This window comes from Miscanthus floridulus, chromosome 12 (genome assembly GCF_019320115.1).
Source record: "Miscanthus floridulus cultivar M001 chromosome 12, ASM1932011v1, whole genome shotgun sequence".
Taxonomy (NCBI): Eukaryota; Viridiplantae; Streptophyta; class Magnoliopsida; order Poales; family Poaceae; genus Miscanthus; species Miscanthus floridulus.
The window spans coordinates 50,257,876-50,329,964 of NC_089591.1; the positions used below are offsets into that span (position 1 = coordinate 50,257,876).

The 72,089-nt window shown below is 46.1% G+C and overlaps 2 protein-coding genes and 2 pseudogenes across 2 annotated transcripts; 3 read left to right on the forward strand and 1 right to left on the reverse strand.

Moving 5' to 3' along the window:
- Positions 1–3,145: 3,145 nt before the first annotated feature.
- On the forward strand, positions 3,146–5,753 carry LOC136496825 (uncharacterized). Its single transcript, XM_066492577.1, has 4 exons — positions 3,146–3,561; positions 3,714–3,763; positions 4,446–4,569; positions 4,754–5,753. Exons 1-4 carry the CDS (start codon positions 3,369–3,371, stop codon positions 5,497–5,499), a joined length of 1,113 nt encoding a protein of 370 aa, XP_066348674.1. The 5' UTR covers positions 3,146–3,368; the 3' UTR covers positions 5,500–5,753.
- A 25,877-nt stretch (positions 5,754–31,630) lies between these two features.
- Positions 31,631–32,552, forward strand: LOC136495849 (uncharacterized; annotated as a pseudogene).
- Positions 32,553–32,891: 339 nt separating this feature from the next.
- On the forward strand, positions 32,892–33,899 carry LOC136497971 (uncharacterized; annotated as a pseudogene).
- A 6,329-nt stretch (positions 33,900–40,228) lies between these two features.
- Positions 40,229–41,586, reverse strand: LOC136497116 (uncharacterized). Its single transcript, XM_066492900.1, has 3 exons — positions 41,476–41,586; positions 40,567–40,635; positions 40,229–40,348 (listed from the first exon to the last, which is right to left on the reverse strand). The coding sequence occupies exons 1-3, from the start codon at positions 41,584–41,586 to the stop codon at positions 40,229–40,231; spliced, it is 300 nt and encodes a 99-aa protein (XP_066348997.1).
- Between the last annotated feature and the right edge of the window lie 30,503 nt (positions 41,587–72,089).

Here is a 72,089-nt window from a genome sequence, read left to right on the forward strand (position 1 = left end):
CGGTCGCACTGACCGGACGCGTCCGGTCACACTTTTCCAAGTCTGGACCCTTACTGGAGTCGACCGGACGCTAGCTCTCAGCGTCCGGTCACACGACCCTCCAGCGTCCGGTCACAACAGACTTAACCACCTCAGTCAAACGAACTGACCGGACCCTGCGGCCAGCGTCCGGTCGCACCGGAGCCAGCGTCCGGTCAGTGTTTGACCCTCCATTCACTTTCAACTCTCGATCATATGTGAATGAAGTTTGCTCCAAAGGATCTTAGGCATTCATAGGAGCTACCTAGAGCTAGTTTTAACAAGTGTGCACCACACCTAACTCACTAGACTCAACTAGGTCAAGCTACTCGTTCATACCCCCCTTCATAGTACGGCCAAAGGAAAAACAAAGTCCTAAACTACTCTAAGTGTCTCTCCAGCTCCAATCGACACTTAGAACTAGTTATCCTTAACCTTGTCGTCCATCCTTTGAAAACCGAAACGATTTCCATCGTAGGGGCATGACAACCTCGATTGCCCAATCGATCTCCATTACCATGACCTAACTTAATTGCCTCTGCAAAACACACGTTAGTCATAGTAATCTTGTATTGACATTAATCACCGAAATCCAACTAGGGGCCTAGATGCTTTCAACAGTGATCTATAGAATCAATTTCTATCTCACACCCAATGAATTTGAGATGGACTTAGAGCCTCTTTGGCAGGGCTCCTGCAGGGGCTTCAGCTCCGGTTCCTGCAGGAGCTGTGCCAAACGTCTGTTTTGGAAAGGGTTCCGCATGGAGAGTCGGTCAAGAGCCGGAGCTATTTTTTGCCTGCGCAGGAGAAGCCTAAAAAACGAGCTTCGCGTGGCTCCTTGTTGTGGGTTCACGTCGTCTAGTGCGAAGGAGCCGTTTTGCCAAACGTTTTTCAGAACAGCTTCAGCTCCTCTAGAGGAGCTGCTCCTTCAGAGGAGCCAGAGCCGGAGCCATTTTCAGAGGAGCCAGAGCCCTGCCAAACAGGCTCTTATTTGTGAGCTTGGGAAAGTTATGGAATATCAAATTTCAAGCCAAATAGCCTAATCCATTAAGTAGATTTCAATTCCTCTAAAATGAAGGGATTCAAATGGCCCCTTAGAGATAAAATCTAATGTTAGTTCACATCATTGTGAGTGTTATCTCCTTAGTTTAAGATCTTGAGTGTTGGGCTTTGTGCCCTTGTGATCTTGGTAAGGTGGAGCACTTTGAATTTTGGTGACTCTATGGTGACGTCAACCCTCCGAGCTTGGTGTAGAGCTACGGCAACTCCATAGTGGAAAGTTCCAAAGTGACCAAGAGTGTTGGACGGCGGTGGTGAGCCTTGGTGGTTTGCGGCACTTGCCTTGGTAAGCAATAGCCTTTGTGGCGATAAGTACCAAGTATGAGCTCTCGTCTCTTATACTTTGTCACAACTTTAGATTAGTTTCAAAATAATAGAGGTAGATAATTTTCTTATAAACAAAATAGATCGAATAACAACTTCAGTCTACTGAATTCATGACCATACCCTTGAAGATTAAATTAAGTGAGGCTAGAAGAGAAGTATCTAGTTGAGAATTGAGTGTAGCTAAGTTGGTTATGTTTTTATATAGTGTAACCTACTAAACTAGGCTTGATTCTTTGGCTCAAAACATTTGCCAATATTTATTACTTAATATTTTAAATCATACAGTATAAATACTCCTTCCCTGAAAGAATCAACTCCTAGCAACTTTAAGATAGATTAGGAATCAAGAGAAAAGACTATAATGCCCCTGACTGAACATCAATAGCTGTCCAGTTGCCGAGAGCCCGAGAGTCTTCCAAAATAATTAAGAGGTGTCGTAGTATTCAAAGAATATTAAATACTATTGTACTGTTGGGAGCTCTCAACTAGTCCAGCACCCAAAATCGGCATTGCCTTCTTTTTCCTCGAGTCTAGAACAACTTCGCATTCTTGACCCTCTTGACCTCTCCATGAGAGGTGACGCACAGCTGGCTTCGAGGTCCAATCAGGGGGCTCTGAGCCCCAATCACGCAGCCACGGATCACGCTGCCGCAGCCTTCGAGCTTGCCGCCCTACGAGCCTGTCGTCGTCACCTTCAAGCCTGCTGCTGCGGCCATGGCCATCTCCTTGCTCCATGACTGCGGGCTTGGGGATTGGGAAATTCGGAGGCAACATATGTGGAAGGGGATTGGGGAATTTGGGGGCAAGGGGCGTGAAAGAGAGAGACGAGAGGGGTTGTGATTAAATGTGATCGAGACTTCAAGGAGGAATAAATTGGGTCGATAGACAATCTATTCCGGAGACAAAAATTTTCTCTAGGAATTAATTCTTTTAGAGACAGAGAGAGTACACTCACAAATATACACGCATACTTAACACTTATTCTATTAGTAGAACATGTGGCCATTAACAGTTGAGGCATTAATGTGACTTTGTCGATTCCCAGATTTATTATCACAATCTCTCAGAAATGCTCATAGAAATTATGTGCGTGTAGACGATCATCCACATTTGAATATATTTCTCAAAATTAATATATTTCATCTTTTTTTCTAGCATACACTCTGAGGTAATACAAGCCTTGAAAAAGTCTATAGTTGACTTTTACGTATAAGAAGAACAATGGCAGGCAGCCAGGCATTGACAGCCCGGACAACCTAAACGAAAACGAAGCCGGCCGGGTATGCAGGCCGATTGGCAATGAGCACACACGCGTGCTAGCTGACCCAGCCCACAACTTTGACCAAGACCAAAAAAAATAAATAGAAATAGAAAAAACTAAAAATAGATTCAAAGCTGTCCAGATCATTCAAGCGCAGCTGTACCTACACATTTGTATAAAAAAAAAATGAAGACGGGGAACCCCGTGAGGATCTGTTACGTATTCGAGTCTCAGCGAGCTCACCTCCTCTTAGATTTATGTAACTTTTTGAATTATTCATCTAAATAAATTTATTTATATTTGCCCTCTTTACTTAAACTTATCTATTATGACATAGTGTTTTTCTCTTCGCAACACAGCAGAATCCGAGACGTTATGCTCGTGGTCCTCATGGTACGCTACACCCCTCCAGCCCTCCCTCTCAGCCTCAATTTCTTCGGGTCTTGTCGGCTCACCTGCTACGGCTAATATTCATAGACTGTTTATGGGAGCCACCGGGATTGTCGGCTCCTTTGCGCTACAGGTGTGGAACCGGAGCTAGGAGGAGGCCGGCCAAACTCGCGCCTTTATATGGAGCCGATTGCCTCGGCAGTAGCCAACGACGACCGACGTACGACGTCGTACACCCCTCCTCTCTCGGGCTCTTCCTTCCTGGCAATCTGTCGCAGCAAGCAAGCTACAGCGTCCATTAGTTGGCCCGGCAATGGCTGGGGTTCAGCTCCTTGCGCTGCTGAGCCTCGCGGTCGCGGCCTCCTCCCTGTCCCTGGGCGCACAGGCCACCACCGGGCCCGACGCGAGGAAGGTCGGCGTGTACGAGCTCAAGCTGGGGGATTTCTCCGTCAAGGTCACCAATTGGGGCGCCAGATTAATGTCCGTCGTCCTTCCCGACTCCAAAGGTTCGTCAGTGCAGTCCTCTCTTATTAGCTTCCTGCTGTCGCCTCTGCATATATATGCCTTGATGTGGTCATCGCCCTCGCCCCTTGTCGCTGCAATTCTCTCTTGGGCTCCCATCCCAGGCTAAAGTCCAGGCTCGTACGTGGTTTTGCAGGGAATTTGGCTGATGTCGTCCTGGGCAGAGACACCCTCGCTGAATACTTTGTAAGATCAGCAGAAGCCCTCCTCGATTTCTTTTCTAGCTAATCCAAGATCTTTCTTTCTCCTGCATAGCGAGTGTGTGTTGCATTTACCTTGCTTCTTTTCTTCTTCGTTTTTCACCCTGCCTGCCTGTATCAATTCGTCTACGAATTCCCACTTCTCTAGATTGACAGATTTTGCAGTAGTCACTCGCTCTCCAAACATAGTAACTTCATTTCTTTGCCAACTGTATACAATTCTCAATCATTCTACTCTCTCTTTCCTAAAGTTTTACAAGCCCAAGCACCACGGTCGGTCAAGAATTTGAAAACCAAGCATGAGCTAGAAGAATATTAGGCCACCAGCCAAACTTTTAGAAAAGAAAAGGGCAACTAGCTACAAGCTGGCAAGCTTTGGGATGGAAGGAAATTAATGAATATTACATTGTGATTTGTGCTGTACAGGATGGCCCTCCGTCGTTATCTTATTCCCCTAATTTAAAACTGACAAAGATCGTGCAGATACAGATCGATACTCGAGATCATGCCTTTTTTTCCCCGAGAAAAACAATACTCCAGATCATGCAAGTGTCGATACGCATCATGTGAATGGGCAAATGGCACACTGCTGAATTTCAACTTGGTCCTTAGTGTTTCCTTGTCTCACATCAAGGTTTTCCCCCTGCGTCTTGGCTCTTCCCACGTAGAACGACACTTCTTACTTCGGGCCGATCGCCGGCCGCGTAGCACAGCGGATATCGAGGGGCCGCTTCGTCCTCGACGGCAAAGTCTACCACCTGCAACGAAACGACGGCAAGAACACGATCCACGGTACGGTTCGCCTTCGCCTACACCCAGAGCGCCAGAGGATTGCTCTGTTCCAAAACAATCCCAACACCATGATCGATCGATGAGTCGCCTTCTGTGTCGATCGATCGGTCCTTGAGTTCCACTGCTATTCATGAGCGAGATCGATCATTCGTTCACCTGCAACTGTATCTGTTCGTTCACTCAGGCGGTGGCACAGCGTTCAGCAAAAGCGCCTGGACGGTGAAGGAGTACGTCGGCGGCGGCGACTCCCCGTACATCACCCTGTACTACCGCAGCTTCGACGGCGAGCAAGGCTTCCCGGGGAGCCTCGACACGTACGTGACGTACCGGGTGTCGAGCCCCTACACGCTGGGCGTGCACATGAACGCGACGGCGCTGGACAGGGCAACGCCGGTGAACCTGCTGCTGCACGCGTACTGGAACCTGGGCGGGCACGGGGAGGGCAGCGGCCGCGACGTGCTGGGCCACACGCTCCGGCTGCACGCGTCGCGGTACGCCGTGCTGGACGCGGAGCTCCTCCCTTCGTCAGGCCGCGTCGCGCCCGTCGCCGGCACGCCGCTGGACTTCCGGGCGCCCACGCCCATCGGCGCGCGCATCCGCCAGGTCACGGGCGGGAAGGTCGTCGGGTACGACGCTAACTACATCGTCGACGGGGAGCCGGGGAGCATGCGGCCCGTGGCGGAGGTCCGGGACGCCGCGTCCGGCAGGGCGCTGGAGCTGTGGGCGAACCAGGCGACCGTGCAGTTCTACACCGGAAACTGGCTCAACCACACCGAGGGGAAGGGCGGCGAGGTGTACAACCAGTACGCTGGGTTCACGCTGGAGACGATGGGGTACGTGGACGCCGTGAACCACCCCGAGTTCCCGTCGCAGACACTCAGGCCCGGCCAGGAGTACAAGCACGACATGGTCTTCAAGTTCTCGTTCTGATTAGGTTTGATGCGGCAAGCACAAGGGGAAATCCATTCGTTATTGGTGTTTGACATAGGCGAATAAGAGGGTTTGACGATGTTATTCTTTTATTACACGCTCATAAACCACACAAGCGCAGATGCGCTCACACGGACATAGTATATTCATGTAACACGGCTACATGTTTTACCATAAACACCTATCTGTACATGTACTATACCAATCAGGAATTTAATTTCATGAAAGAAGCCATAATTTAATTTCATCAAAGAAGCCAGCACATTGGACGCGAACCCTGAACATGGAGTCAAGTGATGTGGTTAGCACTGGTATGTTTTTTCTCAACTACGCAAAGATTTACATCATTGTAATTAAGGTAGAAGATTTTACTCATACAAACGACGCGCTTCTGTTGAACGTCTTAGGAGGTCTATAGTATTATAGCCGGAGGCTGGACCGTCGTAGCATACATAATCAAGTCCACCGGTAAAATTGACAATCTATAGGTAGTCTAACCAGAGATTGCTATCATGTCCGAATTACCTTGCCAGCCCAAAACGATCAACAAAACTATTAAAATACCAAAACCATTAAATCATAAGGAAATGATTCTTGGCGGCCAACTGTCAAGCAAAATTTTGCATGATAGAAGGGAAAATTTATATGTAGTACAAACCTAAAGGTAGGTGTATACTCTTTCAAAAAAAAGCATACTTCTGTTGTTTGGAAATTTTTGAAACAATGCATATCCATAGTGCACCCATATATATATGTATATTGTTTCGAAAGTTGATATTAAAATTCAATCTACAAAAAAAAAATGCAAAAATGACAAAATGCATGTGACAATGGTGAGTTCAAGGAAATGGTGGAAGCTACTAGTTGATTTAGTCCTCGTTTTTAACCTCCATCTATTTCGGGGAAAATTGCTAGAAGAAAAGCATGGTAGAATTAGAAGCCTATTACAAGACCATGAAGATGAGAATAAGCATGGCTTCTCCATCATGACTAATGCTTGGACATACATGAAAGATATGAAGAGATTGAGCATCATGAATATTTGCACACATTCCAGTGTGGGGAAAGCTTTATCTAGTCAAAGGATATGTCATATGTGTCACACACAAGTGAAGTCATATTTGAGTTGGTGAACAAAGCAGCTGGGGATGTAGGTTCAAACAATGTGGTGCGAGTAGTGACAGACAATGCTTCTAATAACATGGGAGAAAAAACATTGCTGCATGCTGAGAGGCCGAACATCTTTTGGATTTTCTTGTGCAACTCACACGGTAAAATGTGAAGACAAAGAAGGACAAGGATGCAACAACAGTGTTGACCATTCCTTTTTGGAAATCTATAGCACTTTTCATGAAGACCTTTGAGCCTTTTGTGAAACTTCTTCATTTGGCTTATGGAGATGCGATGCCATCTATGTATGATGAGCTAATAAAGGCAAAGAGGGATATCAAAGAGGCATTTGGCAATGTAGAGAAGAACCACAAAGAAGTCATGTCCATTGTTGATAAGAAAATAAAAAATAGGTGTTGTAACACGGCCTCGGCGGGTGGCGAAGGCCTCCGACGGCGGAGTGTCGCCAAGGCGTCTTCGACCGTCTTAAGGCGGAGATCTAGCGCTGACTAAAGGAACCTTCCTGGCTATGCTCGTAGGGCGCTACACGAGGCTCAACGAGCTTGTCGCAGATTCCGCCTGGGCCAGGCACAAACATCTCCGACCGCTCAGGCGGACGTCGCCCCATTTCGGCTGATGGGCATCTTCGGCGATGAGGGCGGAGGCCGCCCTACCCCTGAACTAATCAAACAAACAGTCTTGCCTAAGTGTGTGCAGGTACCTAAGCGCAGGCGCCCGTGGTCCGCACGAGCGCGCCAGCATGGCCCCCGCGCAGCCGGGCGGAGACCTACGGATGATGTCTCCGACCATACCGGCGGAGACCCGCGAAGGCAACGGCGCGCCCCTAAAGATGGAGGCCAGCGTTGGGAACCCAGGCCTCTAGGCCGAAGACCGAGGCACGGTGGGCCGGCCGCTTATGGAGGCCCGTTACTTGAAGACGGTGTGGCAGGATTGCCCCACAAACAAGAGACTAGTGGCAGAATATTCTGGGAATGTGCTGTAGCAGTTGAGAGGCATTGTAATAAATTCTGTCAAGAAGTAGTTGAGCTCTATAAATAGGAAACACTTGTAACTGTGCAAGGAAGGATGGTAGATGGATGAATGAGACCATAGCTTTCCGTGCCAGCTTCCTACACGCCCACCTGTCGTGCCTATCCCGAGCCTCCGCCCGAGGGCGACGCCGGACGGGCGGACGCCTCTGTCTTCCCCACGCTGTCTGAGGCCGCCAGTTAGAAAAACCACCACCAGAGCAGCAACGACCATGGGTCAGAGAGGAAGGCCTAGGCACACCACTCATAGCACCTATGCAACCTCGCCAGCAGAGGATGGCACCAGAGCAGATGCCCAGGGTCAACAACCGGAACCCCAACATCTAGAGATCCAAGATCCGGAGGCCTAGCCAAACTCAGGTACAACACTCGAGCAAGAACTGCAACAGCTACAAGCACAGTTGCAAAGAGCGCAACAAGAGAGGGACAGAATGGCAGTAGCATTCGTAGCTAATCAGCAAGCTACTCAAGCGTCAGCACAAGCAGCAGAAATAAGGCAGCAGTTGGCAGTCTTACATGCTGAGATGCTAAGTATGCAGCATGTAGTACCACCGTCAACCTCCGTAATCCCAGCCTCCGCAGCAACACCAACTGCAACCATGCCTCCGCCAGTGATCAGCCCAACCACAACGCCATCTCAGGTGATGCGGAGGCCTATCGATCCCAAGTCCCCACTCTCTGAAGGCATACAACAATCGCCATGGCCAACGACATACAAGCTAATCACACTACCAAAGTTCAACGGAAAGACAGACCCCCATCAGTTCATTATGAGTTACGAGGTAGTAGTAGCCTCCGCCGGTGGAGACAACGCCGTCCTGGTAAAGTCATTCGTTATTGCTGCTGAAGGCGACGTGTTGGCTTGGTATTCCATGCTCAAACCAAGCACGGTCTATTCTTGGGAAAATCTCCGGGACAAGATATTGGCAAACTTCAAGGGGCTAGCAGCACAGTCGCTGACATCAATAGATCTGTTCCAGTGCAAACAAATGCAGGGAGAGACACTACATGACTACTTCTAGAAATTCGTGCAACTAAAGGCGAAGGCACTAGATGTCCCAGAAGAGATCGCCATTGAAGCAGTGATCAAAGGCCTCCGAATCGGGCCGTTTGCAGCACACCTAGCAAGAAAGAAACCAACTTCCATACAGCAGTTGTATGACGAGTTCGAAAAGTACTGCAAATCAGACAATGACTTACGGAAAAGGCTAGAGGAGTAGGGTCAAAACAGACAGCAAAACAGCAGCAAAAACTCCCAGAAGAGCTATACAAACCAAAATGCATCAAATCAGAAACCAGTCCAGGGGCAGGTGCTCAGCATCGAGGGTCAACCTTACCCCGAACAAGGGCAACTGGCAGCGCCAGAGACCCAGACCAGGAACCAAGGTCGGCAAGGTTACCAAGGAAAAAACTAGAACAAAAACCACAACCAGAAACAACGCAGGCCATATTGCGTTTTTCACGGCGAAAGCGTAGGGCACAACACCAAAGATTGTCCGGAGACAAAAGAGACATAGGAAAGAATGAAGAACAAGCAAACTGCCCAACCTACGGCACAGCAGAGTGCAAGAGAGGTCAACAACACCTACACAACTAGCCACCAGCAGTACTGGCTGATGTACCCAGCGCTAAACGCAAACCAAATACATCCCTCCACACTGGCCTCCGCCTACTACCCAGAATTCCTATCGGCATGGCGGTCAGCACCCTCACAGCAGCCTCCGGTGGGCAACTATAGGTCGGAGGCAAGCCTGACCTACATAAACCCAAAACATCCCCACATAACCTACCTCGAAACAAACTAACCACCACAAAACCAACACTGGTTCGAGCATCCGCCGCAACAGCAACACATGCAGCAACTGCCTCCACCGCCACCTCACAACCAACCCCCAACACCAAAAAATGAGCCAAACCCAGAAAACCAAGTCAACCCTCATGGAGCACTGCCAACAATAGGCATGATACTGCCAATCGCCGGATGATCATCAATGGAGTTTCAAACAAAAAAACAGAAAAAGGATCACCTCCGCCAGGTAAACAATGTAGCAGTCCAAGGCCTAGCGAAATACACAGATTGGTCTAGAGTCCCAATCACATTCACAGAAGAAGATCTCTAGCTAGAGAGCTACCCTCACGCAGACGCAATGGTAATCAAGACCAACATAGCAGCATGGGAGATAAGCAAAGTACTGATCAACACTGGCAGTTCAGCAAATATCATCTTCACAAACACTTTTGACCTAATGAAGCTCAGCAGAAATCAACTACAACCCTCCGAATCCCCTTTAATAGGATTCGGAGGCAAGCAAATACAAGCACTAGGAAAAATCTCACTCCCAGTGTCGTTTGGAACCCAAGCAAATGCTAGAACCGAGTACATAACCTTCGACGTCGTCGATCTGTATTACCCATACAATGCCATCTTGGGCAGAGGATTCACAACCAAATTCAACGCAGCCCTGCATATGGCCTACCTGTGCATGAAAATACCAGCACTCCATGGTATTATCACAGTCTGAGGCAGCCAAAAAGAAGCAAGAAACATAGAAAAAGCTATCTATAGAGCCCAAAGAAACATCAATGCAGTCGAGTCGGCAGACAAAGAACAAGAGCCTCCGGATATGCCCAGAGGAAAAACAGATATGGCAGATCAAGAAGAGACAAAGCCGATCCCTCTAGAAAAGGAGTTACCAGATAGAAAAGTAACAATCAGCTCAGAATTGAGCAAGGTAGAGGAGGAAGAGCTCATGGAAACTCTAGTAAAAAACAAGGATATCTTCGCCTGGTTAGCCTCCGACCTCCAAGGAGTCAGCAGAGACATCATATAGCATGAACTGGATATCAATGAAAACATGAGAACAAGAAAGCAGAAATAGAGAAAAATGTCGGAGGACAGAATCCTGGCAGCAAAGGCGGAGGTGCAAAGATTGCTAGATGCAAAAGTGATCAGGGAAGTCAAGTACTCAGAATGGCTTGCAAACATAGTACTGGTACCAAAGAAGAATGGCAAAATGAGAATGTGCATAGATTTCACATACCTGAATAAAGCTTGCAAAAAAGATCCTTTCCTATTGCCAAGAATAGATGCCTCCGTCGACAAGGTAGCCAGATGCCAGAGGTTCTCTCTCCTCGACTGTTTCTCTAGGTATCACCAAATTTGGATGAAAAAAGAAGACGAAGACAAGATAAGTTTCACAACTCCATTCGGGACATATTGCTACACCAAAATGCCGGAAGGCCTCAAAAATGCCGGCGCAACCTTTGCCAGAATGACAAAGGAAGTTTTGGGCTCGCAACTAGATAGAAACATCATAGCCTACGTCGACAACATAGTGGTCATGAGCAAGAACAAGGATGATCATGTCTCCGACTTACAGGAGACCTTCACCAACCTTAGGACAACTAACCTCCGTCTCAACCCAGAAAAATGCATATTTGGAGTCACAAAAGGGAAGATGCTCGGATATATCATAAGCAGCGAAGACATCAAAGCGAACCCGAACAATGGCAGAGCCCAAAAACAAGAAAGAAGTGTAAAAGCTGATGGGAAGAATAGCAGCGCTCAACAGATTCATCTCAAAATCAGCAGAACGCAGCCTACCCTTCTTCCAAGCCCTGAGGGGCGGAGACAACTTCGAGTGGGGGTCCAAGCAGTCAGAAGCATTTCATAACTTGAAAGAGTATCTGGCAAGCTCACTGGTGGTCTCTGTCCTAGAATCTGAAAGCCACCTATTGATGTATGTGGCGGCCTCCGACCATGCAGTCAGCGTAGTCTTAGTTCACGAGCTAGAAAAAGAATCAGGCAAAACACAAAAGCCAGTTTATTTTATCTCAGAAGCACTGTCCAGAGCCAAGCTAAACTACACTGAGGTGGAAAAAGTTGCCTACGCAGTGCTGATGGCATCAAGAAAACTAAAGCATTATTTCCAAGCCCACGAAATCTCAATTCCAACATCGCTGCCACTGCAAGACTTGCTCAGAAACAAAGAAGCCTCCGGCAGAATAGGCAAATGGGCTACAGAGCTATCATAGTTTGGTATCTCGTATGTCCCCAGAACAGCAATCAAATCACAAGCACTAGCCGATTTTGTAGCAGATTGGACACCTCCGACAGAGCCCAAGGTACAACCAACCACTCAAGGCTGGATAGCATTCACGGATGGAGCCTGGGGCCAAGCCAGAGCAGGAGCCTCCGTCGTCCTAACGGCACCCTCCGGCGTCAGACTGAAATACGCAGCAAGGCTAGAGTTTAAATCAACAAACAACATAGCAGAATATGAAGGCCTGATCTTAGCGCTGAGCAAAGCAAAGGCCCTAGGGGCAAAAACGTTGACAATCAAAACAGATTCTCAAGTGGTCACTGGCTATGTAGAGAAAGAATACACAGCAAGAGAGTTGGAACTCATCAAATACCTATCTGTTGTCAGAAATTTGGAGCGGAGATTCGAGGGCTTCACCCTGAAGCACATACCAAGATCAGAAAATGTAGAGGCAGATGAATTAGCAAAGGCTGCGGCAAACAACCTACCACTGCCACCAAACACTTTTTACCAGATCTTGAAGTCTTCGGCAATTGCAGAGACATCTAAGGCACCAAAGCCCATACTACACCTGCAAAATGAAGATTGGAGAAAGGCGATAACAGAATTCCTAGAAGGCAAAACCATCGAAGAAGATGAAGCAAAAGCAGCAAGAATACAGGCCAGGGCAAGAAATTACACAATCGTAGATGGTGTACTATACAAGAAAGGAGTAGTCCAGCCTCTCCTCAAGTGCATATCGCAGAGCGAAGGCACAGAGTTGCTTCAAGAAATACACTCAGGAATTTGCGGGTCACACATTGGCTCTAGAGCATTATCAGCAAAGGCAATAAGGCAAGGCTTTTATTGGCCAACACACATACAAGACACAGAGCAGACAGTCAGAACATGCAAAGCATGCCAAACATTCTCTCCAAGGTAGTCAAAACCATCGTCGGAGACCCAGCTTATACCTCCGACATGGCCGCTACAAAGATGGGGTATGGACCTGGTCGGCCCACTACCTCCATCCCAAGGAGGAAACAGATTCACAGTAGTAGCAGTGGAATATTTTACACGATGGATAGAGGCAAAGCCGCTGGCAAAGATAACCTCAGAAACTATCAGAAAATTCTTCTGGCAAAACATCATTTGCAGATTCGGTGTACCAAGGATTTTAACAGTAGACAATGGAAAATAATTCGATTCAGAGAACTTCAAAGAATTCTGCAAAAGCATAGGGACAAAACTAGCCTTCGCCTCTGTATACCACCCAGAGTACAATGGTGTTGTGGAAAGAGCGAATAGAATAGTGTTTTCAGCAATATCAAAAACATTGCTGGGCCTGCGTAAAGGAAAATGGGTAGATGAATTACCCAAAGTGATTTGGTCACACAATACATTAATCTCAAGAACAATAGGATTCACACCATTCAAACTACTTTATAGAGAAGAGGCCATGATGCCAGAAGAAATCAAGCACGAAAGCCTCCACGCAACGAGACAACTAATGTTGCAAGATGAAGAGTATGCAAAAGAAACAATAGAAGCTATAAGACTGGAAGCAGTCAAAAACATTGCAAAATATTAGTCCCAAACCAAGAAGTGGAGAGACTCTCAGGTGGTAAGGAAAGACATAAAACACAGAGACCTCGTGCTCAGAAGAAAACCCAACGCGCAACTTGTTGGCAAACTGCAACCAAAATGGGAAGGCCCATACACAGCAACGGCAACAGGCCGCCCTGGCTCTTTCCACTTGACCGACAGCGAAGGTGTCATGACAACCCACACCTGGAATATCGATAGCCTCCGCAGATATTACATCTAGGCAGTGTACCAAAGGGCAACCTCCGCAAATAATAAGCGGAGGTCCCTCCATTCATTTACCTTTCAATTTATTTTTCTTCAACCCAAAAATGTAAAAGAGCATGTACTCTTTTCCTCACAGGGGAACTCCAAGCGGAGGTGAGGTTTTTAACGAGGCAGGCTCAATGTAAAAATCCTCTACAAGTATAAAGAGGTAATCCCCAAAAAAAGAACGCTTCAAAAGTCCAAAACCGAAAGCGGCCAGCTCTAGCGCCGCAATATTCGGTGAACAATAATAAGCACAGGTCCCTTCAAAGCGCCACCCACAGGCATTGGCAATTTGAAACGACCTCTGTGGCCAAACAGGCCTCTGACCCTTGAAAAAGGCCTGACCAAATTCAGGCATCAAGGCAGAAATCAACTTGGCCAAACAGGCCTCCGACCCTTGAAAAAGACCTGACCAAATTCAGACATCAAGGCAGAAATCAACTTGGCCAAACAGGCCTCCAACCCTTGAAAAAGACCTGACGAAATTCAGGCATCAAGGAAGAAATCAACTTGTCCAAACAGGCCTCCAACCCTTGAAAAAGACCTGACCAAATTCAGGCATCAAGGCAGAAATCAGCTTGGCCAAATAGGCCTCCGATCCCTAAAAAAGACCTGTCCAAATTCAGGCATCAAGGCAAAATCAACTTGGCCAAACAGGCCTCTGATCCATGAAAAAGACCTGACCAAATTCAGGCATCAAGGCAAAAATAACCTTGGCCAAACGGACCTCCAACCTTGATGAAGACCGGAACAAATTCAGACAGCAAGGCAAAAACAAAATCACCAAAACAGGCCTCCGAAATTAAGAAAAAAACCAACCCAAGCATCAGGAGCAACAGCATTATGGCATAAAAAAGGAAAAGGGTCTCCGCCATCGAAAAACAGCAAAACAAGGACAACGTCCCACAAAACCCTGTTGCTTAGGCACTAGGCCTATTTACTTCAAAAAGATCTCAAAAGACACGGACAATACAACCAAGATATAGGCCATTAAAGCCAAGATATGTTCTAACAAACAACGTACCACAAATTTAATAACCAAAAGCTACCACACCACTATAAAACGGGTTCCCCCAACGCCCTTAAAACCTCAGTCAGCATAAGGCGCAAGGGGGGGAAAAGGCAGAGCACAAGAACAAGCCACAACAACGACCATGGAGGCAAGGGTCTCCTTAGATATCTAAGTCAGCCATAGATATTATATGAAAACTCGTAAAGTCAGAGGCACTAGTAGACGGTCGGAGACAGTGGGAAAAGATACAGGAACTATGGCACGGTGATGAATAGCGAAGGCCAACAGAAGAAGGGGGATATCGCACGAAATCTCATAACATCCCCCTGACGCCGAAGGCCTGACCTGCCATCTCCACAAATAAAACAAGTCCCACGGGGGTGCAGCAAAGGAGTCTTATGCCACCAGAAAGCTAAAACACCCAGCTAAAGAAATACCAAAAGTCTTCGCCATCTGTACAAGCTGCGCCAAACCTCCAGTCGGATCAAAGACTGATTCAGCAAGCCTCACCAGGCGGACTTCAAGTACGCCTCCGCCGGTCAAAAAACTGCCAACACTTCTACCCCGGCCATCAAGCAAGCACAGAGAAGGAGAAAACATGGGGCGAAGGTCCTGGCCACCACCTCTGTATCGCGCACATTCACCCAAGCAAAGGACAATGGTGGGCAAACTCGGGACTAGACGAGATATGTAAACTAGCACAACAGGCTCAAGCCCCCGCACAAACAATCAAGAAAGCGAACCTGTCTTGTATTCCATAAAAAGTCAAGAAGCATTCTTATAGGACACCAACTTGCAATAAAATCCTAACTATTGTGGCGGAGGTCCGCGCCAAGCAAGCGCGCGAGTAAACTCGGCGCGCTCGTCATCTATGTCAAACTTAACTGACTCAAACACGTCGCGCACAATGCTGCGGGGAAAAGCCGAACGCCAATACTCCCAAAGCTCTCTGCTCACATAAATACCATCATTGTAGAGAGTCAAAGGCGCAACATCTTGCGCAGGCTCCCGATTCGAAACCTGCGCAAGGTTAAAATTTCCCACAAAACCATTCAGAACAAAATAAACTTTATTCACAAGAGTCCAACTGGACTACAATATACACGCCAAAACAACTAAATGCTACAAAGATCCTAGACCTCCGGTGCATCGGCCGCAGCAGAAGTCCCTAGAACGGAGCCCGCATCAACTATGGGTGGGCACGGCGCCTGCGGCCTCCGACCACTACCACCGCCAATCATAGATCCCACCAGAGCGCCAGCGGTGGCAGAGATACCGCCCATGGTCGCCGAGCGTGGAACTGACGGAGGCCTACCCGCAAGACTCTTCTGCACATCCTGTAGCACAGGCTAAAGTATCAGGGACACAAGCAACGAAAGCCTTCGCGGATTCGCAAAAAGAAAGGAAACAATGATAGCGGCTACAAAGACTAGAAATACCTTCGCCCTCTTTTCCTCCGCCAGTTTTCGGGCAGCAGATCTACCAAATGGAGCCCAAAAGTGCCCAATGAAATTTCTCAAGATTTTTCGCAAACTAGGAGAAGTCTCACCGAGCTCCTCTGGACCCGGCAGCGCTCCCTCCGGAATACTTTTGGTATGTGTACACCCACCGCGCACCAAAAGCTTGGCGTAATTCGCTACTCCCACCAGCGCCCCGTAGTCCATGCGGCCATTGATCAGACCGGGGAGCTTTGCAAGGTGACGCTTTAGCCAGGAGGCGAGGGTGTACACGTCGTCTTCCTCCGGAGGAGCGGAGGTTTCACCTTCGAACTCGGCAATGGTGGCCCGGTAGTGGCCAATGGTTGCAGCAAGGACCCCCTTGACTGAGTCCAAACGCCTCGTCATCAAAGATAGCTGCTCCCCCACCACGGCCACGAATTCCTTCTCAGAGGCAAGCTCTCACCGGAGACCCTCAGCCAGCTCGTTCGCCCTACGGGCCTGCTCGGCGGACAAAATCTCTACATCCCGGGCCTTGGTGAGATCGGCCCTCAAACCATCCTTTTCTCATTCCCTCTCCACCAGAGACAGGTGGAGAGCTGCAAGGGAGTTGGATAGACCCCCTTTTTCACCTTCTAGGTGCTCGATTTCTGCCTTGAGCGCTTCAATCGCACTCGGTTGGAGACCTCGCGAGTGTAGCGCTCTTCCATAACTGTGATACCCCTACGACCAGAAAGAGGAAGACCAAAGCGATCAGCAACGGAATCAAAAACAAGTCTAAAAGCGAACATATAAAAAAAGGGGCAAACCGCCAAAGACGCACCAGGCTCTGGTGTTCTAGATGAACACAGAGAAGTTGGAAGAAATCCATGTCCCTCAGACGTTGTTTGAAGCGATCTGTTCAAAGAAGGACAAACAAACACAAAACAATAAGGTGAGAAAAGCAAATCTCACGATAAACACACCAACAGCCAAAGACCACCTCCGACGTCTCCAAGAACACCAAGATAACACTCGTCCCAACCTGAGATAGAAGTGTCGGAGGAGCCTACATAAAAAAAAGAGACAACAACAACAATAGCTCAGGTCAGAGGGTAGATCAGAAATAGGCAATAACAACAGGCCAAATGATGATCAAAATAAAAACATTCTATACTCACTCAGACCCGGCGCCATTAGCCTCGGCTGCCCCAGACCGAACCTGATGCCGGCAGCGGCCGCTCACTCCTCTAGGGTGAGGAGTCTAGCCATGACATTGCCTACAAAGCAACAAGTACACAGTATTAGCACTTGGCACGATATGTAAACAAATAAACTGGGCGAAGACAATAAACACAAAAATATGCACCAAACAAACTTACTCATAAAAAGCCCAGGCTGGTCTGCTTGCTGCACCCCCTGGGTAGAAGTCTCCACCATATCATGCAACGAAGGCCCAAAGGGCTAGATCTCCTTAGCCAGCGGCCTGACGGGTGGAGGACTCGAAGAAGACAGAGCCGCTGGGGCCTGCTCAGCAAGCACGGCCTCCAACTGCCCGACGTCGGCCACCGGCATGGGCAAAGGCACAACAACGGTGGGAGACGAAGGAGCGTGCTGCAAGACGGCCTCTGCGCCCTCTTCAGAACTTGAACATAGCCCGACAAGAATGTCAGGCATAGGCTCGGCGGCGCTACCTTCTGGCTGTTCGCCGACACTCACAGCACCATGCGAGGAGCGTGCCGGAGCAGTGCTGGCTCCTGGATGCCCAGCATCGCTCACAGCGCCGCTCACAGGGCACACTAGAGCTACAGGAGAGCCACGATCCTCTCCGCTCGCAACCCGCACGTCCACTGATGGGATGGAGGAGCTCTGAACATCTTCACTGCCGGCGGAGGCAACGCCCGCACTACCGGCAGAAGACACGGCCGGTGCGATCAACAGAGCACCGCTCTTCTTCTTTTTTGCAGGCGCCCGAGCAACGACGACGCCCTTCCTCTTCTTAGACTCGGCCTCCGCCATAACATTCTTCGCAAAGGCCTTCTTCTTCTTCTTCTTAATTGAAGCCAGGACCTCGGCGGGAACCTCGCGCTCCTGGTAGACGATCCCGACCTCCTCAAAAACTCGATTGAGCCACGGCATGGTGCCCGCCACGGCCCTCTAAGACATATACTCATGCTCAGAAATCTTGCCAACCAACCCTACGGCGGCTTCCTCAACCTTGGAGACGAAACTGTCTTCCGTCACCCCCTCCCCCAAAGACTAGCCGAAGCGGGGGAACAGAATCCCGGCCTCTGGCCCAAAAACGGGAACCTTCACCTGTTCCAGCCGAAAGGCTAGGTTGTTTTTGCCCAGGGGCCAGTAGTTGGAGGCCATAATCTCCTCCACCAGGTCGCGGCCACTGGAGTAGCGGCACGCTGCCGCAAAAGCCTGGTCACAAGCCTCCCTCGCCGGAGATGCCTCCTTCGGCGGATCCACGCGTGTGTGCGGTGCCATCTCCTCCATCGTTGAAGTCAATGGATACTCCGAGACCTCCATGCCATCCTCGGTAGTGCTACGGACCCCATAGGTCTTCACGTAGAACCATTGCTCAAGCCAGCCGCGGTCCCACTTGCCCTTCTGGCAAAAAGAGATCTCTAGGTAGTCTACGCCTTGGTTCCTCTTAGACATAAAGGTGCAACTACCATACTGGTAGGTCACCTCCACCTCCTTGCCCTCTCGCACCTCCTTCTTCTTCTTTGGCTGCTTCTACAGCTCGTAGTACGCGTAGAAGGTGTCCACATTCGGCTCAGCACCATAAGAAACACACGCCCAGCAGAATTTGCTAAGCGTCAGGAAGGCAGTAGGGGTCAGATGGTGGAGCTGGACATTGAAGGTCTCCAACACCCAGTGAAGGAAGGGAATGTAAAGAAGGTGAAGGCCACAGGTGAAGAAGTCCCGAAAGACCACCGCAAATCCCTCCTCCAGTTCCAGAACAGTCTAGCCAGGCGGAGGGATTTTTACCCTCGAAGAAGGAAAACATGATTCCTTCAACATCTCCACGATTGCCTCTTCACTAATAGAGGAGGGGCCAAAATCCCAAGACTTTATCACCATATCTCTAGAATCCGCAGCGATCAGGTCTCCGACGGAAGCAGAGATACTCCCAAATCCTCCTCCACTAGCTTTTCAAACTCCAACGTGGAGGCAGAGGCAAGCATGCACTCCTCAAAAAGCGCACCCTAGCCGGTGGCCCTAACGCCGAGAAGGTGGCGATAGGGTCCGTAAAAGGTGGGCCGGTGAGTTTGTGTGGAGGCGGAAAGGAAAGCCACCGGGATAGCAGCCTAAGCGCGAGATGCAGGCAGAAAGACGGAATGCGCGATGGCAGCAGAAGGCAAAAGCGAAGAGAGCAGAGAGCAATTTCTCAGACACTAGGAAAGTGAATGAGCAATGCGGGGGGGGGGACCCCGACACCAACAACGCCCTTATATAGGCCGTGGGTAGGCGGTCCGGCTCCCGCCATACAACGGTCATCTCCAAAGAATTCGCCTGCCGCACAACGATCATCTCCGAAAAAGTCGCAAGGTATACAACATAAACTGACATGGCAAAAACGGTCACACCGTAGGACAACGGCTAGATTTGCTGCGCAACGGCTACTTTCAACGAGACCAGCGGCCGCGCTAGAGCAGGCCAGGGGGGAAGTAGCGGGCCTCGCTCGGAGACGCCAACGCGTGTGGCCTCCACCCCTGTGGATGCCTTTGGTCAAGGCGTTTTGAGCTCACGGCACGCTCAGGCGAACCATGGTCTCAAAAGGGGGGAACTGTTGTAACACGGCCTCAGCGGGTGGCGAAGGCCTCCGACGGCGGAGTGTCGCCAAGGCGTCTTCGACTATCTTAGGGCGGAGATCTGGTGCTGACTAAAGGAACCTTCCTGGCTATGCTCGTAGGGCGCTGCACGAGGCTCAGCGAGCTTGTCGTGGATTCCGCCTGGGCCAGGCACAAACATCTCCGACCGCTCAGGCGGACGCCACCCCGTTTTGGCTGACGGGCATCTCCGGCGATGAGGGCAGAGGCCGCCCTACCCCTAAACTAATCAAACAAACAGTCTTGTCTAAGTGTGTGTAGGTACCTAAGCGTAGGCGCCCGTGGTCCGCACGAGTGCGCCAGCATGGCCCCCGCGTGGCCGGGCGGAGACCTACGGATGATGTCTTCGACCAGACCGGTGGAGACCCACGAAGGCAACGACACGCCCCTAAAGACAGAGGCCAGCGTTGGGAACCTAGGCCTCTGGGCCAAAGACCGAGGCATGGTGGGTCGGCCACTTGTGGAGGCCCGTTACTTGAAGACGGTGTGACAGGATTGCCCCGCAAATAAGAGACTAGTGGCAGAATATTCCAGGAATGTGCTATAGCAGTTGAGGGGCATTGTAATAAATTCTGTCAAGAAATAGTTGAGCCCTATAAATAGGGAACACTTATAACTGTGCAAGGGAGGATGGTAGATGGATGAATGAGACCATAGCTTTCCGTGCCAGCTTCCTACACGCCCACCTATCGTGCCTATCCCAAGCCTCCGCCCGAGGGCGACGCCGAACGGGTGGAGGCCTCTGTCTTCCCCACGCTGTCTGAGGCCGCCAGTCTCAACAATAGGCTTAATTCTCCACTACACATGGAAGCATACATGTTGAATCCATACGTACTATAGCTATAGTAACGACACTATCTTCTCTGATCTAATCATTGTGGAAAAAATTCATGCATTGTATTGAAACCTTCTATTATGGATATGAAGAAAAAGAATACGGGGTTGTTAATGATGAGTTGGAGAAATTTCAAAGGAGACACAATTCTTTTGGTAAGAAGATGGCAAGGGGAGTTGTGAACACTTTGAATTCAACCTCGATAAGATTTTCCTTCATAGTAGTAGTTAATCCGTACATTCATATTCAGAAATTTTTAATTGTCCATAAATTTGTTTCATTGTAGCATCTTGGTGTAGGCTCTATGGAGGTGGAGTAACTGATTTGCAAAGAATGGTTGTTAGAATCACGTCCTTGACATCTAGCTCATCAGGCTGCGAAAGAAATTGGAGCACCTTTGAACAGGTCAAACATATTCTCAAGATTTACTAATTATTCAAAGTGTCAATATGATAGACTTGGTCATGGGCTGATCTTTCTTTATGATGTTTAGGTTCATAACAAGAGAAGGAATTTGAGAGGGCATATAGCCTAGTGGTTACAAGAGCCTCAGTAGCACCTCAGGTCCTGGGTTTGACTCCCCGTGGGAGTGAATTTTCTAGAATTTAATGACGTTTGTGCTTTCAGTGGTAGGCAATGTTCCCGTTGATAGCTCGACGCCTGTAGTGACTTCGTTAATCTTGAGGAGATTTATGTTCAACAAAGAAAAAAAATAAGAAGTCGAGTTTCTGGTTTTGTTTCATACCTCTTCTAGCCTAGGGATGAAGACTGGATGGGAAAATCCCCTCTCAACCGACATTCTATATTTGTTTCTGATTTTGTTCGACATGTGCCACTACGCCAAATTTGCGCAGTAGGAACGGGGCCATTTTTACTGTAGGGGCAGCTGGGGTTGGGGGCGCCCCTACAGTGGGCGTCCTTGGGCCCAGCAGCCCAGTCACCCCTACAGATGGCACTGTAGCGGCGGCTGGTAACCTGAGCCGCCCCTACAGTTGGGGTTGATCTGTAGGGGCGGCTCAATCACTAGCCGCCCCTGTAGTGACCATTTTGTAGGGGCGGCTACCACCAGCCGCCCCTGCTGTTCTACTGTAGGGGCGGCTGAATCACCCGCCGCCCCTACTGACGATGCATGAATAAATAGCAGCAGCCACCCCTTCTTCCACCTCGGGACATACTCTTCTAAAAAAAGGTTGGGGGGCCTTTGGCTCCTCCTAAAAATTGCTCTACTAAGGGGGGAAGGTTTTGATCTCAAATCCTTTGATGAAGAGGCTCTAAAAGGTAAGGAAATGCTTCTACAACTCTTTATTTGAAGTTTAATTCGTTGGTTAATCAGTAATTTGATTTTTGATTTTCTCTTTCATCCATGGAGCTTGAGCTAGTTATGAGTGAAATTGGACTCTAATTTTCACTATACTAGGGTAATTAGGTAGGAAAGTAAGATTGCACCCTTTGTTAGTACATCTTTGTTGATTTTAGTGTAGTATTAGTGAAGTTTGATGCATGTGTCATGAAACCCTATATCTAGATCTAGATCTAGGATTTTGTTTTTTATTCTTTTTCAATTTTTTCTTTATGTGACTAGGGTTTGCATGTAGGTGAATGTGTAAGATTTTAATTGTTGCTAATGTGTAAAATATCCTCTACCGTGGCTACTAATTATCATTTAATATTTATTTTGATTCCTTTCTATAATGTGTGTTTTTAATTAGTTATGGATAAATAGGCCATTAATTAATTATCCTCTATCATGAAATTGGAATGGAGTTTGCATGAAAGGTAGTGGATGAAATATTAAATGTTGCTAATTGTTTTCTTTGAAATTGTTTATTTGAACCTATCAATTTATATTTTAAAATATTTATGCATTAATATTCAATTAATTAACTATCCTCTACTACCATGGTGCGTGTCTCAGGTATATACAATTATTCTCGAGTAATATTCTTTTTTTGGTTGTTTTGTTTCTATAAGATGGACTACATGAACTCTTGGATGTATGGTTTGTTAAGACACGACGCTCTTTTTCGTGATGAGGTGGACAAATTCATCAAAGCCGCAGAGAAGCATGCAGCGACGTTGAAAGAGAATAGTGACACGATTATTTGTCCCTGCAAAGATTACAAGAATCTTATTACATTTCGAGATGTGAGTACCATCAAAGAACATCTGATTAGGAGAGGATTTGTTCTGGACTACACCGTGTGGGTTTATCATGGTGAAACAGTGGTTGTTGATGACAGCGACGATGATCTAGCTGATGAAGCTGAAACCCAAGCATACTTGTCCCGATTCACAGACGATCTTGAGCAACAAATGGATCGTGACTATGGCAATCAACAAGGTGGTGGCTTTAGCAATGAACAAGGTGGTGATGATGCTGGTGGTGTCAGCAATGATGGCAAAGCACATGAGGGGGATGCAGATGACGATGACAACTTGGACAAAATGCTTGGGGCCTTTGGACCAGAAATATTAGAAAAGAGCAAGAGAGGTCTAGAAAATCTTGAGAGGGTGACAAAAGCATCGAAGAAGACTGTGTATGATGCTGAGAAGGGCTGTCCGACATACTTCACACTACTACATTTTGTGCTTGAGCTACTCATCCTGAAGGCTAAGTACGGCTGGTCGGACTGCAGTTTCAATGATCTGTTGTGCCTCATGTCACGGTTGCTCCCACAGCCAAACATAGTTCCCGCCAACACATACCAAGCGAAGAAGGTTATAAGTCTACTCACATTGGGGGTTGAAAAAATCCATGCATGCCCCAACCACTGTATCCTTTTTCGGCATGGCACATCGTTCGAGACTTTAGATACATGTCCTAGGTGTGGGGCTAGTCGGTACAAGAACAATGACCTTCAAAGTGGGGTGGAAGCCTCCACAGGAAAGAGGAAGAAGGGTGGGAAGAAGGTGGTGCAAGAATCTCAACCCCCAGAGGAAACTCCATTAGGCAACGATGCAAATAAGAGAAGAATTCCTGCCCTGGTTATGTGGTACTTGCCAGTGACCAACCGCTTGAGGCGTATGTTCCTAAACCCTAAGGAAGCTGCACTGATAACATGGTGGGATGATGAGCGTAAGATGGATGATGATACGATCGCACACCCGGCCGATTGTAGCCAGTGGCAAGCGTTCGATGCCAAGTACAAAGCAGAATTCAGTGATGACCCACGGAATGTACGGTTTGGCTTGAGCACCGATGGAATGAATCCCTTCAATGAGAGGATGACTGACCACAGCACATGGCCAGTCATCTTGACCATGTACAACCTCCCAACATATTTGTGTCAGAAGAGGAAGTACCTTCTCCTCACCATTCTTATCTTCGACCCTAAACAACTAGGCATTGATATAGATGTGTTCTTGGAGCCTCTGATGCAAGAAATGGAGAGGCTATGGAGGTATGGGGAGCCGATGTACGATGCATTCCGGCAGGAGGACTTTATATGCAAAGCAATAATATTTGTTACTACCAATGATTACCCTCGCGCTGTTTGCCCTGTCTGGACAGTTCAAAGGCAAGACTGGATGCTTAGTCTGTTTGGATGGTACTAAATGGGTGTTCCTAGATGGATCCAGGAAGATAGTTTACATAAGGAACCGGCGCTTCTTAAAGATAGTTTACATAAGGAACCATGGCAAATTGTACCTAAGATACTATGACAACATCCTGGAGGATGAACCCCCTCCAGAGAGACGTCGTAATGGAGAACATGTGTTCAAAATGGTCCAAAACATACACGTCGTCTATGGAAAGAAGAATCCGGATGGAACGATTAGAGATAGAAGCACACCTCTCATCGAAGGCGTACCATTCAAGAAGCAATCAATCTTCTTTCAGTACATGCCTTATTGGCCAGACTTGGAGATCCCCCATGCCATTGATGCGATGCACGTGCAGAAGAATGTCTTTGAGAGTCTCATGGCTACCTTGATGGACACTGGGTAAGTCAAAGGATGGTCTCATATCACGGAAAGACATGGTGCAACTGAACTGTGATGCGGGGAGCTTTGGCCGGTACAAGCAAGATAATGGCAAGTACAGTCTTCCCGTGGCTAGCTTCAACCTAACCCTAGACGAGAGGAAGAGCTATATGCAATTTCCTTAGGGGGGTCAGAGTGCCGACTGGGTTTTCGGCGACCCCGAAGAAGCTAGTGTCGATGAAGGACCTATCATTAACATACTGCAAGGCTCACGATTGTCATGTGATGCTGACAGTGTTCCTACCAATTACAATCAGGGCTATAAAGCCAGAGTTCCTAAAGATGGCCATCACCCGCATGTGCTTACTTCTTTTTCGAAGATCTCACAGAAGACGATTCGCAGGCAAGAGCTGAGTGACCTACATAATTCATGGTGGAGACCTAGAACCAGCTAGAGATGTGTTTACCTTCCGCTTTTTTGATATAATGGTACATCTCATGATTCACCTGGTTCATCAGATCGAGGCGCTGGGCCCTAGCTTCTTGCATGAAATGTGGTCCTACAAGCGGTTCATGTCGGTTCTAAGCCGATACGTGCATAACCGAACACACCCAGAGGGACTCCATGATAGAGGGTTACAATTCTGAAGAAGTCATCGAGTGCTGCCAAGAGTGGCTAAAAGTATAGAGAGGGATTGGTAATCCCGATTCTCGTCACAAGGGAAGGCTAGCTGGGAAGGGCACAAGTGGTAGGAAAGTGTTCCTCGATAATGATTACAGAGAGGTGAGTCGGGCGCATTACAGTGTCTTACAGAGTATGGCAGTGATGCAACCGTACATTGATGAACACATGGCTATCATTATGGCCGAGAGGAATGGCCGTTCAGATGATTGGGTCATGAAACAGCATAAGCAACACCTAACATCATGGTTGAAGGACCAGAACATACAGCCTGGAGAAACCATAGATTCTATTATCATCAGTCGGTTGGCGGCCGAGCCATCGAAATAGGTGACGTCTTGGAATGCTTATGACATCAATGGGTACACATACTATACCAACATAAAGGACAGGAAATCTGTGAATCAGAATAGCGGCGTCCGAATAAAGGCTCTCGACGGAGTGGGGCGAAAGGTGTTGTACTTTGGCATAATTGAAGATATATGGGAACTTGACTATGGAAGGGATATAAAGGTGGCCCTGTTTCGATGCCGCTGGATCAAGCAACATCAATTAAATGAGATCGGACAGAGAGTCGTCGACCTCCAGAATGTAGGCTACCAGGATGACCCTTGGGTGCTCGCTGAACGAGTCGCGCAAGTCTTCTATATGCCCTGACCCGCAAAGTAACCTTCCCCCAAAGAAGAAGACAAAGCACGTGGTGGCCTCTGGAAAACAACATATCATCGGAGTTGATGGCGTGGACGATGTTGAAGCTTACAATAAGTGTGATGAGATGCCGCTATTCATAGACTTTTGTAAGAAGATCGAGGCTGTGGAAAAGAACCTACCCAAAGATGTATTGCCATGGGAACTGAAAAGGTGTCAAGGGAAAAGTTGTCACGATGGGCTAGCTAGTTTATGTAAGTGTATCAGTGTTTGTAAGACTACATTCATATATGTGTGTGTGAGACTACATTTATGTATATGTGTGAGACAACATTCATGTATGTGTGTGTGAGACTACATTCATGTATGTTTGTGTGAACAATGTGTACTAAGAATTTAATAAATTATGAAATTACCAAAATAAAAGTTGTAGATCTCCATGAGTTATTCAACTTTGGTATTCATTACTTTTTCAGTTGAATTGATTTGGGGGTCCAAATTTTGGTTCGAACTTGTCATTTTTTAAATTTCAAATTTGAAAGGTTCAAATTTTATCAAATGACAAGATGACTAAAATAAAAGTTGTAGATATTAATGAGTTGAACAACTTTGGTATTCATCACTTTTTATGTTGAAATCAATTTGGGTCTCAAATTTTGGTTCGAACTTGTCATTTTTTAAAATTTCAAATTTGAAAGGTTCAAATTTTGTAAAATGACAAGATGACCAAAAGAAAAGTTGTAGATCTTGATGAGTTGAACAACTTTTGTATTCATCACTTTTACATCTGAAATCATTTAGGGTTTTAAATTTTGGTTTGAACTTGTCAAATTTTAAATTTTAAATTTTAAAATATGTAAAACATTGTCACATCCAAGTTTGATCAAACTTAAATGCTGAATCATGATTTTAGAAATTTTTAGGAAAAAACCATCACATTTAGAGTTAGTATGAGAGGAGAACAACTAGTTACAAAGTTTACCCATAATTAAAAAGAGAAATCACACTGTTCTAGATGATCCTTACATGATCATAGTGAATAGTGCAATTTTTTTTTAATCTGTGGATCAACTTTGTAACTAGTTTTTCTTCCTCATACTAACTCTAAATCTGATGATTTTTTTTCCTAAAATTTTCTAAAATCATTCTCTATCAATTTATTTTGTTGGTTTTGTCAATATATACATATGAAAAAGTTTGAGCAATTTAAATTTTGAATTTTAAAAAAAATAGCAACTTCAGACAAGATTTTGGTACCCCGAAATGATTTCAGCTGAAAAAGTGATAAATACCAAAGTTGAATAACTCATCAAGATCTACAACTTTTGTATTGGTCATTTCTTCATATGATAAAGTGGTAATGACATTGTTCACAAATGTGACACATCTCTCATAGGTTTTATAAACTATATGAGACATATGTAAGATTAATGAACTAATGTATGCTAAGAATTTGTCAAATGAAAAAATGATCAAAATAAAAGTTGTAGATATTCATGAGTTGAACAACTTTGGTATTCATCACTTTTTATGTTGAAATCATTTTGGGTCTAAAATTTTGATTTCGAACTTATCGTTTTTCAAAATTTCAAATTTGAAAGGTTCGAATTTTGTCAAATGATAAGATGACTAAAATAAAAGTTGTACATATTAATGAGTTGAACAACTTTAGTATTCATCACTTTTTATGTTGAAATCATTTTGGGTCTCAAATTTTGGTTTCGAACTTGTCATTTTTTCAAATTTTAAATTTGAAAGGTTCAAATTTTGTCAAATGACAAGATGATCAAAATAAAAGTTGTAGATATTAATGAGTTGAACAACTTTGGTATTCATCACTTTTTATGTTGAAATAATTTTGGGTCTCAAATTTTAGTTCTAACTTGTCATTTTTTCAAATTTCAAATTTGAAAGGTTCAAATTTTGTCAAATGACAAGTTGACCAAAATAAAAGTTGTAGATATTAATGAGTTGAACAACTTTGGTGTTTATCAAATTTTCATTTGAGATCATTTGTTGTCTCAAAATTATTTTAGTAATTTTGATTTTAATTTTTTAAATTTAATTTTTTTTCATTTTAAAGGTTAAATTTTGCAATTTTAAACTGTTGTAGTTGTTTTAGTTATTGTATATGTAAATTTATCTATAAAAAAATAATTATAAAATTTTGTACTGTATTATTTATTATTTACATGTGAATAATTCATTTTTATTAGAATTTTGAAAAAAAATTCAACTGCAGGGGCGGCTTATAACCTCAGTCGCCCCTACAGTGGTTCTGTGTGCTGTAGGGGCGGCTTATAACCTCAGCCGCCAATACAGTCTATCTGTAGGGGCGGCTTATAACCTCAGCCGCCCCTACAGTGGCGCTGAGGTATATAACCGTGCCGGCCCCGTGGGCGCTAAGTGTTGGGCGCTGAGGTATACTACAGTGCCGTCACGCTGCCCAAATTCGCCGCCGGCGCCGCCGCACCTGCACCGCCGTCGCATCCCCCTCCCTGACCCCTCCACCGACTCCTCCACCGTCCCCCTGACCCCAATCGCCGCCCCCGCCCCATCCAACGCCGTTCCCCAGGCCGCGACGGCGGCTAGGGTTTGGGAGCACTCCTCGGCGCGGCCTTGACGACGGCGGACAGGGGACCAGCTCGTCGTTCCCCCCTGCAGCAGCGACCTAGCGATAGTTCAGAGGTCAGTCCGCCTCATCACCAGATGACTTCCCACTCATATCTCCTCCCTATCGATCGCTTTCGACTTGCGTGGTTTCCCGGCGCTCCCAGGGCCGCCCCGCCCCTGATCTTGGCGCGATAGTTCGTGGATTGGCAATCGTAGGGTATCCGCTGTCCGATGAGGCTTTTACCCGTGTCTCGATTCGGTTCCGACGAGTGTGGCCGGATGGCCAGATGCAGGGTGGGCAATGGGACTGTGGGCCGGCTGTTGGTTTAGCTTGGTTGGATTGGGGTTTCGTTGAGAACTAGATGGGTGGTTGCTTGCAGACTCTTTACTCTGGCACACTATTCGGTTGTTTGCAGACTCTTTACTCTGGCACATATTCTGAAGGAGTCATGTAAAAGTGATATCCTCTGTTATTCTTCATGTGCAAATTCAACTGGAATGCCCTTTCCCACTAAATTAGTTTTTTTCATTTCTCATAGAGAATATTTTTTACTTTAGTTTTTGTTGGACTGTAGTGTAAATATGTATTTACAGATGGGTAGGTCCTACCCTTTTTTGTTCCTCCATATATTACATCCCTCGGTAAAAAAAAATTCAAAGTGCTTTCCAATGATTAATGAATGTACAGTGCAGGTCTTTAAGAAAAATACCCACTGTTACATAGTTATATGAGTTAAAAAGAATGAGTCGTGGTCCTGTACAATACAAGCAAAAGCAGTAGAGTAGCTCACTGGCTGACCGCCCGACGACCGACAATTTACAGCAACCAAGCTGGGCTCGGGCGACGATCGGACCCGCTTTGCTAATTACTGGTGCCCCTGGGTCACTGCTGATTCGTGGTGATGATTTGATTTGATTTCAAACAGAACTGAACTTTTGCTTTTCAGACCATATATATAGTACTGTACTGCAAATAACAACTTTAATCCGATTGAGCAAGCTTTGCTTTCTGTTTTTGGTTACGTCTGTATGCAGTAGGACTGTAGGAGTAGGAGTAGTTGCACTGCATGGCCCTGAAACCTCAAGCTACACTAAATAAAGCTAGCTATGCTAGCTGGTGAACAGGTGAAGCTAAAGCTAAGATTAAGCCTCCTTTTTCTTTGCTTTGCTCCCGGCCTGTCTGTCTGTGTCTTTCCTCTTCTTGGCTGGCGCTAATGACCGCTGGCCTGCCACTGCAGTCTGCACCACACCCACAGCGCTGAATCTCCGCCTGGAAATTTTGCTTTTGTTCGATCGTGTGCTACACTCTAGCTTGAATTGAGCCTTTATCATGCATTCATTCAGCAGATGTTCACCTCTTATCTCTTAATAACTGAATAGTATATACACGCAAAGAGAAGTGTATGCCTTCTCTTCTCTCGGTCTTGACTTGGAATTCCACACCAACTCTACCTTTGAAACATTGTATTGGAAAACCCCTCAGGAGTCAGGAGCCATCAGGCACCAACTCTACCTTTGTAGCAGGTGGTGAGGAGCACGATTCTGAATGTAGACTGAATGAACTGCCAGCTCCAAATTTTTAGCATTGGACAAGCCTCTAAGAAGCACACACTTGGCACTCCTGTCATTATTACCATAGCAATCAACACATGTATCATGAGCACAATGTTCAAAGTTGCTGTGCCAACAACGATCCCTACAGATCAAGTCTGATATATGCTTTCACTAGCAGCACTGCACTTGTTTATTTTCTTCAGTAGCGAGTTTATTTTCTTCAGTAGCGAGATCCAGACCTGGTGATCTAGACCTGGTGAATGCCAATATGTATCTTCCAGTAGCGAGTTTGTTTTCTTCAGCATATTACTACTACTACTACTGCTAGTAGTAGTACTACTACTAGTACTACTATTACTACAAGTACTACTACTACTACAAGTACTACTACTAGTACTACTACAAGTACTACTACTACTAGTACTACTATTAGTACTAGTACTACTATTTGTACTACTAGTACTACTACTTCTACCACTAGTACTACTACTTCTATTACTTATACTACTTTTTTTCTTGCATCTCTTAGAACAAGGCACGAAATATCGCGAACATCAAAGAGTGCATCCCGATGTCCCGTGAATGATGAGCAGCCATCCCATGGAGAGCAAGAACTAGATGACCAGCTTACTCAGGAGCAGTTCGATAACGAGTTAGAAAAGGGTCTAGAAGTGATGCTTACTCAGGAGGACCTTGTCGATGATGAGGATCCAGTGGGGGAGCCCAGGGAAGAGAAGGCGGAGAGGATGCCCAAGGCGAAGAAGAGGATGATGATGACGACACCTCATCAGGGGGATATGTAAGTCCCCAGGATCCTTTCCCACAAGAACCCAGACGGAGGCCAACGGAGGACGAGTTGGACAAGGATTTTGATCCGAACGACGAGGTACGGATAAAGCCTTAGTAGCTTGTAAATTTGGCTAATGCTATGGCTTTATGTTACCTCTGCTAACACTTTTGACCTGCCGAATACACAGGTCGTCCCTACTCAACCTCTGAAAAGACGACGTCGGCCTCCGGCTCGTCTTGCCGGACAATACGTAGCGGGGCAAAGGAGATCAGAGGAAGGAGCCATAGGTACTCACAATGAGGCCTCCGCTCCACAACCTCAGGACACAACCACGACTGAGACTGCCTAGCTAAAGAGGAAACGAGGGGGATTAGAAAGCCAAACCAATATCACGACAAGGCATGCTATGTGATAACGGAGGTCGGACCAGACAGGGCAGATCCTTGAGCCATATACATACAGGGCGAAATTCCGTAATCACATCGGGTTTGTAGTTAGAGATAAGTTGAACCCAGCTATCCGTAGCTAGAATCTTGTACCTATGAGCCAAAATGTAGACCTATGGGAGAAGTTGAAGCAGAACTTCAGGTTTCTAGAGGGAACACACGAGTTGGTACAACAAAATGCTTTTAAGATAATTGGGCAGAGCTTCCGACGTTGGCGGTCAGATCTGAACAAGAACTTTATCCAACAGAAGTTAACTCCTTTCCACGAGTATGGCAACATAACTCCTAGTCAATGGGAGGAGCTTATGGCTGAGAAGACTTCAGAGGCATCATTGTCCCTTAGTGCCCGTAACAGCGAGCAGGCGAAGAAGAACCAACACTACCCTCGTCTAGGCCCTGGTGGCTACGCTGGCAAGCAAGAGGTCTTTAGGAAGATGGACGCAGAGGCCAAAGCTGCCGGGAATACGGAAGTGCCAAAGTTGAAGCCACGCCTTAAACAGTGGATATACGCGAGGAGTGTCGATTCATCCGGTAGTAGCCTCAAGTTTGCTAAGCCAGAGACCGGAGAGGTAGTATCAAAAATACTGAAACTTGCCGAAGACAAGGAGAAGGGCGCATTCAACCCTTCCAGAGAGAGGGATGAGCTTACCGTTGCCTTGGGAAACCCCGAGCACACAGGACGCACCAGGGGGGCTAGGGAAGAGGATGTCCTGGAAGCACGGATTCGTAGAGGAGAGGCACATGTACAAGAAACATGGCAGAGACCGAGAGTCTAATCTTGAGCGCCAAGTGAAGGCTCTAGTTGAAAAGATGTTGGTGGAGAAAGGACTATCTACGATGGAGCCACAGACACCAATGGGGCCGCCCAGAGAACTGGTGGTAGTTGGCAGCCCTCCGGATGTTCCCAGCAGTCAAGGTTCCAATGCAACCAAAACCCCCGTCGATCGCATACGGGCGCCAACCATTTGTAAATTGGTGGTTCCGATGGGCAGGCAAAACGTGATCATTGAGGTGGCAACGGGCGTGGCACATCCTCCGGGCGGCACGTGGCACAATAGGGACATCCCACAGGATTACACTCGGGTTGAGGTGCATACCGTGAAGCCCGAGTTCATGACTTGGAAGATAGAACACCCTACTCCCGAGGGGCTCGTGTTACTTGGAGACGTCATGAACCAGTTCATCCTCTGGCATAGACGGAACATTGTATTGACCGAGTCTTCGCCAACTTCGACTGAAGTTCATCCTCGGGAGTGACCCATCGAGGACAGGGAGGTATACTCACTAGCCCATGACCATAACCACCACATGCTAGAGACTTCTCCACCTCGTACCGAGCAAGGGCATGATGACATGCCACATCCTTCTCCACCTCGTATCGAGCATGGGCATGATGACATGCCACATCCTTCTTCACCTCGTACCGAACAAAGGCATGATGAGATGCAACATTCTTATCAACAAGCGCAGCCGATACATGAACAACAAGTGTCTCATGAACAACAATTGCCTCGTGAACAGCCGATACGTGAAGAACAAGCGGCCCCTGGAGCAGGTGATGCACAAGTTGACAAGGACATACCCGAATGGGAAGCTCGAAACAAAATCCCAATCAAGATAAGGCCATCGTATGTGGGCATTAATGACGTCTCATCGGTGCACAAGTGGATGGCTCATGACCAGTTCAAGCCTAAGAACCAAGTAAAAGAATTCAGAGCACCAGCTTCTGAGGAGGGCACCACTGAGGAGGGCACCACTAGCAAACTGCACAAAAGGTTTAACAAGTATCCAGCTGTTGATAACCTCAAATGGTCAGATGATTGCCTGGATAAATATGAAAAAGGTAAGAACTTCTTACCAAACCGAGTCATACAGTGTTTGCCACGTGGAATGAGAAAGTTCCACGATTGGTACTTGCGTGCTCAAATAACAGAACTAGAAATTTTACAAGCATAGATCCCTGCCGGCACATTTGGAGCCCCAGGTGGGCAAATTGCCGTTGAGTTTAAGGATATCTAGGCATGCTTCCACCTCGGACGAATGGAAATGAATTTGTTTCGCATATGGTGCTTGTAAGTCCTTGCCCTCTCGATATGATATGAATGTAATCTTTTAATTTTGTTGTAACTAACCTGCACCGTGATTTGTAGAATGTAAGCAAACTTTGTGAAAAAGAGGCCAGCTCTGAAACACGGGTATATAGACCCTTCACCTATAGCATCAACAAATTTTAATTACCCTAAAGAGTGAAAACTAGATTGCAAAGAACTAGAAGCTGGAAAGACACTTAAGAAGAAAGAGGACATTAGGAACAAGAAAATATTGAAAGAGTCACTCAAGGTTGCGGCATACATTGCCCTATGTTTTAAAAATCTCCAACAACGCGATAATATATGGATACCATACCACTTCAAGTAAGTTCGACTGTATACTTAGCTTTGTTCAATATACTTTGTTCGATGCAAAAGAGCTTATTTGTTCCTTCTATGACTAAATTCATGCAGCGATCACTGGATTTGCATAGGCGTCTGGCTCTCACATAGCATGGCATGGGTCTTTGATTCAGCGGATTTCCCAGTCGAGACATACAAAGACTTCATAACGATTGTCAAGACGTATATATATTGACAATCCTCATTTTAGCTACTATGTTTGTATACATACTTGTAAGGTTTAATGTGGGATACTAACAAGTTGTATTTGCTAAAACCATTGGAACAGGGCATTCAGGCACTATGTCCAGGAACATAAGGGGATGCATCATCCAAATAGGAAGGAAAAGTTATATGTCAAAACTCTATGTGCGGTAAGTGTCATTTACTTTGGTACTCCATATATTACGTGTCTGTCAATAGCATTACTTAACATCTCCATATGCAAAACACACAGTGCCCCAAGCAGAAGCGTGGGAGTCTACATTGTGGATACTACACATGTATTATGATGAGTACCATCGGTGGCTACAACAGAAACCCCAATCTGGTAAGTTTGAACCTCTTCGCTCGTAGTATGAAAAGTCCGCATATGTTGTGATATAGCAAACCTAAACTCTTTCTCTTGTAGTTGGAGAAAGAGAAAGACACGAGAAGGAACCCATACAAGGATGATGAGCTCTTAGAGATGGTCGGCGATCTTTGCAACTTTATAATGGACCAGATTGTGTATCATAAAGGCACTTACCATCATCTTATTTCCGACTTAGGTAGTAATCCTCTGTACCAACACCTTTGGGAGACTGATAGGTTAGCCCTAGGCCGTTGATGACAATGTGGACTTATGGTATGATTTGGATCAGACTTTGAAACGGTTTGGACTTTGTTTTGCATGTGGACTTGTGGATATCTTAATGGACTATGTTGTAATGATGGACTTCATAATGGACTATGTTGTAATGATGGACTTTTGTGAATTATGATTTGTGATGATGGTCTTGTGTTTATGGATGTATATATGTATATTTGTGGCGGTCAGATTCGAATTTGAATTATATATATATGTGTGGTCAAATTTGAATTTGAATTATTTTTTTTTTGCTGAAAAATCCACTGTAGGAGCGGTTCTTGATTGAACCGCCCTTACAAATACACACAGCAGGGGCGGCTAGTGATACAGCCGCCCTTAAAGAAGTACACTATAGGAGCGGCTGATATTACCAGCCGCCCTTACAGAGGGAACTGTAGGGGCGGCTGAAAACACCAGCCGCCCCTACAGAGGGCACTGCAGGGGCGGTTAGGAAACCGCCTCTACAGAGGCACCCTCTGTAGGAACACCCTGGGAAGGACGGCTGGCGCAGCCGCCCCTACAGTAACATTCTGTAGTAGTGTGCTCTGCTAGGGGTGAAAACATGATGGGAAAATCCTATCTTGCCTGACTCCATTTCTTATATTTCTCTGAACGCATACCGTATTCTCGATATCAAACAAAAACATGAAAAATGTAGAAAAATCTGACATGCCCGTATTCTTAGCTCACACATTTAGGACCGATTAAAAATGCAGGAATTTCAAATAAATCAGTTTATTTTTATAAGAAAAACACAAGAAACATTAAATTTTCTACATTTCAAATGAGGCCATATCCGAGAAAATTTCCATTCTGAATACCCTTTTTATTTTTGATATGCTTACTTGTTTTGAATGTAATGATATGCTTACTTCTAATCTCCACTACCAAACACAAGGCCGCTAGCCATTGGATGCTAGTTTGTAGCTTCCTTCCTACCCCCAAAGCTCACTAAGTCACTAGGAGAGGTGCGACTAAGGTTGAAAGCAGTGAGACTGAGAACAAATCTAGGTAACTTTGTTTGGTTAGGTAGTAAACTAGGTCGTGGATTTTGAGCGCCTGACGGTAGAGATTGCTGCTTGGCTACACGTGCCTGCCAATGCATAATCCAAACAACCCTAGACAGCGTTGGAGTCCTGCTGCAGTTGCCTTGGTCTTACTCTTAGCATGATAAGGGCATCCCCAACAATCTAGCCAGTTTCTAGCTATTTGGTGTCAACTCATCAACACAGGTTCCGCTTTTTTTTTTTTTTTTTTTTTTTGCATATTCTCTCTTCTCAATGTGTGGGGGCACACTGTTAGTTGATTATAATTGAGAAAGGAGGGCAGCACAGGCAAACTTGTGTGCTTGCGTGATTTCGTCCGCTCCGAGCTAGCGAGGAAGCAAGCACGGTGACTTACTTTTTGGTCATTCTCTCTCCTCTGTGTCACTTTGAATCCTAGTCAGCTAACTACGTCAACTCACTGTTGGGAACGGCCTAATGGCTAGCATGTTGCGGCCCAACGGGCCTTTCTTTCTACAAGAAACAACCATGCGCCAGGGCACCAATCGACGTTGCGTGACCAGCAGAGCGAGCAATGTTTCCTTTGCTTTTTTTTTTCTTTTGCCATGACTACAAAAGTAATTTGTAATCCAGTTTTTTTGGTAATGACTTAAAAACGTACGGGCACCTTATCCGACCCACTGCCTCAGATGCATGCGCGCCTCTCTCTTTGTGTGTGTCTCTCTCTTTGGCACCCGGCGAGGTCCTCATCGGCGCCCCGTGATGTCCTCTGGCAACCCCCTCCCCCTATCCTCATGCCCGCGCCGGCGCCCCACCTCCTCCCCATGCGGCTCCTCCCTCCCTCTCCCCTCTGGCGGCGGCGGCGCCAGCGAGGTAAGCCTCCTCCTCCTCCTCCTCCTCCCCCTGGATCTGCTCCTTAGGGTTCCAGCGAGCTCTCTGTTTCATCTTCCCGAACTCCGGTGGCCTTAGAATGAAAGGGTTTTGGGGGAGGGAAGGCCAGCTAGGCGGTGAGGATCGGAGGCCGGTGGAAGCTTTAGGGCCCCTGGTGAGGTGGTGGAGGTGGCCGGGCCAAGTCGGGACGGGGGCTGGGGGAGGGGAAGAAGGTGGCGCAGTGGGCGAGCCAGGGTTTCGCCGGAGCTCTAAGGCCACGGCCGCGGCCACAAAGCTCCGGCGAAACCCTAGCTCGCTGTGGTGGGACGGCTGGCGGCGGCGAGGGTGATTTTTTTTTAATTTTAACACTTTTTCGAAACTAATTTTAAATCTAACACTGTCGGTTTTTTTTAAAAAAACTAACACTTTTGGCCACGTCTATTGCCTTGACGCGGCTAAATACCTGTGCCGCGCCATGCATGGTGGCGCGGCAGAGGGCTGATGTGGCGGCGACCAAAAGCGCTGACCGCTGACGTGGCAGGGCTCTGCCACGCCACCGATCTTGGCGCAGCAGTGTCGTGCCCTGATCCGTGGCGCGGTATAGCCGGGTATAACCTACGCTGCGGCCCGCGTGCCCAAGCAGTCGCCGTTCCTCGAGCAGCGCAGCAAGGCAGCCTGGCCGCCGAACACACCGTCCGCCACGGCCGCGTCCGCCCACACCAGCCAGCCCGCCTGCGCCAGCCAGGCGGCCAAGCCGCCGGCCGCCCGGTGCATTCGCCGCGCCCGCTCGCCAGTGCACCTCCCCCTCCGGTCATCCACGGTGGCTGCCCTCCTAGGCCTACGCCCGCGCCTCCCGGCCCGGTCTTGCGCGCTGCAGCGAGGTACTCCACTAATATAGTTAGCACAGTTAATAAAGTTAGTAAAATTATTAAAGTATAGCTAGTAAAGTTAGTTAGTTTAGTTAGTATATGTAATATAATAAGTTAGTATATGTAGTAAAGTTAGGCAGTTTAGTTAGTACAGTTATTGACTCTAGTTGTACATTGGATTTAGTCTAATTAGTTGTTATAGTTAACTTTGTATAGATGTTAATATTTGATTAGTTAATATAGTTATAGTGGACGAAATGCTTTCGACAACTTGATGAAGTTTTTTGAAATGCTTTTGCAGATGGATTGTTGTGTTAGAGTTTTGTATGGAGGAAGTGTTAGGAGAGAAGATGGTATGTTTAAGGATATGGAAGAAGAATTGGAATGGTTTGATGAACCTCCTAGCTTCAACGACCTTTGTGTCCGTTTGAATACAAAGTTTAGCGATGATTTCACACTGAAGGGGAGGTTTGATACTGGAAAGACTAGGGCACACTATGTCCTCATGCCCTTGCGCGACCCTGCTCACTGGTCCCGCTACACTAGGGTTCTCCAAGGTTCTAATGTGCCCATGGCTGAGGTGGTGGTGGAGAATGGATACAGGATGCATGGTGTTCAGGACGGCCCGTCCATTGATGGTTTTGGAGGCAATGAACAAGAATTAGGGGTCGAAGGGGAAGCAACTCAGGATAACCTGGATTTGGACGGTCAGTTGACGCAGGAGCAGTTTTATTCAACTGCAGTAGGCTGTATAAGAAATGACTTCGATGTGAATGAGTTCGAACGGGAAGAGGAGGAGCAGGAGGAGGAGGACATGATTGGTGATGTACTTAGAGGCCCAGATGGAACAGAAGGCTCAGTGGGCGTTAGCGTATGACGAGGGGGGTTTCAAGTATGGCATCATGACCACTAACTTCTCGGAGTCCTTCAACCGTGTATTCACCGGAGTTCGATCGTTGCCTATGTCTGAAATTGTTGAGTTCTCCTTTTATAAGTGCAACGAATATTTTTTGAAAAGGTGGGAACTTACGCAGAGAAATATAGCTGAGCAGGGGCGTTTTGGAAAGGCCGGAGCTGAACATTTGAAGGAGGCCGAGGAATTGGTCAAGCAGCACACCGCCGAGCCATATGGACCCCTGCCGCCATATCTTTAGTGTACGGGGCAAGGGTGGCACAAGCTTGGGCGACGAACATTATAGTGGACGAAACTACCGAGTTGATCTTGAAAAGGTAGAGTGCAGTTGCAACTTCCCTTAGATCATGCATGCCCCATGCTCTCATATGATCACGGCCTGCAGGGTTCGCGGTTAGAACTATGAGGATCTGTCATATGTCACCCTTGTATCTCCGTTCGAACACCGTTAGTATTTGGGAGATGAGCTTCGAGCCATACCTTGTCCCAACACAGTGGCTACCTTATAATGGTTATGATTACGTACCGCATCCAGATCTAATGAAGGTAGGGAAAGATAGGAGGAAGAAGAAGTGACTGAAGGGGGACATGGACGCTATGAGAGGGTACGACGAAGACATATACGGCGGGGGAGACTTCAACGAGACCCGTGGCAAGGAATTTTGCTCCATTTGCAAACAATCTGGCCACAAGGCTAGTCGGCATAGAAGACAGCAGGTGATTTCATATTGTGTTCGTATTGCATAACAAGTAGTTCAAATTTTGTAATGCTACATAATGTTAATCTGAAAATTGTTAATTTGAATACTCTAACCCTTTATTTATCATTGTGTAACAGGATGACCCCTCCCACGCCGCACCAGTTGTACTCCCTTCTTGATGTGGATTACGACGACCCCCTTCTTCTTCGGACGACGAGGTTTCTAAGAGGCGTTCAAGGGATCCTAACATTCGTGGGACTTAGTTCATTACGTCGAACTTATGTCGAACGAATATTGTCGTCGAAAACTTGTAGACTCATAAACCAATGAAAATGTTGTGTGGTAACTTGTCGTCCATTTATTTGCTTCATGTTCGTTTTGTATAGCACTTATAGTTTTGTATAGCACCGACAACAACTCAATTGTAGCTGGTTGTTGTCTGTCCGCGTCACTGTCGCGCCGTGGTCTATGGCGCGTCACTGACGCGCCGTGGGATCTGGCGCGGCACAACCATACCCGGCTCTGCCGTGCCACGGATCAGGGCGCGGCACTGCCGCGCCAAGATCGATGGCGCGGCAGAGCCCTGCCACGTCAGCGGTCAGCGTTTCTGGTCGCCGCCACGTCAGTCCTCTGCCGCGCCGCCATGCATGACGCGGTACAGGCATTTGGCCGCGCCAGGATAATAGGCGCGGCAAAAAATGTTAGTTTAAAAAAACAAGAGTGTTAAATTTAAAATTAGTTTCGAAAAAATATTAAAATTTAAAAAAAATCACGAGGGTTGCCGGAGAGGGAGAAGGCACAGACGAGGAGCAAGAAGGGGAAGGGGGGCTGCACGGGGAAGAAGACGCAAGGAAGGAGACGGCCCTGCTGTGTGCTTGCGTTAGCCACATCCTTTTCTTTCTTATTCAACCAATCATATACCATCTAGTGCAAACGCTTAAAATGCTAAGCACGTGCTTATCACAGTATATCGCGTATATGGGATGTGTAATGTTCCCGAACCACTGTATTGAGCGGCTGCCTCATCGAACCTGCGCAAGCTGTTCACAGCGGAAAACGACTGGCGGCGCCACACGTTGAGCGAGAACGACGACACACACATGCATGCATGGTCAAGCGGGATGGACATGAAGAGGCCGAAGAAAAATCGGAAACGATCGAGCAAACCCATCTATGCGGTGTGAGGATCGATCGATCATGCAGCAAGAGCACTGGTTTGGATCGAATAAAAGACTGTTATGCTGTTATTTTGGCTCCCCTGACGAGCAGCAGGCAGGAAGGCATGGCCTTCGTCTCAGTTCTTCGGCGGTGGGGGCTGCACCGTGCCGTTGGCCTTTGCATCAGCACCGTTTGGAGGCATCGCCTGGGTGTGGGCCTTCTCCCTCGCCAGGTCAGCTTTGATGACCTCTGAGCCCTGCAGTGAAGACAGGTGCGCAACAAGATTGCGGACGTATCATCAGTGACAGTGATCGATGCATGCCGCACAACATCTTCGACAAGGCTTGCATCGCCATGTGAATCGTTGTGCGTAAGCTATTTCCGGTTTGAATTGATGCATCAGGTGGAAAAACATCGGTGCTCAATTTATTTTTATTTTTGTGCTGGATTGTATTTGGAATGACGTGCACGTACCTGTACCTCGGTGAAAACCTTCAAGGCCTCTTCTGGGGAATTGGTTTTCATGATCTTCAAAGCTTCCTTCTGTACCAAACGAGTCAAACCGTGGTAAGTACAGTAAGTAGATGCTTCAAAGCACCCAACGGAGTCAAACCGTAGTTAATACATGCTCCAAAAGAAACCTAACCAGTCAATCAATATTGTACTACTACTGATTACTAAAGCAGTGAAGCCAATGCAGTACTCATGTCATACGATATTTGACTGCAACAGAAAAGGAATACCACATTGCTTTTGTGCCTACACATACTAACCTCACTATTCCTGATCATTTCCCTTACCAATTTTGCAAAAATAGAAATAATTGGATTTGCATGAGAGTTCTTTTTAACACCATCAGAACACTGGTACAACACATAAGAGCGCTCAAATACGAATGAGGTTGTCTGAACGACACACGTACACACGCGCAACCCCCTTCTGAGAAAAAACCCTCATGCGACACCTGAGCCGTCCCAGCTGGACTCAGGTGGGCAGCGCTCCACGGAGCGGACCCGATGACTGAGCCACAGGCTCGTTCACTGGAAGAGATTTTATTAGCACCAATTTGTGGCGTTTGTGCCCCCCCCCCCCCCCCCCCCCCCCCCCACACACACACACACACTTTTGTATTACGTATAGCTATACCCTTATACATATTTTCTTTATAGGTGAATCAAATACTAAAAACATGGAACCGTTAACTAGTGAAAATATGAACAAATTCAGGGTTAAACACACCCATCCACAGCTGCCAAGATTTAGATGTCAGGTTTCTAAAATCCAACATGACATATAGAAATGGCGCGGAGACTAGTTTTACAAAATGCGTGAAAGGCAAGGCATATAGAGGGGCGAGAATTATCAAGATGGAGCATAGAGTACCCTAACATCCTCGATTTCCTTGGAGGTGAGAGTGGGCGCTTCCACAAAGCCATCCGAAAGGTAGGCATAATCCACGCTGTCCATGGAGTCTTGACTCCCAACAGAGCTCATCCTCAATCGGTCCTTGGACTAGAGGGTGGCGAGTGGCGTGACTGGAACCAGGAGCCTGGAGACAATGGAAGATCGCAAGAGTTTCTCTCAAGAATACGGAGGTGAACACATAGGGGAGAAGGTCCCTTTTGTAGGAGCGGTGTAGGAGGCTAGTGAGAAAAGTGGGAGAGAAGAGCAAAGCGTGTATTTGGAATGACGTGCATGTACCGGGTGAAAATCTTCAAGGCCTCTTCTGGGGAATTGGTTTTCAGGATAACGCTTCCTTCTGTACCAAACGAGTCAAACCGTGGTAAATAGAGTAGATTCTTGAATTCTTCAGTGAAGCCAAGAGGGTCAAACCGTAGTTAATACATGCTCCTAAAGAAACCTAACGAGTCCATCAATCCTGTACTACTACTACTGAAGCCAATGCAGTGCTCATGTCATACGACATTTGACTGCAACAAAAAAGGAATATCACATCGCTTTTGTGCCTACCCATACTACCTCGTACTATTCCTGATCATTTCCCTTATTACCAAATTTGCAAAAATAGAAATAATTACACTTGCAAGAGAGTTTGGCATAGCATATAAATGGGCACTCGTGTTGACCACACGCTCGTACACGGATGAGGTTGTTCGAACGGTCTCGGAACACGCCTACGAAGCCCTAATCGTAAAAAAAAACGTGCCTACTGAGCAACTCACATATACACCTCACACAGTCACGTGCTCAGACCCCTCTGAGGGAAAACTCCTGTCCAACACCCGAGCTGTCCTGGCCGGAGATCGAACTCGGACGGACAGCGCTCCACTAAGTGCCTGTTTGTATGGCTCCCAAAGCGGCTCCGGCTCCAGCTCCTGGAGGAGCCATACCAAACGCCATTGCTGAGAATAGCTTCACCGGAGGAGCCGTATGGGGGAGCGAGAGCCCTTTTGTACTGCGAAGGTGAAGCCCCAAATCGTGGCTTCTCGCGGCTTCGTGTGACGATTACGGCAGCAAAGACGCGGCTACCCTCCTCCATGCTCCTTGCTCGGCTACGAGGCGACGCCGGCGTGATGCGTCACCGTGGAGCGAAGCGGCAAGCAGCGGCGCGGACGCTTGCACCACTGTGCCGGCGAGCGGCGACGTGGGCAAGCATCTCATGGGAGAGCCCGCGGCGGCGTGGGAGCGGAAGCGCTGCATGGGGTGCGAGCACAGATCGGGTGGCGGTGCAAGCGCAAATCAAGCGATGGCAGCGGTTGTATACGAGAGGATGAGGATGCATACAACTTTTTTTTTAATTAGAGAAGAACGTATGGCTTCTCGTAGGTAGATAGTGGTGTAGGTCGTTTTGGGCCTTGGCCCATACGGTGTTTGATTTAGCCCTTTTTCGTTTCTAGATCAATTTTCCTTTCTAGATCACCATGATCATGTAGTTTGATGATATTTCAATATCATTCCTACTTTTGTAAACGTTATTGTAGTCTAATGAACACTATTAGTAGGTAACGTTATTTTACATGTTATCCTTGTTAATTTTGGCCAGTCGTTTGACAAAGTGACATCAAGGATCATATGTACAACCAAGTTAAAGCAAGGGCAATATGGACATTCACCCTCTTTCATCCATTCTACAAAAACAGAAGGAGCCGTTTTGCCAAACGTTTTCCAGAACGGCTTCAGCTCCTTCAGAGGAGCTGCTCCTTCAGAGGAGCCAAAGTCGGAGCCATTTTCAGAGGAGCCAGAGCCCTGCCAAACAGGCCCTAAGTGGAGCCAACCACTAAGCCACAGACTCATTCGCTGGATGGGAATTTATTTGTATCAATTTATGGCATCTGTGCCCCCACACGCACACCCACTACACTCGCTATTCCCTTATACGGATTTTGTTTATGGGCGAATCAAATGCTACAAAACATCTAGCCATTAACTAGTGACAGAGCTCATCCTCGATAGGTCCTGACTCCTGACAGAGCTCATCCTCGATAGGTCCTTGGACTAGAGAGGGTGCCGAGTGGCGTGACTGGAACGTGGAGCCTGGAGGCAATGCAAGACCAAAAGAGCTTCTCTGAAGAATACGGAGGTGAACACTCGGGAACAGGACAAAGGTCCCTTTTGTAGGAGCGGAGCAGGAGGAGCGGCTAGTGAGACAAGTGCGAGAGGAGAGCATAGCGTGCCGGCTGGTTGCCGGAACGCGTCCTGTGGGGGTGGCTGGGATTTTCCACTCGGGTTCACTGCGTTTCTCGGGTGTTAAGCCGGAGGAAGGAGAGGATGAGGCCAAGTCATCATGCCCCTTATGCCCTGGGCAACACACGTGCTACAATGGGTGGTACAAAGGGTCGCGATGTAACGTCCAGGCCAACTCTGCTGAGGGGTGGGCTCCACCTACATAGCAAACCGCTTACGTTTTCGTCCTCGCTTCGTGCAAAACGGTTAACCGAAGGTTACTACGCGTCCTTGGCCTGTCTATTTAAGATGGTATAACACCCTGGTGTTACTTGATAATTAATTATGAAGTAACACCGGGTGTTACAATAATTAACTATCTGAAGCTGCGCTAACTCGCTCTTTACATGTTGAAGAAATCGGTGAAGTGAGCACATTTGGAAAAGGCTTTTAAAATAAAGTTTGTTTGAATGGATAGCCCTCTAGATAGGTTTTCTAGAATGTCAAAGATCATTAAAATCGGAAATCGAAGTTAAAAGTTATTGGTGTTTCAGTTTTGAAATTTGGTAGTCCATACCAGAGCTCCAGTTTGGACCAGAGGTCCCGGAGAATATTCAGGATTTTTAATCGCTCAGGCTGAGAGCTCCTACCGGAGGTGCGGTTGGCGCGCTAAAAATTGATTTTTGGGAACCTAGGCGCCTGGATCGGAGGTATGGTTTGAAGCAGACGTCCGGTCTTCGCTCTAAAAATGAAATTTCTCAACTTGAGCACTCGGCCAGAGTTGTGGTGGGAACCGAAGGTCTGGTTCTCGGCGTTCGCGAGGAGATTCCAAAACAGTAAGAATCTTGTGTATCCCTGTGCATCCACGCCCGCGGCATGGCCACCGTCCTCACCGGCCCCGCTCGCGTCCATGCCATTGCCCGCATGACCAGCCCTTGCTCCTTCATGTGGGCACCGAGCTGCTTCTCTTGGCACTGTTCGCTCTCTCTCTCGGCCTCTCCCTCACTCGGCCTTGCTCTGCTGCTCGCTCTCGCCGCCATGGTCGTGCCCCGAGCAGAGCTGTCGGCCGCTGCCGTTTTTGCCGCTCCATCCCGCCCCACGAGCCGACCGCTAGCACCACTGTCTCCTCCCCACTTGCGCGCGCCACCGCTGCGCAACCATCGCGCGCAGGAGCACCGCTGCCTTGTCCGCCGTCGCCGCGCTGCACCTCGCGCCCAGCCGTGCGCGCGGCCAGCCTGCCGCGGCTCCTCCCTGGCCGTGCCGCCGGCCCCCTCGGGTGCACACGGGCCCTGCATACCTCCCGTGGCCCTCTCCTGGGACCTCCTGCCGCCGGCGCGCCCCCGCCGCAGAGCTGCCCGGTCACGGTCGCCGGCGCACACGGCCGGGGCTCCACGCTCCACGCTCCACCCCCGGCCGAGCCGCGCCCATCCCCTGGTGCTCGCGGGCTCGGGCCTGCTCCTACACCGCCACTCGTTGCCGGAGACCGCGCCCCTCCGGCCGGAACCGGCCCGGCCGCGGCCCTCGTCTACTCGGCAACGACGGAGAAGAAGAGAGGGAGTAAAATGCAAATAGAAACTCTTTGTTGGTCCCAGATGTGAAACTCATGACTCATGTGAATAGTGTTCTTGTACTGCTGGTTGATTCAGGAAAAGCTCTGAGGCCTCGGTGCAAAGTGTTTGTCTTATATGGTTTTATTTTTTTTATTTTTAGTATAAATCAGCTGAAACTTTAAAAATTCATAGTAAATTGTAAAAAAATCCTAAAAATGCCAAACTAGTTTTGTTACACTCCACATGACTAGATATATGCATTAGATATATAATATCATATTTTTAGTATAAAATTATTGCTGTATTTTTGTATCTATGTTTTCCTTGGTAAATTAATAGACAACGTTTGGGTAGTGCAAATGCAGTGAATTTTTTATGGTAAACTAGTATGGATGTGTGTGTGTTCTGGTAAAAATTTCATACCCAATGGATGTTTATTTACTGAGTTATTGATTTATCATGTGTCACATGCTTTTATTATCATTAAATCTTAATTAACTGTTAGTAAATAATCTGCTTATCCAGAAATTATGAAATTTATGCAATAGTTATGTTTAGTTAAGATGTGTCTCCCATAAATTTTTCATATCCAAAAGAGATGTTTGGTGCACCACCTTTTTATTCCTTGTTTATAATTATTAAAGCTTTTATATATGTTAAGTATTTAGATTAGGGTTAATATACGTTTGTCTATACTACTTGCTTTACATGATGTATAGTAAAATGTGTTTAGTAAGTAGAAGTGTGCTTGGCATGTTATGATGAGCTTTCACTTGTATGTTTAAAATGCAATGGTTGTTTTGCTCGCTTGTGTGATAATAGTAACTCGCAAGTAAGTCGCTAGGAGAGGATTAGAGTCGAACCTCCAACATCTAGTTACCCTTCACCGTGACGACGTGTTGCTTGTCTTGTAGTGTTTGTAAATGTCTTGTTATGCTTGTTTGACTTAAGCATGCATTGTATTCATGCGTATCATTTAGGTACGAGGGTGGTTGAACGATCAATTGGTGGATTATGAAGTCGAACTAAAAGACGGTGTAATGGTGATCAAATCCTGAAGACGAAGGATGATCATGTCTGAAGATGGAGGGATACTAACTTAGTAGAGTACAAGTTTACCTAGGCAAGCACTGGTGCATAACCCCTATTTTTCAAGCACTTATTATTCTGTTGTTTGTGCATTAATTTGCAGGAGTTGCTTGAAACCCACTTGCATAAATATTCTATCCTATGAGACCTACTAGTATGATAGGAATCGCGTAGTATGCCATGCTATAGGACCTACGGTATAAGTCAGGTGATGGACTGCCACTCGTGAGAGATAGGTTATGGCTATTCTGTTACTACTATCACATGGACTTGAGGTGTTGGATAATAATTGGAGACCGGACGGGACTATGGACTTTGGTTTGGATGTAGTTAGTTATAGCAACAGAGCAATGCTCTGGTTGCATTAGTCCCGCCTCTGTCGATTAAGGACCATACCGTTGGTAGCGTTGTGGCAAGTTTAAAGGTACCAAACACATAACAGGGGCCTAAGTTACAATTGACTGTGAAGCTAAGTACTGTCTTACAACTAAGGTGCGCAAAACATTCACCGAAGTGTTTCTCTGGCCATTCTAGTAGTTGTTTTTAGGACGGGGAATGTCCATGGTAAAACTTATGAGGGGGAAATCCATCACCGGTTCGCGGGGCGGGCCTCATAGGGTGGGTTCCCCGGGGGTGGTCAGGTCATTTCGGGCCTTGGTTGTACGATGGGAACGGTAGCCTTGTACTTGCTCCTTCGAGAAGTATGGTCGTGTGTTTGGGATCCTCAAGCTGGATGTACATCGATTGCAATCGCCGTCCTCCTCGGATATGGATACCACTTGTCGTATCACTGCCATCATAGTTAATGTAACTGGAACATGGAGTTCCCCCAACCCCAGCCGTTGCTCGCTAACAAAGCCGCAGTCAGCTGCTCCTCTCTCCATTTTCCCAAGCGCCACTGCCGCTCACATCTCCCTGCTCCGCTCTGCCTCGCCCTCGCCACACCACGTCATGCCTCGCTACGCTGCTGCAGGGCAGGCACGTCCGCGGCGTCATCGTCTAGTGTGGCCATGATGTCGCCATCCAGCGTGCCTACAACACTGAGCAGTCGGCCTCGACTCCACCACCGAGCCCCACGCTACCGCGTCCATCCACCACCCTCGCGTCTCCATCGAGCACCAAGTCGTCGGTCTGCTAGCAGCCGTGACCGCTATCCCTGCTTTCCATGCCGAGCACCTCTGTCCTGTGACAGGCGCCTGCTGAAGCCACATCGCCAAACCCCCTCGTCACATTCACCTCGCAGCCAACCATGTGGACGTGCGTCGACGTCCCCGACCACCTCACTGCCAGCCTTGACCACCAAGAGCTCCTTTGCCAGCTCCGCGTCGTCCATGTCATCGCCGAGCCGGAGCCACCCCACCATCGGAGCACTTCCCCGCCACACCGCTGCCCATAGCCGGCCGTGCGACACCTAGTCCACCTCTGCGACCGTGACGGTCGAACCGGTGCCCCGGTTGCGGCCTCGACTAGCACCACGCCAAAAGCCCCGACCAAGCCTCGCCACGCCCTCATCGAGCACACGACGCCGACTAGTGAAGCAAATGACACCGCCCACCACCGTGACGAGGCCCGAAACAACGAGCCTGGCCATCCTCTATGCTGCATCGTCGTCCCGATGCCATGGCTCATCCTCAACCAACACCTTGATGTGCCCCTGCTCTAGGCCTGCGACGTCAAGCCTATGACCCCAAGCCGGAGCCTTAGACCTCGTCATCACCGCACCGCTACACGACCAGCGTGGCCGCGACGTCATCCACCAAGACCGTGGACGTCGGCTCCCGAAGCTGACCGCGCCGACCACCTCACCGAAGGACAATAGCACCTCCTCGATGTCAACAGTCATCTCCCTCTGTGCCGATGAGCCACCAAAGCCTTAAAAGCTCTGCTTTTTCCTCCTTTCCATCAACCTTGTCGCTGTCTTGCTGAGCCCGGCCTTCATGCCGCAATTTCTCACCCTCGCAGGAAGGCCACGGCCCTGCAGTTTGCCTCATCCTTGACCACCGCCAGGAGCAGCAACTACCGAACAGTAGCAGTCACTCCCCGGCCGTCCGCTGCCATGTCCAGCCAGCTCTCGGCCTACCGCAGCCCAGCCACAGCCAGCCAGTAGCAAGCAGCAGCCAGCCAAGAGTGGCAGCATCAAGCCTGCAACATCCTTTCATCCATAGCAAGGTTGAACCCTCTCTAACCCCATCGACGCCATCCTCGACATCGACAAAGCTCCCACTTTTCATTGTATTGCATACTTGTCATCTATTCTTATTCATACATGATCTATCTATCTATGCCTGTGCCGTTCCTTCGTGCTGGTCTATCTCAAGTGCTACGGTTATGTGCTGCTCCATGTCATGTTCTTTGTGTCAGTTCTTTGTGTGTTTGTGATGTTGTCTATGGACCAAGCCTTCGAGCCGGTCGAGAGATCGTATCTCATTTGAACATTTCGATCGTGGGATTCGTCCCGCCGTGGCCGTGATCATTGACTTTGTAATGCCATCATCGTTGGCCCCTCCTACGGCCCTAAGACCTACCCGCACACGATGGGCCCATCTTTGACCTAGTTTACTAGGGACGAATTAAGGGACAACCATCATGGAATTCATGGAAGCCAACTCATTTAGGTAAAGCTCATGGTCGTGAGTTGCCTCGCCATGACTATCGGGCTCTATCTCTTTTGCTCCTTTGTTCTTTTGTTCTTCCTAACCACCTCGTATGCTTGTGCCACATTGACCGTAGCATTTCTTTGGTTCTCGCGGTGACAACCACACGGCTAAGCCTGGGTAAAATACCCGATACCCATTACCCATACCCGAATTACCCGAACCCGGACCCGAATTACCCGAACCCGAGGTACCCGATCCCAAATTCGGATAGCGATTTTGATTACCCGAAATTAGTTTGGGTAATTCGGGTAATATCCCCCGGTACCCAAACTACCCGAACTACCCAAAGATTTGTTTTGTCTTTGTATTCATCATGTGTTGTTAGCTGAACCATTTAACTTATCACTTTATTAGAATATAATTCTCTCTATTTGAATGAGTGACTGTAATATATTATTCTCTACAAATTGCTATTGAAATTCTATACAAATTGCTGCTGAAATTATGTATAGATCGCTACTGAAATTTAGTGTAGTTTGTTGTTTTCTGTAAATTTGGGTATATCGGGTAATACCCGAACCCGAACCCGAATTATCGGGTACCTGAATTTGCGGGTAGTGTTTTTTCGGGGGTAATATCGGGTAGCAATTTTTATTACCCGAATTTTGAATTACCCGAATTACCCGACCCAAAAAAATCGGGTAACCCGAACGCCTAGGCTTACACACGGCTATGAACCCTAGGAATAGCAAAGTGCCGATCTAGTTGCACATAGGTTGTGTTGCCCTACGAGTTGGTGTGGAGTGTCGTTTGTGAGTGTTTGCCGAGTTAACTCTCTTGTGTGTCACTTCTTTCGGTTCCCATCCATTACCATGATGAGCGGATCGGAAGGTAGTGGACTGCTAAGGCACTTCTTCGGTTACCGCCTTTTGCCATGGCGAGTAAATCGAAGAGTGGTAGGCCTTGCTACCCATGCCTCTCTTTTAGTTGGTCTAACTCTTTCGACCTTCAACTTTTACCATGTTGAGCAGATTGAAGGAATACGGGACCATTCTTCATGTTCTCTCTTTCAATCCTCATCGATCTAGTAAGATGTGGATTGACCCCTCTTGTTCCAACTTCTTCGATTCCTGTCAATTGCCATGACATGTGGAACAAAGTACTGTGGAACCAAAAATCCCTTTTCGCTTGTTTGCGTCTCTTAGTGTTCTTTTGTTGCGTTCTTGATTTCATTCCTTTGATTCTCGTCGATTGTTATGGCGAGCGGATCAAAGGAAGGTGAATCCGTATTTCCCATCTTTTGGCTCTTTCGTGCTCGAGCCCCTTGTATGCTTGTACCTATTATAGACCTTAGCACTCTCTAGGTTCTCGCGGTAACAACCGCACCGCTAAGACCCTATGGGTGTCTTGGTGTCATTTAGTGCACGTAGGTCGAGGTACCCTACGAGTGGACTCGGGTGTTCATGTTCTTTTGTGTGTCGCTTCCGTCCAATGCTCCGTCTTTTACCATGGCATGTGGATTGGAAGAAGCGGACCACTACTCCTCTCTTTTCTCTTCCTGTTCCACCCTCTCTTTGATTCTCGTCAACTATAATGGCGTACGGATTGAGAGAGAGACCGGAACTACTCCTTTCACCTTTAGCCCGCTCTATTCGATCCCGTCTTTAGCCATGACGATTGGATCAAAGACCAAACTGTCACTTCTAGTTAGCGATGTTAGCATCTATGTTATGTTCTTGCAACCTTGTGAGTCGACTCAGTTGACCATTAGAGTGCCATCTCTACCGAGGATGTGACATGGACGTGCCAAGCTGACTTTCTCCTTTTAAGCCTAAGGAAAACTGATTCGCTTCGTGAGGGCTAGCCTTGTTTGTCGTGGTGTTTGCTTAAGTTGGGCTAGGGTCTAGGCCATTATTCTTGAAGCCATACAAGTCAACATGATCAACCAGGAAGTATTGGCTAGGCTGTGACTTGAGCTTGTGCTTAGCGAACACCACTTCTATTTTCTTTCAAGCCTAAGGATCGGACATCCTCCGCGAGGGCTAAGTCATTTTTCCTTCAGTGTTCTTTTGGTGTTTTTTATCTTCTCGTGTGTTGTTGCCTCTTTATTCATAGTCTTTCTTGGTTTGGGGATTGATTGCTCGTTTGTCTTATTTGTCGCTGTATTGCGGTAGTTGCATCGAGGATAACATTGATCAGACCAAAACCCATTGGAGGAAGGACATGCAAACGATAGCAGAACTTGGAGAACAACTATGAGTATAGTGAGGATCTCGGAGATGATCAGTCAACAGGTGCCACGTCCCACCCAACCTCATAGAATCCTATTAGGCATGCAATAATGTAGCTGCTAGTGCTTTACTTTCAAGCAAATGATCTGTGATAGGTTCCATGGTAGAATTGCTTGAAGTCATTACCTTGATGCAACCTTTACTCCTGCACACCCGCTGATAGGTTAGAAGCTCACTTACTACTTACTGCTTACTTCTCTTATGCATTATATCTATGATGTGATGCTTAGTGAAGGATTGTTTGTGAGTGGCTAAGGCACATGGTGCCGCTAAAACTGGTGATAACTTGGGGAGATCTTGGCATGTGTTTCGGGTGTGTGGTGAGGGTCGAGTCGACCGAACATGATTCTACGATGAGTCCTTGGATCAAGTCTTGTCGAGAGGGTGTGACCTGAGCTTCCTCTATGACAAGAGGTACCTATGGTGGGTACATGTGAGTGGAGTAGACCCTAGGATGCCTCGCCGGGGTGATCCCTTGAGGAGGAGGTGCTGTCGAGGCATGGGGTGTCGGTTAACCCCACTTGAGAAGATGTCTGAAAGGATCTAAACAATGCCTAGAGGGGGGTGAATAGGCGTATCTAAAAATTTCAGCGTAATCTCAAAGTCAAATGTCAGTGACAGTCAGAAGTCTCGACCATTTGGGTCGGAACTTCTGGCACCCAAAAGTTATGACGCAAACAACCAGGAGTTCTGGTACCTACGAGAATTTGCACTACAAGTGCAAAAATGAACTTTGAGTGAAAGATATCTTACACCCCCACTCCCTAGTGGTAAGGTGAAGTGTTGGGGTTGCTTATTTGACACTGAAAGGTCACCACTTCGTAGATCGAGTCCAAACCCTAAGAGGAGAGTTGGAGAGGAAGACAAACCAATAAGAACAAATATGATAGCATAAATCACAACAACAACAAGCACGCAGGACACAAGAATTTATCCCAAGGTTCAGCAACCCCACAAAGGAGCTCCTATGTCCTTGTTGTTGAGGTGACCACAAAGGTCGGAGTCTCTTCCACCTCCTTGCCTCTCTCAAAGCAACCACAAAGGTTACTTAAGCTTTCCACTAAGAAATCAAGGGTAATACAAACTTTCCAAGGCTCTTCCATAAGATGGAAGCTCTTGGGCGATGCCTAGCCGGCTAGGGTTTCAAGAACCCAAAAGTAATAGATGTAAGTCCAAGCAGCTTGACAAAGAAATCAAGTGCTCAAGCTTGCCAAAATGATTCTATCACTCAATCCACTCTCCTTTCACTCAAAACCCTATGGGAATTGAAGATTGGAGCAAAGGGGAGAAAAGAGGGGTGCCTTGAATGCTTGGGAGCTGTTTGGGACAAAGGTTGGTGAGCAATGAATAAGTGGTTCTAGGTTGGAAGAGAGGAGAGGGCTATTTATACTCATAGTAGAAACCAACCATTCAGATCTGAGTCGGAAGTTCCAACATAGATCGCCGGAACTTCTGACCCTTCTACAAAACACTGTTCAAGGCGCAGTCAAAGATGGTCAACACAGCTTGAGCCAGAACTCCTAGTGGAATGCTGGAACTTCTGGTAGTCAGGACTTCTGACTTTTATCGGGACTTTTGACACACAGTCGAGCCAGGGGGCTAAGTCCTAGGGCATCAGAACTTCCGGCGGGAGCCGGAACTTCCAACACCCAAAACTCTCAACTCCCGTCGAGACTTTCGACGGACAAAGGTGTGCAGGTGGGCTAGCGGCTAAGTCAGAAGGCGCTGGGACTTCCGACACCGAAAGTCAGGACTTCCGGCACCGAAAGTCAGGACTTCCGACTATCGAAACTCCTGGCTCACGCCAAGACTTCTGGCTACCAAAAGTCCAAAAAATATATCTAAGTGTTCGTGAGGTGATTTTGTGTCTCTCTTTGATTTTACTTTTATGCTTGAGCACTCTATCTTCCTCAGACCACCTAAATTCGCATCCCTCTTTATAGTATGACATATCTAAACCCAAAACAAAATAAAAAGGCTTTGGAGAGCACTTTGGGTTCATTCACTTTTTGCACTTAAAGAATTGAGGGACACCATTTCATCTTAGATCAACTCTTTTAAAACTTTCAAGGGACTAAAGCTACAATATATCTCATTAAGATCTCATTAGTCCCTAATTTGGATGTCATTAATACACCAAAACCCACATAGGGGGCAAATGCACTTTCAATCTCCCCCTTTTGGTAATTTATGACAACCAACTTAGGCTTTTATAAAAATATAAGAATTTAAAGCTTTTGAACCCCAAAATTTATAGAGAGCTCCCCCTTAATATATGTAATGAATTTGAATTTCAATGATGATCATCGGCACATCACTTGCATATATTGAGATAGAAACTCCCCCTAAATTTTGCAATCCGTGGGGTGCAACAAGTGTATGTGAACAAGTGAATATCCGTGAAAAGGGAGATGCAATATGACATGTTATACAACAAGTAAAATAAAATATGATGGCCAAGATCTCAAAGTAACAACTTGAAACAACACATGGCCATCCAAAATAACATCCACCATTCACATGTAGAGACAAATAGATATGTAGATAAATATTGGTTGTCCTATAATCATCTATCACACAAATATAGTTATCCATCACATAGTGCCACCACACGACATAGTTCATATAAGCTAAAAGTTTTAAAGTCTCACAAGCTCTAAGCGACCAACTCTAAGTGACCAACTAACTTATTACAATAAGATCAAAGCCTAACACTCCCCCTTTGTCAACAAGTGCCAAAAGAGGTAGGCTGCATGAAAGAAACGACTACTCCTCATTGTAGTCCTCGTCATCGTCTTGGTCACCACCACCATCATCATCTTACTCTCGGTACTCCTCTTCATCAACATCCATTTGCGACTTGCCATGGGGACAGGGCTGATTGGATGACTCTCCATAGTATTCATTGTATGCCTCATCATAAAGCTCGAAAAGATCACGAAGTGGCTCCAAGGCCCAAGGCAGGGCAAAGGGAATGTCAAGCTTCTGCTCAATATGATGCATCCTCACTAGCATCTCTTGCTCATGCTCAACACTAGCACAACAAGCTCCAAACATATACTTCATGAAGAACTAGAACTTGCTGGGGGGCTTACCACCGGAGGAGGAGGAGGACTGAGGCTCCTCACTATGAGCACAGCGAGAGCGTGAAGCATGTGGTGGAGAAGCTCATGAGAAGGAGCCCGAGACACCTTTGTCTTTGCCCTTAGCGAGGTCCGCTAATTCCTGCTTTGCCTAAAGTGACGTCTTGTTGGATAGCTTAAGGACTTTGTGAGGGACATCAGAAGGGAAGTGAATGTCAGACACATGCTGAATGATATGCATGATGAATGGAGCATAGGGGTAGTGCTTTACCACATCCTCACTAGCGACGAAGATCTTATCCCAAATATAACGTCTGGTGGAGAACTTGGTGAACTTATCTCCAAAGCAATCAAGGACAACCTATGAATCCTCGTGGAGATTGGTAGAGTCACCTATCTTGGGATATAAGATCTGACGGAGGATGTTGTTTAGCACATAGTAGTTGGGCTTCAACCAAATGATCTTCCCATCAGCACGATGACCATCCAAATACATATACTGATACTCATCCATGGTAAGAGCGGAAATGTCAGTAATGGAAGTGGAGGTGTGATCCCTGTGGTCCAAGCCAAGAAGGCGAGAGAAGGTAATGAAATCAACCTTGTAGTGCTTGCCTTTAGTGGTCCAATGAATGAAATGAGTCTCTGCCCAGGTGTCCAAGTGATAGGAGGTGTAGAATTGATAGATAATCTCATTGTTCCATGGCTTGCAGAACTCCATCAATGGCTACAACCCCATCCTTCTCAAGTCATGGAGGAGCTATTGCATATCTGGTCTAGGCATCTTGCTAAGCTCAAAGGTGTCAATAGCCTTCATCTGAATCACCAGAGCCTCTTGCTTGTTGATGAAGCGAAGAAACATGAAGTGATGGTAGAAATCAAAATAAAATGGCTCCCAAAATCGGTACTCAATTCTTAGATCCTTGGGCTCATCATAAAGGTGTTGGGCATGACGGCGACAAATCTCAACCACATGTCGACGATAATCAATCTGTAGATGAGGGGTATAACCTCCAGCTAGATTGGGAGTGTGCTACGGTTCTCGGATAGTAGGAGTGGGACCATCGAACCAAATCAAGCGACTGATCCCAAAGTAACCTAGAGCTAAAGGTGTCATGGTGCACACATCATCAGCAATAGTCCAGCCTTCTTGATCAAGGGCTTCTTCAGCAGGATCGATGGTGGGAACATCACCAAGACCGGGAATGAAATCCCATGTAGCAGCACCAACATGCAGAGCTTGGGCTTGAGCATGAGTAGCATGAGCACGAGCCCCATGATCACCAGTGGCATCATGAGAGAGTGACTCCTTGGTGCGTCTAGTCGGCCGAGAGGATGCAGGAGGATCTTGGGTCCGCTTGGAACACTTCTCGCTATGATGAGGAGGAGAGGCATCACCATTGGAGGCCATCGCTGCAGAGAAAAGTGAAAGGAGACTAAGAAACAAGGTAAAAGAATAGCGAATGAGAACCTAGAGATGGAGAAACATGGATGGAGTAGTGACCAAAAGGTCAAGAGTTTCGGCTAGCACCAGGACTTTTGGCAGTCGAGAGTTCTAGCAGGCGCCATGACTTTCGAGGGTTGGTGGGGTCAGAACTTCCGATGGCCAAGAGTTCCAACTATAGTCAGGACTTCTGGCATACGTTGGTAGCCAATCCATACATGTGGCTCCAAATCCACGCAAACATTCACACAATGAAGGTAGAGGAGGAGAGAGGGGAGAAGAGAAGAAGCAAATCGCAAGGTACATTGGTGGTTAGGGTTAGCCATGTAATCGGAATGGGGATCCTGATCTTTCGTCAGGTAGAGGTAACTATCGTTGTGGTAGAGAATGACACACTGATCTGGCTTCAGATCGAAAGATCGAACCCTGCAATCTTAGCACCACAACTCCTCTGGTTATCAACCTGAGACACGATCCAGTTGACCTCAGCCAAGAAGGCTAATCCCTGCCTACGCAATGAAGAACACAAGCAAGAACAAGAAAGAAAGCAACCAAATTGGCAGATGAATGATTAATCTCACGAAGTTGGGGTCTCACAAACCGATGAACGGCGAAACTGTTTCTTGATAGATTAATCTAAGCAAAACCCAAACCTAATGATCGGGCGGCATATGATTATAAAGGTCTTAGGGTCGTCGCCTACCCTAGGACGCGCCCCCTAATGGGCCCAAACACGATACACGGTCCAACGACCAAAAGACGGTGTCGTAGCACCCTGGCAGATTCTGGATGCTAACTTGTTTCAATGATTCCTATTGATTCTGAAGGGCTTTTGATGTGAGACCACTTGGATTGGCTTCCTTATCAAATTAGCTTTCCAACCATATGTGGATCGTCGAAAACGGAGTCCGGATGCGTCCTGGGTGACCAGTTTAAGGCAGACTGGTCCTAGAGGCCGAGGCAGACTCGAAATCATGTTGGATCGGGCCTCCGGTTTCTGTTGGACGTCCTTGCTGGTCATCATCGCCTCCACCACTTCCTCTAAGTCCCTCATGACCCTCTCCAATGTTCCTAAGCAAGATAACATCATTAGGTAGTAGTCTATTCTCAAAAGTATGAAAAGGATCGCTTAAGAACGAGCTCACCTCTAAATTGAGTTGACGCATTCGAGCCCGGGTCATTGGACCTTGCATGACGGTTGGAGGATCAGCGGGTACATCCAAAGGAGTGATGTCCTCATCATCCTCCCCCTCTTGAAATTGAGTCATCCTCGACTCAAGCTCATCTTCTTCTCCCAAATAAGGCTTCAGATCTAGCAATGTTAAAGGTGGGACTAACCCCGAACTCGGGTGGCAACTCAAGTTTGTAGGCATTATCATTTATTTTCTCAATTATCTTATAAGGACCAGCTGCTCTTGGCATTAATTTAGACTTATGCAGCTCAGGAAATCTATCTTTTCTCAAATGTAACCAAACCAAATCACCCGGTTCAAGTTTAATTTCTTTTCTACCTTTACTACCAGCAATTCTATACTTTTCATTCATTCTTTCAATATTTGCTTTAGTTGTTTCGTGCAACTTACGAATGAATTCAGCACGCTCTCTAGCATCACTATGTGTTCTCTTCAGTGGTAGGTAAAGGCAAAAGATCAATAGGAGCGCGAGGGTTAAAACCATACACTACCTGAAAAGGACTTACCTTGGTGGTGGAATGTTCCGCCCTGTTATATGCAAACTCCACATGCGGCAAACACTCTTCCCACATCTTCAAATTGCGCTTCAAAATTGCTCTCAACATGGTGGACAATGTTCGATTCACTACCTCAGTTTGCCCATCAGTTTGGGGATGACATGTTGTAGAAAACAGCAGCTTGGTCCCCAATTTATTCCACAAAGTGCGCCAAAAATGACTCAAGAATTTTGCATCACGATCTGAAACAATAGTAGAAGGCATACCATGCAAGCGAACGATTTCTTGAAAGAAAAGGTCAGCAATATGAACAGCATCGTCGCTCTTATGACAAGGAATAAAATGTGCCATCTTAGAAAAACGATCAACCACCACAAAAATACTATCCCTCCCCCTCTTAGTCCTTGGCAAACCCAACACAAAATCCATAGATATATCGGCCCAAGGAGTAGAAGGAACAGGAAGAGGCATATACAAACCATGTGGGTTCAACCGCGACTTAGCTTTTTGACATGTGGTGCACCGAGCCACGTACCGTTCTACATCTCGCCTCATCCTAGGCCAAAAGAAATGTGTGGACAGCACCTCCTCTGTCTTCTTAGCTCCAAAATGTCCCATCAATCCGCCTCCATGTGCCTCCTGCAACAACAAAAGACGAACGGAGCCAACTAGAATGCATAGGCGGTTAGCTCTAAACAAAAACCCATCATTGATCATAAACTTATTCCATGTACGTCCCTCTCTACAATTTAGCAACACGTCCTTAAAATCAGGATCAAGCGCATATTGTTCTTTTACTGATTCAAGCCCAAAAATCCGACAATCAAGTTGGGACAGCAATGTATATCATCTAGACAAAGCATCAGCAATCACATTATCCTTCCCTTTCTTGTGTTTGATAATATAAGGAAAAGATTCAATAAATTCAACCCATTTAGCATGCCTACGATTCAGATTATGTTGAGAGCGAAGATACTTAAGTGATTCATGATCAGAATGAATAACAAATTCTTTAGGCCACAAATAATGACGCCACAGTCTCTAAAGAACGGACAAGTGCATACAATTCCTTATCATACGTGGAATAATTCAGAACTAGGACCATGCAATTTTTCACTAAAGTAAGCAATGGGTTTACCATCTTGCATCAAAACACCCCCAATGCCAACTCCACTAGCATCACATTCTAGCTCAAAAGTCTTACCAAAATTTGGAAGTTGCAGCAATGGTGCAGTGTGTGAGCTTGTCCTTCAAAGTGTCAAAGGACTCCTCATGTGCCTTTCCCCAATGAAACACCACCCCTTTCTTCGTCAACTCATGCAACGGGGCAGCAAAGGTGCTGAAATCTTTGACGAAGCGGCGGTAGAATCCTGCAAGACCAAGAAAACTCCTCACCTGTGTGACGGTTTGGGGAACCGACCAGCTCTTTATGGCTTCAATTTTCATCTCAGTCCACCTCAATTCCCTATGGAGTTACAACATAGCCAAGAAAAGAAACTCGATCCGTGCAAAAGATGCACTTCTCAAGGTTACCAAATAAACTGTGCATCACGTAAAGCATTAAAAACAGCACGTAAGTGATCCATATGTTCATCAAAAGACTTGCTTGTAAATCAATATATCATCAAAGTAAACTACCACAAAATGACCAATAAAAGCTCTTAAAACCTCATTCATTAAGCGCATGAAAGTGCTAGGTGCATTTGTCAAACCAAAAGGCATTACTAACCACTCATACAACCCGAATTTGGTTTTAAACGTAGTTTTCCATTCATCTCCAAGTTTCATTCTAATTTGGTGGTAGCCACTTCACAAGTCAATCTTGGTGAAAATTATAGAACCACACAACTCATCAAGCATGTCGTCTAGCCTAGGAATAGGATGATGATACCAAATAGTAATATTATTGATGGCTCTACAATCAACACACATACGCCAAGTTCCATCTTTCTTAGGAACCAAAAGTATAGGAACAGCACAAGGACTAAGGCTTTCATGTACATACCCATGGTCCAAAAGGTCTTGGACTTGCCGCTGAATTTCCTTAGTCTCTTCGGGATTGGTTCGATAGGCAGCTCGATTAGGGCAAGGTTGCTCCATAATCAAATCGATTTGATGCTCTATCCCTCTCATAGGTGGCAGCCCCAGGGGTATCTCAGCTAGAAAAATATCCTCATACTCCTACAAAAGGTTAGTGACAGCAGGAGGCACCGAGCTAACAATATCATCAAGTGAAAACATAGCTTCGTTTGCAGTACCAAAGCATAGCAAATATCATCATCAGAAATTTTAGCAAAGTCACATTTTGTTGCAAGCATAACACCACCCTTCAATTTAATCCCCTCGGCCTTAGAATTAGATGTAGACTTATCCTTTTTAGGTGGGAGAATAGAATTAGCAACTTGCTGAATTTTTAGATTGAACATCATTCAAACTAGCAGCGCGTTCTCTATCAGCTTGTACAATTTGAGCAGGGGTCAAAGGTACCAAAGTAATTTTCTTTCCTTTATGCTCAAAGGTGTATTTATTACTTCTACCATGGTGTGTAGCATCATTATCATGTTCCCAAGGATGACCCAATAAGAGTGAACAGGCTTGCATAGGTACCACATCACAATCAACAGAATCAGCATAAGAACCAATGGAAAATGAAACTCTACAAGTTTGTGTTACCTTTGCTTTTCTAGAATCATTTAGCCACTGAATATGGTATGGACGTGGGTGTGGGCGTGTGGTCAAGCCAAGCTTCTTGACCAATTCAGAACTCACCAAATTATTGCAGCTATCTCCATCAATAATGAACACGTGCTCGACGGTTGCTGATGATGAAGAAAATCTAGAACAAGTTATGGCGTTGTAGCTTTTCAGGTTCCTGGACTTGTGAGCTGAGCACCCGCTATACAATAATGCTCCTATAGGCCGTCGTGGCCTCGTCACCAAGGACTTCGTCGTTGTCCTCATCTGCATCTTGGTCTTCTTCATCCTCAATGTCAGAGGTGCTGATATAACCATCTTCTATAGCAATATATGCCCACTGACTTGGGCAGTCCTTCAGCACATGACCAATGCCATGACAGCGGTGGCACTGAATGCCCAAAGTGCGTCCTATCGATGCAATAGATGAGGCACTCTTGGTAGGCACCTACAAAGAATTTTTACCTAAATCTGAAGGTCATGCGGGAGGTGCCTTAGGTGTAGTGGAAGCTCTAGAGGCTGTTGGTCATTTGCTCACTGGTGGTGTGGCCTGAAAAGTGGTTGGCTTGGTCAGCCTCAAAGATGGTGTCGATCATGGCATGTATGTGGTGCTGACCTTGCCCTTGCTCTGTTGTTCGCGCCCCTACAATTCCTTTTCTGTAAGCATAGCAAACTGAAACAACTGGTTGACAGTGTTAAATTCTTTATAATCAACAATGTCCTTGAATCTCATGCCTCAAACTCTGAATAAAAATGACAAATAGAATCTTCGTTCCTCTCGACAACACTACAACGCATCAATCCCTTTTGGAGATCACCATAGTAATCATGTACAGATTTATCTTCCTTGTTCTAAACGCATCAATTTCTTACGCAAGTCGCTATGATAAGAAGGAGATACAAAGCGATCACACATAGCTACCTTAAGTTCTTCCCACAAACCAGGTAAAGCATCCTATTTAGCTAGCCCTATTCCACCAAATAATGGCAAAATCCTTAAACTCACTAGTAGCTTGTCGAACTCTATGATGCTCAGGCACAAGGTGGGCGCTAAACTTTTGTTCTACTGTCATCTCCCAATCAAGATATCCCATAGCATCATAATGACCCAAAAAAGATGGTATTGTGAACTTAATCTTAGCATAAGGATCATCGGGCACACAGTGATTATTACCTTGATGGTGGTGGACACCACCCATACCTGTCATGTTGTGGTAAAGATGTCGTCGTAATCTTGCTTGTCGGAAGGCTGCTCAGTCTATGTTCCCACTGGTATCATGCACTGTGTCTTCTGGCAAGTGACCATCAGTGTTGCTGCCAGAGACGTCGTTATTGCCCACCACAAAGGTTTTCAACTCAGTAACCTTGTCGGTTAGCGTGGAAATTCATTTGTCCAATCTCTCCATGTTGTTGCCAATGTTGAGTTCAATGAGTGCGTCAGTGATGGCCTTCTTGACGGCCTCATTCATCCTTTTTTTGGGCATCCTCTACAACAGCTTGCAGTTGCTCTTGACTAACACACTCATTGAAACCCTTAGGATTGTTATCTCCAATCTGTTCATCTCCTGCCATTGTAAACACAAAAATAGGAACAAATGGTGAAAGTTATCCCTACCAAATGACTACGTGGTTGTAGTTGCAGTGGTGTCACTTTTCACAGCAAGTGAAAGCATCTTACCAAGCTCTTACAAAGTTCTTACCAACACAAGCAGTGGGCGGTACAACCGGTGACTGGTTTGTGATACCTATGAGGCAGTGGTACCGAGATTGCAAGGCCATTTTTCTATACTGATCTGAAGAGTTTGTCAAGCTTGGAAGGCACACAAAGAATAATATGTATATTTGGCACACAAGTCAGTAACAGAAAGTAATGCTGAATTATAGTCCAAAGTACTTATTCTCGTTGCTGGTCTAAAATGTTTCAAGTACCAGGTGTATGACAAATAAGTATGATGGATAGCAAGGTGACAGGTGTGTGAAAAACAAGTATGGTGGGTAGCAACAGCAACACAAACAAGGAACAATACAGCACATACTAACATAGCTCACTTTGGCCTTCTCTATGTGCTCTTCTAGATATTGTTCCTCTTTTGCCCCTCTCTTTTTTCTATTTTTTTGGGTTGTCGTTGTTTTTTGGGAAATTTTAACTTTTTATTTTTATTTTTTTTATATTTTTCCTTCACTTAGGAGCACAAAAGAAGTAACCACAGAAAATATGAGCCTAAGTAAGTGAAACACGTGGCCTGTGGAAATTTTAGAAGACGTGCTCAAAAACGACAAAAAGTTTGTGACCACGAAAAGAGGATCTTGTGACCAATTTTTTACCAAAATAAAAATTTCCTACCCTAGCAAGACGGGGGATGGACGGATCCAAAAAAAAATTCTGATCGATTTTGATATATGGAACGTCGAAATCTAAGTTCGTATGCGAAAACTTGACCACTTTTAAGAATTGGCTCCGAATTAGAGGACAAAACGGGAACAATGTGCGCAAAATTGGTCACTGAAGCAAAGATTTGATGGAAACAATGGGGGAAAACACACGAACTGGACTCTAACATTTACTAACCAGCAACAAGACCTTGACCAGGACAAACTCAACACGATGGACTCTGAAACTGAAATATGCAACGGCTTTGGCGCGGAAGGTTCTAGGATAGGAAAAAAAGTATGGCACTGGACTATGGGACGAATATGAAACACTCAAAACTAGGGGATAAATGTGAACCTGATAGTATACCTTAGCTCTAATACCACTTAATGGGAATGGGGATCCCGATCTTCCGTCAGGTAGAGGTAACTATCGTTGTGGCAGAGAATGACACACCGATCTGGCTTCAGATCGAAAGATCGAACCCTGCAATCTTAGCACCACAACTTCTCTGGTTATCAACCAAGACATGGATCCAGTTGACCTCGCCAAGAAGGCTAATCCCTGCCTGCGCAACAAAGAACACAAGCAAGAACAAGAAAGAAAGCAACCAAATTGCAAATGAATGATTAATCTCACGAAGTTGGGGTCTCACAAACCGATGAACGGCGAAACTGTTCTTGACAGATTAATCTAAGAAAACCCACAACTTAATAGCAGCGGCAGCATATGATTTTAAAGGTCTTAGGGTCATCGTCTACCCTGGATGTGCCCCCTAATGGGCCCAAATATGATACACGGTCCAACGGACCAAAAGACGATGTCGCAGCACCCTAGCAGATTCTAAATGCTGACTTGTTTCGATGATTCCCATTGATTCTAAAGGTATTTTGACATGAGACCACTTGTATTAGCTTCCTTATCAAATTAGCTTTCTAACCATATATGAATCGTCAAAAACAGAGTCCAGATGCATCCTGGGTGACCAGTTTAAGGCAGACTGGTCCTAGAGGCCGAGGTAGACTCGAAATCATGTTGGATCGGGCCTCCGGTTTCTGTTGGACGCACTTGCTGGTCATCATCGCCTCCACCACATCCTCTAAGTCCCTCATGACCCTCTCCAATGTTCCTAAGCAAGATAGCATCATTAGGTAGTAGTCTATTCTCAAAAGTATGAAAAGGATCGCTTAAGAACGAGCTCACCTCTAAATTGAGTTGACGCATTCGAGCCTAGATCATTGGACCTTGCATGACGGTTGGAGGATCAGCGGGTACATCTAAAGGAGTGATGTCCTCATCACCATGGAGGTTGTACCTTGGGAAGGAGAGGAAGAATAGGAGAAACACCAAATTCACAGCACCAACAAGGAAATCCATGACTGGAAGCACCTCTTGCAACGAGTGGATGGCCTCTTCACCACTAGGTGCGATGACTAGCATAGGGAGGCAGAGAAGACAGCGGTGTCGAGTGGAGGCAGTGGCACCAGGAGTCCCGAACGGAGCCCCCGATGATGAGGATGGAGCCGGAGATCCTGAAGCACATGTGCGATGGTGGCAGCAGGCGACGTGGGGGCACGGTGGCAGGGCGCGTGGGTGGAGCGGAGGCGCTCGTGGGGCGATGGTGTAGGGGCGGGTGTGGGGTGGCGGCATGTGGGCAGATCGTGGGTAAATAATGAACCCTAGGTCAAATAGGCGCGGTTAAAAACCATCTACGCAGATCTGTGTCCAAAGTTTCGACACGAGCCAGGACTTCCGACAATCGGGAGTTCTTGCCCTGGAGCCGAGACTTCCAGCTGTCGGAACTTCTGACCTGAGCCAGGACTTCCAACATAAGAAATTTCAAAAACGTCCTACCTCGAGCTCACCATGTCATATGGGGCAAAAATATGATGGACACATCATTTTCACATGTGACTAGGTTTCAAACATTCCACAAAGTAATAGTCACATATGAAAACTATAAATTAGATTTTGAAAATGTCACACAATATTTTCACAATTCTTTTCTCCTAGTTAGTTCAAACAAAGCTTGTGCAAGACATCAAGCCACGTTATGAGAATCAATGATATTTAGCTCACTCCTCAAAGCACAAAATCTTGACTCATCTAGGTGCTTTGTGAAGATATCGGTTAGTTACTTTTCGGTGCTCACATGATGAATTGCGATATCTCTTTTGGCTTTGTGGTCTTTCAAAAAGTGATGTCAGATGTCTATGTGCTTTGTTAGAGAGTGGTTTATAGGGTTGGTTGCCAACTTAATGGCACTCTCGTTGTCACACAAAAGGGGAATCTTGGTTAGCTCACAACCAAAGTCTTTGAGAGTTTGCTTCATCCAAAGTAGTTGGGCACAGCATGCACCTACCGCCACATACTTAGCTTCGGTGGTGCACAAAGCAATAGAGTTTTGCTTCTTAGAGCTCCAAGACACCAAAGACCTACCAATAAATTAACAAGTCCTGATGGTGCTCTTTCAATTTACTTTACAGCCGGCATAATCCAAATCGAGCCAGGTCACTCAAAAGTGGAACCTTTAGGATACCACAAGCCAAGATTAGGAGTGTGCACTAAATGTCAAAAAATTCTCTTAACAGCCATCAAATGACATTCTTTCGGATTAGCTTAAAATCTTGCACACATGCACACACTAAGCATAATATCGGGCCTAGATGCACAAAGGTAAAGGAGGGATCCAATCATGGAGCAATAAACCTTTTGATCGACATTCTTTCCTCCTTGATCAAGGTCAAGATGTCCATTGTTTGGCATAGGTGTCTTGATGGGCTTGGCCATGTCCATGTCAAACTTCTTTAACATGTCATTGGTGTACTTGGTTTGACTTATGAACATGCCATCCTTGAGTTGCTTGATTTGAAATCCAAGAAAGAACTCTAACTCTCCCATCATGGACATCTCAAACCTATTTTTCATAATCCTACTAAATTCCTCACAAAAAGCCACATTAGTACTACCAAATATTGTGTCATCAACATATATTTAGCAAACAAAGATATCATTATTGACTTTGCGAGTAAATAAAGTAGCATCGGCCTTTCCTATCTCAAATACTTGTTTGAGTAGAAAATCCTTCAAGCAATCATACCAAGCTCTAGGGGCTTGTTTGAGCCCATAGAGCGCCATGTCGAGTTTGTAGACGTGGTTGGGATACTTGGAGTCTTCAAAGCCCGGTGGTTGCTCTACATACACCAATTTAGATAGGGGGCGTTGAGAAATGCACTCTTCATATCCATTTGATATAGCTTGAAATCATGATGAGCAGCGTAGGCAAGTAGAATATGAATTGATTCTAGCTTAGCCACCGGTGCATAGGTCTCCCCAACATCCAAGCCTTCAATTTGAGTGAATCCTTGAGCCACCAACCTTACCTTGTTCCTTATCACCATGCCATGCTCATCTTGCTTGTTGTAGAAGACCCACTTGGTTCCAATCACATTTTGCTTGGGCCTTTGCACTAAGGACCAGACTTCATTCCAAGTGAAGTTGTTCAACTCCTCTTGTATAGCTATCATCCAATCCGGATCAAGTGCCTCTTCCACCCTACGAGATTCCAAAGGAGAAACAAACGAGTAATGTTCATAAAAACTTGCTAAACGAGAACATGTCGTTACCCCTCGTCGGATGCTCCCCAATGTGTTCTCAATAGGATGATCCCGTTGAATGGATTGATGCACTCTAGGATGTGGCACTTGAGTTGATCTTTGAATGGGGCCATCATCTTCATCAGCATGGTCATGATCGATTGAAGGGTTGTCTTCACTTCTTTCTTCGTTGTTGAGTTGAGGTTGAGACTGCTTATTGTTGACACCATCTTCATGAGAATGACCTTGTGTTTCATTTGATCTCCTATCTTGATCATTTCTTGTTGCAGAAGCTTCACCATGTTCATTGGATGAAACATGATGAGTGGCTAGATAAGATCAATATGCACAATATTGTCATCATCTTTGTCTTCGATGGGCTTTACTTCACCAATTAGAAGCTTCTTGATGACTTTATGCTGAGCTTCTTCATTACCTATAATCTCAACATTGACTCGCTCCTTTTGAGAGCCATTGATTTCATCGAAAGTCATGTCTACCGTGATTTCAATCAAAGCGGTGGTTTTATTGAAAACACGATATCCATGTTCATTAGTACCATAACCAAGCATGAAACCTTCATCAACCTTTGGTGCAAACTTTGAGCTTTTGGATTTCCTGTTAAGTATAAAACACTTGGATCCAAAAACTCTAAAGTAGTGCACCTTAGGCTTTTTATCGGTTAGAAGTTCGTAGGCAGTCTTGTCCCTTTTCTTGTGAAGATATAAGCGGTTGATAGCATGACATGTCGTGCTAACCACTTCCGCCCAATAGTTGGTTGGAGTCTTGTATTCATCCAACATTGCTCTAGCGGCTTCAATGAGCGTTCGGTTCTTCCTCTCCACAACACCATTTTGTTGTGGAGTGTATGGAACCAAAAACTCATGCTTGATTCCTTCTTCATCACGGAACTCCTCAATGTTGGTGTTCTTGAACTCTATCCCATTGTCACTTCTAACTCTCTTGATCTTGACATCAAACTCATTTTAGGCTCTTTTTGCAAACCTCTTGAAGATGCCATGTACTTCACTCTTGTCACGCAAAAAGAATATCCAAGTGAAATGAGAATAATCATCAACAATTATGAAACCATATTTGTTACCATCAAGGCTTATATAAGCGACGGGTCCAAATATGTCTATGTGAAGCAATTCCAATGACCTTTCGGTTGTCACAACACTCTTGACGGAATGTTTAGCTCCAACTTACTTTCCCACTTGGCATGCGCTACAAATCCTATCTTTCTCAAAAGAAACATTTGTTAGTCCAAGGATGTGTTCGCCTTTTTAAAGTTTGGCCAAGTTCCTCATCCCAACATGGACAAGTCGGTGATGCCATAACAAACCCATGCTAGATTTTGCCATTAAACAAGTCTCGAGATTTACTCTATTTGATGTGAAATCAACTAGATAGAGTTTCCCTTTTAAATGACACGTAAATGCAATAGAGGAATCCTCCCTTCTATAGACTTCTACACCCTTATCTGTAAAGACACAATTGTAGCATATCTCACAAAGTTGCAAAACGGACAATAAATTGTATCTCAATGAATTCACAAGTAAAACATTGGAAATGGAATTATCATTTGAGATAGCAATTTTACCCAAACCGAGAACTTCCCCTCTTCCATTGTCACCAAACACAATGTTCCCACTTTGGTCATGACTAGGTTGGAATGATGTGAACATATCTTTCTCTCTGGTCATATGATTGGTGCAACCACTATCCACCACCCAATTTGTTTCACCAGAGGAATATTCCTACAAAGACAAATCAAGCTTTTGTTTTAGGTACCCAAATGGATTTGGGTCATTGGGGGTTAGTCACATAAAACTTGGGCACCCAAACACTCCTCATAATCTTCTTCCTCTTTTGGGCACCAACATACTTGACTACAATCTTGTCATCCTTGCCCCAACAACACATATAGTCACTAGCATAGCACTGTGGAAGTGGTGCTTGAGCGCTTGGGGGCCTCGGATTGCTTCGTCTTGATTGTCTTGTCACTTGTAGGTTGGATCTTAGGAATATAGACCTAGTTGTTGGCCTTGCATATAAGCTCATCAAGAGCAACGCCCTTGTTGAACTTCACACAAGGTACACTATTGATCATGTTCCTTCCATTGGCCTTTCCATTATACCTATCGTAGCCAATGCCTTCCTTAATTGATGGGTGTCTTGATGACTTGTATATAGTCTTGTTGGATTGCTCGTGACACTTGCACCCATTCTTCAAGATCATCTTCAACCTATGAATCTCCTTGTCTTTCTTCTGTAGCTCAACAAGGTTAGTTGCATATGCATTTACATCAACTTTATAGCATCTTTTACAACCATTACTAGTGGAGACATTAGAGTCTTTGGTTGTCTTAGGAGAAGTTAAAGTGCTAGCCCACTCTTGTGGCTAGCCACTAGATCATTAATTGGGGAATGTTCGTTAGTCAATTTCTCAATTGAGTCATTGGCTAAAGACAATTCAACGGTTAATTTTTCAACCTTCATCTTTTCCTCGGTGATAGATGCTTCAAGTGCAAGGTTCTTGTCTCTCTCTTGAGTGATTATGTCTTCTTGCATCTCCAAGCATCTATCCCTCTTCTCTAATTTCTTCATTAGCATTTTTATTTTGGTGTAGGCCTTTTTACCAAATTTCTTTATCATGGTTGCTTCAAGTTCTTCTATGTTCTCATCACAACTATCATACTCATCACTAGAGGGATCGGATGAGACATGTACCTTCTTCCCCTTAGCCATGAGGCAAGTTGGACTGTAGTAATCATTGTCGATGAGGTTGGAGAAGAGCCTTGGTGATCAAGATAAGTTGGGGAAGAGTTTTGGTGGTGAGGTCAATTCGGGGAAGGTCATGGTCGGTGACAAAGAGTGGTGGATGGCGATGTTTGTGGATCCCTTCTTCTTTTCATCAACACTTAAGTCACTATCATTTGACTCCCACTCTTCACCAAGATGAGCTTCACCTCTCCTCTTGCCTTTGTTCTTAATATCTTCATCCTTATCATGCTTGTGCTTCTTCTTCTCATTAGGACAATTGGCTATGAAATGACCGGTTTGACCACAACCATAGCAAAACCTCTTCTTGTTCCTTCTCTTTCCATCACCGTAAGTCTTCTAGTTGTTCTTCTTCTTTATGAACCTTCTAAAGTTTCTAATGATGAGTGCAACTTCTTCATCGGACTCTTCTTCACTTAAGGAATCATCCTTCACTTTCTTCTTCTTCTCTTGACTAGAAGATTTGCCTTCATGAGCTTGAGTTGCTTTTAGGGCTGCACTCTTGTTGTACCCCATTGCATTAGGATTTTGATTATGAGCATTGATTGCATCTTCATCTAGACACTCATGATGCTTGAGATTTGAAAGAACTTCTTGGGGTGTCATCTCATCATAACCGGGCCTTTCCATGATCACGGACGTCAGCATATTGTTCTTGGCTCTATAGGTTCTCAACATCTTTCTAGCAACCTTGTTATCATCCTATTCGGTGCTTACAAGAGCTCTTATGCGGTTGACCAATGTCGTAAGCCTATCAAACATGGATTGTGTTGTTTTATTTTGCAAGAACACAAATCTTTCCAATTCACCATGAAGTAACTCAATGTTGCCTTTTCTCACACTCTTATCTCCTTCAAATGACACTTTCAAAGTATCCCTAATTTGTTTTGCATTTTCCATTCCATTTACCTTTCTAAACTCATCCGGACTTAGGCTTGACACAAGCAATGCTATGGCTTGTGCATTTTGATGGAGATTGTGCTCTTTTTCTAGAGTTATCTCTCTATCTTCATCGGTAGGAATCATCACACCAACATCCACAACTTCCTAAAGTCTTACGGCAATGAGATGCATCTTCATCTTGTAGGACCAATCGGTGTATCTCGTTCCATCAAAGTGAGGTGGCTTGCCAATATTGACGGAAGAAGTATGTAGAGGTGAACCTTTGATGAGTTATCCATAGTCGAAGTTCATGTTTGAATATATTCCCTTTCCATGAGCATGCTCACCAACTCCAATATCACTAGCGGCATCTTTGTTTGCTTTATTCTTGCCACTTGTTGCATCATTCTTGCCATTTATTGCATCATCAACCTTCTTGCTCAATTCTTCTTTCATCTTGCTCATCTTATCTTGCATGTTTTATATTTCATCTTTGAAGAACTTGACTTGAGCAACCATCAACTCTTCAACTATCTTTTTGGCCATCTCTACGGCATCGGCTTACATCTTGTCGGACTTCGACATTGTTTCTTCTCACGCGGTGAAGCGCTAAAAGAAGACCTTGATCTGATATCAATTGAAAGGATCTAAACAATGCCTAGAGGGGGGTGAATAGGCATATCTAAATTTTTTTGCGTAATCTCAAAGTCAAATGTCAGTGACAGTCGGAAGTCCCGACAGTTTGGGTCGAAACTTCTGGCATCCAGAAGTTCCAACGCAAATAGCCAGGAGTTCTGGCACCTACGAGAATTTGCACTACAAGTGCTAAAATAAACTTTGAGTGAAAGATATCTTACAACCCCACTCCCTAGTGGTAAGGTGAAGTGTTGGGGTTGCTTATTTGACGCCAGAGGGTCACCACTTCATAGATCGAGTCCAAACCCTAAGAGGAGAGTTTGGGAGAAAAGACAAACCAACAAGAACAAATATGATAGCACAAATCACAACAACAACAAGCACATAGGACACAAGAATTTATCCTGAGGTTCAGCAACCCCACAAAGGAGCTCCTACATCCTCATTGTTAAGGTGACCACAAAGGTCAGAGTCTCTTCCACCTCCTTGCCTCTCTCAAAGCAACCACAAAGGTTACTTGAGCTTTCCACTAAGAAATCAAGGGTAATACCAACTTCCCAAGACTCTTCCATAAGATGGAAGCTCTTGGGAGATGCCTAGCTGGCTAGGGTTTCAAGAACCCAAGAGTAATAGATGCAAGTCGAATCGGCTTGACAAAGAAATTAAGTGCTCAAGCTTGCCAAAGTGATTCTCTCACTCAATCAACTCTCCTTTCACTCAAAACCATACGGGGATCAAAGATTGGAGCAAAGGAGAGAGGAGAGGGGTGCCTTGAATGCTTGGGAGCTATTTGGGATGAAGGTTGGTGAGTAATGAATAAGTGGTTCTAGGTTGGAACAGATGAAAGAGATATTTATACTCATAGTAGAAACCAACTGTTTAGATCTGAGTCGGAAGTTCCAGCACAAATCGCTGAAACTTCCAGCCCTTCTACAAAACACTGTTCAAGGCACAATCAAAGATGGTCAACAAAGCTAGAGCCAGAACTCCTGGTGGAATGCCGAAACTTCTGGCAATCAGGACTTCTGACTTTTGTTTGGACTCCCGACACACAGTCGAGCTAGGAGGCTAAGTCCTAGGGTATCAGAACTTCTAGTGGGAGCCAGAACTTTCGACACCTAGAACTCTTGACTCCCGTCGGGACTTTCGACGAACAAAGGTGCACAGGTGGGCTGGCAGCTAAGTCAGCAAGCGTCGGGACTTCCGGCACTGAAAGTCAGGACTTTCGACTATCAAAACTCCTAGCTCACGCTGGGACTTTCGGCTACCAAAAGTCCAAAAACTATATCTAAGTGTTCGTGAGGTGATTTTGTGTCTCTCTTTGATTTTACTTTTATGCTTGAGTACTCTATCTTCCTCAGACCACCTAAATTTACATCCATCTTTATAGTAGACATATCTAAACCCAAAACAAAATAAAAAGGCTTTGGAGGAGCGCTTTAGGATCATTCGCTTTTTGCACTTGAAGAATTGAGGAATACCATTTCATCTTAGATTAACTCTTTTAAAACTTTTAAGGGACTAAAGCTATAATATATCTCATTAAGATCTCATTAGTCCCTAATTTGGATGTCATCAATACACCAAAACCCACATAGGGGGCCAATGCACTTTCAATGTCCTGTCTGGTCCCCTCTAAGGACTAGTATATCAAGAGAACCGGGTC

What these genes read in the sequence shown, in the direction of transcription:
- LOC136496825 (XM_066492577.1), top strand. Translation starts at nt 3,369, where the DNA reads ATGGCTGGGGTTCAGCTCCTTGCGCTGCTGAGCCTCGCGGTCGCGGCC. An exon ending in CGTCCTTCCCGACTCCAAAG is followed by an intron (nt 3,562 to 3,713) that starts GTTCGTCAGTGC and finishes GTGGTTTTGCAG; the next exon opens with GGAATTTGGCTGATGTCGTC. An exon ending in CGGCAAGAACACGATCCACG is followed by an intron (nt 4,570 to 4,753) that starts GTACGGTTCGCC and finishes TCGTTCACTCAG; the next exon opens with GCGGTGGCACAGCGTTCAGC.
- LOC136497116 (XM_066492900.1), bottom strand. Translation starts at nt 41,586, where the DNA reads ATGAGCTCTGTTGGGAGTCAAGACTCCATGGACAGCGTGGATTATGCC. An exon ending in AGGAAATCGAGGATGTTAGG is followed by an intron (nt 40,636 to 41,475) that starts GTACTCTATGCT and finishes CGTTTGGTACAG; the next exon opens with AAGGAAGCTTTGAAGATCAT. An exon ending in AGGTTTTCACCGAGGTACAG is followed by an intron (nt 40,349 to 40,566) that starts GTACGTGCACGT and finishes TCTTCACTGCAG; the next exon opens with GGCTCAGAGGTCATCAAAGC.